At 36.0% G+C, this 72,089-nt stretch overlaps 1 protein-coding gene across 1 annotated transcript; it reads left to right on the top strand.

The window, feature by feature from the left end:
- Nucleotides 1-43,933: 43,933 nt before the first annotated feature.
- LOC131160809 (G-type lectin S-receptor-like serine/threonine-protein kinase At4g27290) lies at nt 43,934-52,591 on the top strand. Its single transcript, XM_058116690.1, has 7 exons — nt 43,934-45,191; nt 45,307-45,426; nt 51,087-51,244; nt 51,369-51,579; nt 51,687-51,924; nt 52,000-52,150; nt 52,283-52,591. Exons 1-7 carry the CDS (start codon nt 43,934-43,936, stop codon nt 52,589-52,591), a joined length of 2,445 nt encoding a protein of 814 aa, XP_057972673.1.
- Nucleotides 52,592-72,089: the final 19,498 nt, after the last annotated feature.

The raw sequence follows: 72,089 nt of genomic DNA, 5'->3' as shown, positions 1-72,089 counted from the left end.
TAATCGTGTTGTTGGTATTAATATTCCCCAATCTCAATTTCTTCCATTTGAGTCAACTTCATATTTGCTTCTTGTTTAGGTTACACCAAAGTTTGTCTTTAACAATCCTTTGAGCATTTCATGCTTATATGTTATTTGAAGCTTTATTTATCTCTGATATTGGTATATGTAGTCATATCTGTACACCATAGATGAGGGAGTTTTAGTTAGAAATAAAGCTAGAAAAACTCTTGTGAATCCTTGCATTGAGTTGGGACAAGAATTTGAAAAGGTAAAAATTTGTTTGGTTTGTTAACCCAATTGTTGGTTTTAGTATTTAAATACTTATAAATGTTTATTTCGATCTCTATTTTCAAGTTAGTGACTTTCTAAGTCGATTCAAGTCAGTTCCTAACATAGTTGAGCTTGATAGTTTGAGAGTAATTGGTGACATTTGGTTTGGAGCTGATACAACTCTCAAGGTATCAAATGTACTACTGCTAAATTACTATTACAGATTCATTGAGGTTTTTCTTGATTCATGTATACCTGGTTTGGAGCTGAAGCTTTTCTAAATGATGTTGTAGACTTTGTTTGTGGTACACATGCTTACCAAATCTAGCAATGTTAAATTGAATTAGGACAAAATATAATATAAAATTATATTAATTTTTATTAAATTCAGACAAATTTAAATCCAAAACATGAAATCTTCAAACAAAAATAGCAATGCATGTAGTTTAATCTTTTATGTAATTAGACGAACCGATACTCACATCCTCATCAGCTGCCTGTAATATTAGATTGAGCTTGTCTTGTAGAGGCAAATTATATATTATATCATAAAGTTCTAACTTCTGTTTAATAGATGATTTAACTTCTAGACTACATGCTTGAATTGATATATCTTGTGAACTGCATGCTAGTAGTGGACATTAGGACTGCATGCTTGATTGGAACGCCACCTGCATGGCTGATGCAGTGATGTGAATTGCCAACTAGTAGATAATTTTAGGTTGTTGCATGTCTTAATCTAAATGGCATATGTATGATGCAAAAATATTATGAATTGCATGCTTTTGTGACTTACAGGTTTGGGAAATGTTCTATTTATAGACGACTTGCTGCCGAAATTTTAACTTTTTCCCAAAATAATCATAGTCATATACCATATGCTCATATGGTTATAGTGTGCTGAATGTTAAAACATTTTTAGAAGAATGAGTGAACTTCAAATGAACTTTCAACTTCATCTCTAAATTTACTTTTGCATATGCTAAATGAAAATTATATCAATCATGGACTCATTTGCATTATTTGATTATTATAGTTCTTTTAGAGCCCTATGGAAGCCATATAAACCATAAACATCACATTCTATTTTTTCATAGAACTATATTCTGATATATATTGTTTATGGGATGCATGAACACGTTACATTATTTAATGCTTATTATATGAAGCTCTTGTGCACTCGTAAAATTCATTACTGGTTGGATTATTGTGAACTGTTTATTGTAAACACTTAGGTTTGGAACATATCTCTATGGAAAATGTCATATTTACAGGAAAAATTCTACCAAAATTTTTCAAAAAGCGTATAATAATTTTTTTAATTTTATTAATTTATAGGGTTTGCAACTGTTATAATGTCCACACGATGTCATGCACTACGGATGCAGCTTTTGATTTTTTTTGTTATCTGAACAGATGAAATTTTTGTATTTGTATTTGAATTTGTATAATGTATTCGTATTTAAATTTGAATTTTTATAATATATTTGTATTTGAATTTGAATTTGTATAATATATTTGTATTTGTATTTAAATTTGAATTAGAATTTGAATAATTTGTGATTTTTTTTAACAATTATGGTTTAATATTATGTATAAGAAAATGTAATTATAGATTTTTAGAGGAATTAATAATTGGGAAAAAAATTAATTTAACATTATTAGTGACGATTTTAAAACCATCACTACTAATTGTCCAATTTAAGTATTAGTGAAGGTATCAAAACCGTCACTAATAGTATGGTAGTGATGTTTTTATTCGTCACTAAAGCCTTAATATTAGTGACGGTTTCAAACTGGTCACTAATAATTGTTTTTTAAAAAAGTTTTAGTGAAGGTTTTCCAACCGTCACTAATACTATAGCTTTAGTGATGGTTTTCCAACCGTCACTAATAATAGAACATTAGTGATGAATTTAAAGCCGTCAATAATACTATGGCTTTTAGTGATGGTTTTAAAACTGTCACTAAAGCCATAGTATTAGTGACGGTTCCTGTGAGCAATAGTGACGATTTTTAAACCGTCACTAATAATATAGCATTAGTAATGAATTTAAAACCGTCACTAATACTATGGCTTTAGTGACGATTTTTGATCGAGTCGGTGTAGAATCTATAGTGATGGGCTTAAGTTTTTAGTGACGGTTTTAATCCGTTACTAATACTCTATTATTAGTGACGGTTTGAAAATTCGTCACTAATAAGTATTAGTAATGGCAGATGTAGCAACTAATTCAAAACCATCACTAATACTCACAAAACCGTCACTAATAGTATTAGTGACGGTTTTGTGAGTATTAGGAACGGTTTGAACCCGTCACTAACAACCTTATTTTTTGTAATGTGGAAAAAAGTATGCTACATTCAAGGTTTTTAAATTTAGGCATGTATATAGCATCAATAGTCATATAACAATTAAAAAACTTTGTCCATTTGAATGAGATTTATTTAAACATGCTTATGATGTTTAATCAAAAACTGATAATGATATGAGCATGCACTAGCCAAAATTATCATATATTAACCAATCATAGTTATATGTATATATATTAAGCTTAGATTGGATAAGATCATTAAAACTCACATGTTGCCTAGACTTTCTTAGGGTATATTAAAATTCAAGAATTTCAATCGCAAACACTATTTGAGCATTTAAAGCATTATGACCCCTCGTATGCTTTACCCAAGCACCTTATGAGTATATAAAAAAAAAATATTCCCTTATGATTTCTCATAAGATAGCATGCAATCAACACAAACTACACATGATTCATAAAAATTATAACACAAAGTCTATAGTATGAATCATTGTATGAAATATTCAATAGGATAGAAGGAGGATAGATATACCTATACGTTTTACTCTTTCTTAGTCATTTAAGCTCAAAGTTGTGTTCATCTCTCTCTTGGTTTTTCATACCTCAGCTGGTTCCCAAAATCCTTGGCACCCAAAAAAAAAAAGCATGAACCTGTAAAAACATTAGCAACTAAGGCACAAAATAAAATAAGCATGGCATTCAAATGAAATGCATTAAAACAATGTCATGCAAATTCAAAATTATTTTCAGGTTTGAGAAACTTTGCACTTTAAAAACACTTTGGACGGGATATGATAACTTTGACAAATACTTTCCAAATCCTCCAATCAATTGATTTTACAAAAGCATTTTCAATAATCAAATAGTAAAATCTATATAATATAAGCAGTAGAGGATTTGCAAAATATTGACCCTCAAAACAGGGATACACCAAAAATTAAATGCAGATGCATGCATTATTATAGACTAAGATATAAAATTAAATGCATATACAAAATAAAATGAACGTCTTTGTCTTTTCCTCTTCAGTCTTCATGGAATACACTAGATAATATGATCTTTATGTTCCTCTAGGCTTCCATGTCCTTTACCTCATATGTGTGTTGAATCATGAACCTATTCAAAAACACTAAATGCACACATGAGATACTTGTACTTTGTCAGCATCAAAACAAAGATCGGACTCAAGAAATCAACACTAGTCTCCCCATTTGAAACTTCTATAATAGCATACAAACTTCGGGAGGAATCTTTTGGGCCACATGCCATTCACTCTTCAATTTTGTGTCTTTAAGGCAAAACACTTGTTCTGCCTGCATCGCTAACACAAAAGGGTCATTTTGATACCATGACTTACTAAAATTAACACTGGTAAAGTAGGCATCTGTGTTTATCCCAACCTTTTTATTGCTAATGTCCCACTAGGTACACTTGAATAGGTAGACGAGTCTATTGGCTTCATAGTTAACCCTCATAATGTCGTCTAAGACACCAAAGTAGTCAATTTCTTCATCTCCTTCTATTCCTAGCACCGCATCCTCACAATTTTATATTCTTCTATTCAGTTTGAGGTACTTTGTATGAAATCGTAACCCGTTGACAATGCAACCGCAGTAGCAATTAACTCGTTGATCGGGGCCACATGCCAATGCATACAAATTTTTACTTGCTGTTGTAATACATGAATTTCATCTATTAAATAAACAAGAGTTTAGATGAGAAAATCGTCAATATTGAAAATGTACATTGCTTCGTACTCAGGCAATATTTGTTACTTACACAGCTCCCAAACCAATTGACAAATTCCTTCTTATGTCTTTTGTAAACATTCTTTTCATTTTGGGCCAGAAGTTTAGTTTTATGTTCGCTATATGCGACAATAGTACATGTTAATGTCAAGTAAGTATATAAATATGCATATGTAAATACAATGCAAAGTGAGGAGTTTCAAACCACGTACTCGATATATGGAACAGTTTCATAAAATATATTGAGGATGTAAAAATGGGTCTTTTGTAGGTCATCCATATCAATGAAATCGTAAACTCATGCACCGAAAGGCCGAACATTTTCTCGAAATATAGAACTCCTCTGTTCTTCATCTTTGGCATTAATAGCATGGACGTCTGCATTTTTCTCCTCACGAGTGAACCTTGTGTCAATATCATGTAGATACATTAAGCAAAATGCAAGATATTCACTGTCAATTTATGCCTCAAAGACTGAACCTTCCAGTCATGCCTTATTGCACACATAGCCCTTCAAATTAGATAAGAACCTGTGCATTTTAAATAGCATTATTGAATTGTAGACAAAAAAACGAAAAAAAAAATGAGGAAATCATGTGACCATTATAAAATAACTTTATAATTTACCTCTCAATAGGATACATCCAATGATATTGGACTGGTCCTCCAATTATAGCCTCCCTTGGTAAATGGACAGCTAGGTGGACCATCACATTGAAGAATTATGGTGGAAATATTTTCTCCAGTTTGCATAATATGATCACAATGTCATCCTCTAACCATTCAAGTATGTTTACGCTCAATTTTTTGGAGCACAACTGTCGAAAAAGATCCCCAGTTCAATTAGCACCGAGCAAACATCTTCAGTCAAGTGTCTACGAAGGAAAATGGGTAGAACCTGTTGTAGAAAGACATGACAGTCATGACTTTTCATTCCTGACATCTTCCCTTCATTCATGTTTATGCATCGAGCTATGTTCGATGCATATCCATCAGGAAACTTCACTGATTTCAACCATTCGAAGAATTTATTCTTCTCATCCTTCGAAAATGTGTAACAAGATGATGACATGAGAAGTTTGTCCCCATCATGAAATAGGTGCAACTCAGGCCGTATTCCCATAGCTTCCATATCCTAGTGAACATTTGTGGTATCCTTTGTCTTCCTATTCATATCCAACAATGCACAAATAACATTCTAACAAATGTTCTTTTTGATGTGCACGACATCCAAGTTATGGCATAGTGAAGATCTTTCCAGTATGGTAACTCGAAGAAGATGCTTCTCTTTGTCCAATTCAACTCCCACTCAGCACATTTTCTTTTTCTAGTAGTTAGTGGTTTTCCAAATTTCACATCTCCAATTCACCTGAGCTGGTTCAATATCTCTTCCCGACTTAGTCACTTTGGCTATGACCTTCGTTCATGTTTTCCATGAAAGCTTTTAAAGCCATGAGTCCTCCAATAATGTCCAAGTCATAGAAAACAACGATGACACATAAAGCATAGCTTGCATCCCTGCTTCAAGGATAAGGACCCAACATCTTATTATAAACTGGGCATGCTAAGTAACCTTTTGTGCTCCAACCTGATAGGTTGTCGTAAGAGGAAAAATTATTAATTTTCTATACACTACAACATACAACTGAAATGTTGTCCCAATTTCCACATCGAATGTCTCCACTCCTTTTTCCCATAGTTCTTTCAACTCATCAATTAACGGACGCAGGTACACATCAGTATCATTACCAGGTGCCCTTGGTCCGGGAAAAAGTAGAGACATAAATGAAGGGTTCTTTCTTACATAGCCATGGCGGCATATTGTATGGCAACTTCATAACTGGCCACATGCTATATAGGTTGTTCATGTTACTGATAGGATTGAACCCATATGAAGCAAGGCCAAGTTTGATGTTGCGAGGATCACTAGCAAACCATAGATGCATTTTATCAAAATTGGCCTAAGCTTCAAAGTTCGATGGATGGATAAGGGTGTTTCCTTCTTGAAGACGCTTTTCTTGATGCCATCTCATATCGACAGCAGTCTTTCTGCACATGTACAATTGTTGCAGTCGCGAGATTAATAGACAATATTGCAATACTTTTTTAGGGATCTTTTTACCTCTTTTCTGATTAGTTGTATACCTCGGTTCACCACATTCTGGGCACTTGTTCGCATTTTCATGTTGACCATAAAAAAGTGCACAATCATACCTGCACGCATGTATTGGAATATAACCGAGACCTAATTCATGCATGTATGTCTTCGCCTCATAAAAAGACTTTGAAATTGTTTCACCATCAGGAAATGCCGCCTTAATGAGGCTTAAATGCATGTTGAATGCGCTATAAGATAACCCATGCATTGTCCTTGCATGAAAAAATTTTATTAGAAACTCTAATTTTGAGAACTTTTTATAGTTTGGATATAGGGGCACCCGTGCATCCCTCATGAGATTAGCAAATGGTTTACCGAGTCGATTCAATGTACTAGGATTGTAAGGTATAGTACCTGTTGAAGTACATTCAACACCAGTACGCGACACATCGACACCGTCTGTGTCCATTGCAATCCTCTTTTTCAAGTCACCTAACATTTTGATTAACCCTTACGAACGTGTATCACCACCTATTATATTTTTCCCAGCATCTTCATTGTCATCATCATCACTCTGAACTGCGTAATCTTCACCATGGAACACCCATGTTGTGTACCTTTTCTCCATTCCAAAGCCTAATAAATGTGTATTAACAAATCAATGTGTTTTAATGTTATGTTTTGGCATTTCTTGCAAGGACACCTTATTCTACTGGCTTTGTTTGTACGAGGACAAGCAAACTCTATGAAATCATGTACCCCTTTCACGTATTCTAGCAAAAACCTACCCTGAGCGTTCATCCAACTCTTATCCATGTTCATTAATTACCCTATAACATGTTCAAGTAAATGGTGTTGATTACATTCTCATAATGTTTATGACACATGCATCGTGAATCCTATAATCAACCACCTTTTGTCTAAAGGGTACGGATCCTATCCCATTTAGGGATGTTGCATTTACGTTGCAATCAATCGCTCAAATTCCTTCATCGTAGTCATTATAAATTTTAACAGCATCTCCCCATGGCTCCCCAAGTACACGAGATGGGGGAAGTGAACATGTTGCTAGTTTTCCATCACTAACAAATTATCACAACACCCGACTACGCATACAAAGAACACTAGTAGAGACACACTTGAAATATATAATTACAATTGACAAAGCATGAACGATGACAACAATGTAAATACAACTTCCTGAACTATCCACATTGGACAATGCAAGAATGGTTGAAATACAAACATTACTAATCGTAATTGAAACAAATAAGTAACATGTTCAATTGATTATTAGTCAACATAGTATGACTAATAATCAATTGAATTTCAATAATTGTTTTGTCTCACATGTACGATGAGGCATGAATGTATAGTAACCATTCTTGAACGGTTCTATGCTTCAATGAACGTAAGAAATGACAGTAATTAATTTGGTAGTTTACTTCATATGGTATTTAATTCTTAGCCTTTCATTGTATTTTATACATTGTTCTTCTAAAGACTTTCTAACTGTGCACAATCTCAAACGTTTGCGTTTCCCACCAGTCCAAGAAAACACACCATAGGCATGTACAATATTTAATAATTTGATATGTGTGAGTTTTGTTTCTATAAGGAGCCCGTGATAAGTAGGTCATCCTGAAACCTGTATTTTAACATTCATTTTATCATAAATATCTTTGTACATATATATACATACATACATATATATATATATATATATATTTGTATATATATATACATACATACATACATACATACATACATATATATATATTTATATTTATATATATACGGCTAAAGTTCTCTTGACTGTTCCCTCCATTTTTGCACATTATAGATTTTTAACTTTATATATGTTGGTCATCTTGTTATTATATTATTTGTCATATCATAAAATTACTATTATTAAGATTTAATTACTCATAATTAAAAAATTTAAGAAACTTTTTATATATTATTCAATAGAATGGACTAGAAGAATGATGGGATATTGGATATCATTCATTCAATACTACATGTGATCATGATTAAAAATTAGTCAACATAATTTGATTATGAATGACCTAGCTAGTATTTGTTTGATTTAGTAAACAATCAAAGAAATCCATAGAGTTGAAAATTAATTTTTGACATATATAAATCTAGTGGTAATAATACCAACTAATCAAAATCATTTTTCCTCATACACTTACACACTTAAAAGAAGACCCATTAAGTGATAAGTTGTTAACTAAAGATCAACCAAACTCGAAACAAAATTAGGACTTTTCTTTTTGATGACTTTTTGCTCAAATATGTATATTGAATTATATAGTGAAACAATATATAATTTTAATTGTAAGGAAGTATATTTTTCGGAAAGAAATAAGTTAATATAACTACTTAAGAATATAACATAACATGCAAATGGTATTTTAGTGAAGTTAGACAAAGATTGAGAAGTGTTCTTCTCTTTTACATCATCTCATTGCTCTACATGCAATATTCATGATATTTTTCACTTTTCTTTGTCAATTGCATGTATTCCAATAGTTCAATGAAAAAAAATTATCACTTACAAATAATCATGAACATATAAGAGCAGCTTACCTATCTTTGCCTAAAGTAGAGTTTTCACTTCGAAAAACAAGCCCAACACCCCCCCTGGACAATAATAAGTAACTCGATCACATATTAATGCAACATATAAAACATAAAGTCATAAAAGACAACTACGACACTATCTCAAATGAATGCACAAGAAGAATAAAAAAAAGTGAACACTTATCTGCCTACCTTATCTGGGTTAGTAACATCCACATAAAATCCTAAAATAGCCAAAAAAACGTAATGATATAGTGAAACACAAAATACAGGTAGAAACCAAAAGCACCATATATTTTCATTAATTTTAGAGGCAAAACAATGTAGATAGAAACATTTAAGCATGCGTACAATCATTCAAAAGCATGGTGAAACAAAATACAGGAAAAATAAAATAAAATAAAATAAAATAAAAGCAAAGGGTGCATAAGTATAGTACATAAGCAAAAGAGAAAGCACATCAAAAGATCCCAAGTATCTAGTCTGTCCTAATCAGAATCAGAATTAAAACTAGCCGAGCAAGGCAAGGCAGCTGCTGCTCTAGCGGCATCTCGGTCCCATGTCATTTCCTCCAAAAGACGACATAAGTTAGGGGTAAGAGATGAGGGTGATGGTTTGTGTGGTCTAAGGATACGGTGCGGCACCAGCTTGTCAAGAATGTCCACCGGAGGCCCCATGGAAAAATCATATGGCATGGTCGGGCTAATAGTATAGAAAAACACTAGATGAGCAGGTATGTCCTTTGTAAGCCCTAGGGTAACATTCACGAACTGCTATCTAATGGGTGGCATAGCAAAAAGTGCTAGGGGCAATTGCACATCCTCAGAAGTCACCCTTGGTGCTCTCGTCTCATCCGAAATGTAACGACCTACCTATTTTACCATTTTTTTTCCATGTAATAACAATATTAATAATTCTAACTCCCAATTAAACTGTCATTATCATGATCAACCTAGACCCATGAGTACTAGGGATATACCTATCATATAACTCTGATACCTAAGCAGCGGAAAACATAGAATTACATACATGTCATACAACACTAGAAACCATACTAGAGTTCTACTGAATTTGTCATATATATACAGTCATCCACAAAAAGACCCAAAAAGTATCTTAAGGTCATAATCAGAAAAACCCATCTAACCTTGTCTCACCTATTTACCCTTCTAACGAGGTAGTTTGGTAAACTCCTACCACTGCGGAGCTTTATCCGCCCTTCTACCTAGATTTCCTAAAATGTTTGTATAGCTAGGGTGAGACACCTCTCACCAAGGGAGATAAACTAATATCAGTGTGTGGCAATATGGGTATTTTTGTGTTATACATATAAATAGTACATAATTCATATATGGTATAAATAGTTGTATCATATCTGAATAAAACATGATTTAACATAACATAGTTTAACGTACCAAATTTCTGTACTGAAAAATCATCTTGTATAACCATATCATACTAAATTATTACCCATGATAGATAGCTACCTATTGTCATGTCTTACCCCTCACATGACAGGATTGTGCTTCCTGTAGGCAAGACCTAGCAATGGCTGGCCAACCATGTTAAGTCAAACATAGGTGTGTAAGTATGATGAGCTTGTTCCACCTATGCCAAACTACCAGGGGAGCTACGACACTCCCATAAAGCCGCATTGACTGCCATCTCCCACACTCTAGATAAGATGTGTGGTAGCACTAACATAAACATAATTGTGAACATATAGCTACGGTACCGTGTTTCATAAAACAAAACTAAGCTATCCAGATTTTGATAACATACAATAAATTTCATATACTTATACGTAGTTGTTTCATATTTCATAGAAATATTTGACATATTCATATTTCATGATTCCTTACATATCATACATAATCACAGCATTTATGCCAGCATAATTCATAACATAATAAACATGAAATTCTTGCATTGTTTAACATAATATTCTTAAAACCAAAGTTCCTGTACCGTTTTTATGGTTTTCCTGAAAACTGCTATAACATGCTTATCTTGGAAAATTCATAATATTTCAATATAACATAATTTTCGTGGAAATATTATACTCATGCCATAGAAATGTAAGCAGCCTTCGAAACTCATAATTTGTTTTGAAATCATATTTTCTTATAAAATATGTTAAAACCATTTCCCTGTTCAACAGCAGTATTCCCAAACATAGTTCTATAAAATACATATTTTCCTGATAATAAATGTTGTATAACAACAAACAATTTAATGAAAAAGGATGACTTAATTTATCCTCTCACCTGACTCACTAAGAAGCCTACAAAAATAACTAAACCTACTCTTGTGGTGTTCCCAGCTCAACACTTTGAAATTACATTTTTCCCAACAAAACTTTAGTATTATTCTATTTAAAGCATTTTTCTCAATCCAAAAACACCAAATAGCTTGTAAAACTTAAAATAACCAACTTACCCAGATTATGGGATGGTGCCCAAGTTGGCCTAACCAACAAACTACTCCAGAAGACTTGTAGTGAATCTTACCAGGAGTAGTGTGGCGACTTCCAATTGTCGAACTAGCGAAGGACGAAGTCGAAAATCTAGATATAAAGTGGGAGAGACGAGGTTTAGAGAGAGAGAGAGGGAGTTTCATGCAAAAATTTTCACTGGAAAACCTGAGTTTAGCATATTTATAAGGTGTGGATTCATCGACGAGACACATCACCTCATCAACGAGTCCATGAAGGGAGTTCGTTGACAAACACTTTGTAACGACCCGAATAAAATGATAGTTAAATAATAAAAGAAAAGGGATATGGAAATCAGAAACAGAAGGAGGTCGTCGACTAGCGTTCGTCGACGACATTGAACTTTGGAAGGACTAAAGAAAAGGGGGTCAGCAGGGCTTCGTCGACGAATACAAGGGATTCGTCGATGAAGGCTTTAAAGATTTCGTCAACGAACATAAGGCTTCGTCGATGAGAAAATACCAAGGGGGTTCTGAGGTAGCCTGAATTTCATCGATGAATACAGGGTCTCGTCGATGAAATTTGTGAAGGACTCATCGACGAAGAACGAGCTCGTCGATGAAATCCCCTATTTTATTATATATACAAAAATCCGGGAATTATTTCATTTTTAAGAAATCTCTCTCTCTCCTCTCTCTCTCTCTCTCTCTCTCTCTCTCTCTATGACTCTCTCTCCCTTCTCTTTTCATTTCCGGCCCCACCAGTTGTCGGATCAATGATCTGAAGCTACCTCGATGATCCTGGCGGAGTTCTCTTAATCTTCTGGAGTGGATCGTGGGAGAAAGCTAGTTAGAAATCATCCTAGAGTTGAGGTAAGGATTTTTAAGCCATATTTGGTCTTGCACTAGTTATAAGAAATGTTGTGCGCATAAAAATATTGAAGTTTAATACTGAGAGTTTTTCAGTTTCAGGGTATTGGTCAGGGAACCCCTCAGGTGTTAAACTTAAATGCTTTTGGGTAAAAACGTTCTACTCAATATGTGGGTTTTTGACAGTTGAGGAAAATAATGTATGCTTAGATATACTGAACTTTAATTCTGGGATTTTTCATTTTTAGGGTGTTGAGTTAGGAACCCTGCGGGTACGGGGCAGTTTTATTAGGCGCTTACCAGGAATCAGGTAAGGGGATAAACTAAGCTAGTACTGTTTTGGAAAATGCTTATATATATATATATATGTTTAATATTTGCAAAATACTATGAAAATGATCGTATGTTGAATATGAGGAAAATCTATGGTGTGGCATGAGTATAAAACTGTTGTGAAATGTTGGTTTTCTGGGAATGTGGATGATGTGGGTTTTTATGATGGGAAAACCGGCATACGGGCCAAGATATTTTTATATACATATGATTTGCCGGCGTACGGGCCGTGCTATGTGGATATGGTTACTGGCGTACGGGCCGAGCTATGTGATTTGCCAGCGTACGGGCTGTGCTATGTGATTTGCCGGCGTACGGGCCAAGCTATGTGATTTGCCAGCATACGGGTTGTGCTATGTGATTTGCTGGCGTATGGGCCGAGCTATGTGATTTGCCAGCATACGGGCTGTGCTATGTGATTTGCTGGCGTATGAGTCGTGCTATGTTAAAATGTGTAATACTGGCATACAGGCTGATGATTTTCATGATACATGTATATATGTAAAATGATATGATTGAGGTGAAAATAAATGATATGAGATATTTATGTATCACGGTTTTAGTATATGTATATGATATCAGAACTTGGTTGGCTTGGTTTAGGTTAGCACTTGCACGGTACCGTTGCTATGTGTCCATGGTCCTTGTGATTATGATATCTGTGTTAACGCCACTGTACGGAGTGATGTGAGATTGGATGGTCGATGTGGTTATTTTCAAGAAGTGTGCTGATATCGCCCCTGGTGTATGGACCAGTCTGGGTAGACCCATCGGACCTACAGACTAGACTATTGACTTAGCAATGGTCGTCCAACCATTGTCAGGTCCCGCCTTCGGGCCACACAACCTAGTCATGTGGGGGTAATACATGACAACAGTGAGCTAACCTACCAGGATTGTTTTATAATGTTATTATTATGATATGAGATGAGAAATGTTTATGAAAATGCAGTATGGTCTGCAATGTTTTGATGTGCTTATGTTTTCCCAGATTTGATAAACAGTATTGGATATGATATGTATGGTATATGTAGAACATGGTATACTCATGTTACCACACACTAGTATTAGTTTATTTCCCTTACTGAGAGGTGTCTCACCCCTAAATTTTATAAACTTTTCAAGAACCCCAGATAGGAGAGCGGGAAAAACCCCGCTGACATAGTGTGGATTATCTGCCCTTTTCGAGAGGTAAGCTTTTAGTAGGGATAGTATGTTTTTGTGGGAACCATCCCTAGATTCCATTTTTGGAATGTATATATGGAGAGATAGTGATTGTAGTACTCTGGTATATTGTATTGCACATTATGATGAGATGTATATGATTTTATACTTTCTGCTGCATAGGTTTCTGCTATATGTTCTGATGTATCCCTACGACCAACGGGTCTAGGTGGATTCTGCAATGTTGGGAAATGAGATGTGTGTGGTAATGATTTTATTATAAAAAAAATATATATGTGGAAAATGAGCAGGTCGTGACACACTTACCCCTCATCAATGAATTTTAGGTCTTGAAATCAACCCTCTCAGTAATGTCTCGTTGATGAGACACGCATCCATGTCGACGAGCCCAAGAAGCATGTTCGTCGATGTGCACTCTGCACTCGTCGATGAGACCTTGCTAAATCCCCTTTTAAAAATTCTCTTTTCCTAATTTATTTTATTATTTAATTACTATAATTCTTTAGGTCTCTACATTCTCCCCTTCTTATAAAAATTTCGTCCTCAAAATTCACTATAGGTATTTAACACCATCCTTTGAGGAAAATAGGCTGTTTATTTTATTATTTAAGCTCAGTTGTGGTAGTGGAATATCGTGGTTACATTCAGGGCTCAGAGATATTACATAATATGCATAAAAGAAAATTCTCCCAAAACCAAAACGCTACCTACTAACAGAAAATTATTACATGTACTAACTAACCTACACAAAAGAAACTTAACATACTTATCTTGCATTTTTATGATTACTGCTGGTCCCCACTGAACAAATGTGAGTACTTCTGATGTATTTCTTCCTCAAGCTCCCATGAAGCTTCTTCCACAACATGATCCTCCACAAGACTTTTACTATTGGAATTCTCTTATTACACAATTCCTGTTCCTTCCTTTCTAAGATCTGCACTAGTATCTCCTCATAAGCTAGTGATTCTATGAGCTCTATCTCTGCATATCTGAATATAAGGAAGGGATTCAAGACGTATTTACTTGGCATGGAAACATGAAATACGTCATGTATCCTGGATAGAACTGGTGCTACAGCTAATCAGTAGGCAACTGACCCCACCCTCTTAAGTATCTCGAAAGGGCCAATGAACCAAGGGTTCAGCTTACCCTTCCCCCCAAACCTTGTAGTACCTTTCAATGGTACTATTTTTAGAAATATATGGTCTCTCACTTCGAATTTCAACTTCTGACAGTGATTATCAGCGTAGCTTTTCTACTGACTCTGAGCTACACTAATTCTATCTCTAATAAACCAGACTTTATCGTATGCCTGCTGCACTATTTCTGGCCTCAAAACTTGCCTCTCACCTATCTGATCCAAGTACAGAGGAGAACGATATCTCCAAGCATATAGCGCCTTGTAAGGTGCCATGTCGATGCTGGTCTGATAGTTATTATTGTATACAAACTCTACCAGCGGCATATACTGGGTCCAACTACCCCCAAAATCCAGCACACATGCCCGTAGCATATCTTCTAATATTTGAATCATCCTCTTTGACAACCCGTCCATCTAAGGATGAAACGTCGTGCTGAATGACAACTAAGACTCCGGAACCTCCTAGAATCTTTTCTAAAACCGTGACATGAAACGTGGGTCTCGGTCTTATACTATAAACATCGGAACACCATGTGATCATACTATCTCTTAAATATACATTTCTACTAGTTTGTCTATGGAGTAGTTGACTCTAAATGGAATAAAGTGAGTAGTATTCATCAATCGATCTACGACCACCCATATAGCATTTTGTCCCTGCCACACCGGTGGCAAACCCGTCACAAATTCAAGAGAAATGTGATCTCACTTCCACTCTAGGATGTAAAGTGGTTGCACCTGTCCCACCAGTCTCTAGTTTTTGGCCTTAACCTACTTGCACGTCAAACACTACTACACAAATTTAGTAATCTCTCTCTTTATGCCGCTCCATTAGAAATACTCTCGCAGATCCCTGTACATTTTAGTTCTACCGGGATGTACCGTGTATAAGGATCTGTGAGCCTCCTCAAGGATCATCCTTTTGATATCCACATTTACAGGAACACACAACCTAGTACGGAACCTCAAAGCTCCGTCATCTAAAATACTTAACTCCTCCCCTTGTCTGTCCTGCACTTCAGCTATTAGCTTTGCTAATTCTGTATCATCCCTTTGAGCAGCGTTAATCCTTTCTTGTAGGGTAGGATGCACCACCAGGTTGGCAATAAATGTTTGGTGATCGCTTTCTACTAACTCCATGCCAAGCCTTTCCAAGTCCATCAGGATCGAGTGCTGAACTACTGCTGCTAACTGTGCTGCTTCCCCTGATTTTTGACTTAGGGCATTAGCCACCACATTAGTTTTACCTAGATGGTAACTGATGGTGCAGCCATAATCCTTGATGAGCTATAACCACCTTCTTTTCCACGTATTCAACTCTTTCTGAGTGAAGAAGCACTTTAAACTTTTATGGTCTGAAAATATTTCACATTTCTCACCGTACAAATAATGCCTCCAAATTTTCAGTGCATGAACCACTGCAGCCAATTCTAGATCATGAATGGGATAATTTTTTTCATATTCTTTCAATTTTCTAGAGGCATATGCTACTACTTTTCCCTGTTGCATTAATACACATCTGAGCCCCTTCAAAGATATGTCATAGTAGACCACATAACCATCACCTCTTGATGGAATGGTCAATACTGGTGTTGTGACGACCCTCGGTTTCAATTCCTGGAAGCTCTGCTCACAACTTTCATCTCATTCAAACCTGGCATTCTTTCTAGTTAGTCGTGTTAGAGGCCTCATGCCGACATAATTCATAACATAATAAACATGAAATTCTTGCAATGTTTAACATAATATTCTTAAAACCACAGATCCGGTATTGTTTTTATGGTTTTCCTGAAAACTGCTATAACATGTTTATCTTTGAAAATTCATAATATTTCAATATAACATAATTTTCATGAAAATATTATACTCATGCCATAGAAATGTAAGCAGCCTTCTAATCTCCAATTCACCTAAGCTGGTTCAATATCTCTTCCCGACTTAGTCACTTTGGCTATGACCTTCGTTCATGTTTTCCATGAAAGCTTTTAAAGCCATGAGTCCTCCAATAATGTCCAAGTCATAGAAAACAACGATGACACATAAAGCATAGCTTGCATCCCTGCTTCAAGGATAAGGACCCAACATCTTATTATAAACTGGGCATGCTAAGTAACCTTTTGTGCTCCAACCTGATAGGTTGTCGTAAGAGGAAAAATTATTAATTTTCTATACACTACAACATACAACTGAAATGTTGTCCCAATTTCCACATCGAATGTCTCCACTCCTTTTTCCCATAGTTCTTTCAACTCATCAATTAACGGACGCAGGTACACATCAGTATCATTACCAGGTGCCCTTGTTCCGGGAAAAAGTAGAGACATAAATGAAGGGTTCTTTCTTACATAGCCATGGCGGCATATTGTATGGCAACTTCATAACTGGCCACATGCTATATAGGTTGTTCATGTTACTGATAGGATTGAACCCATATGAAGCAAGGCCAAGTTTGATGTTGCGAGGATCACTAGCAAACCATAGATGCATTTTATCAAAATTGGCCTAAGCTTCAAAGTTCGATGGATGGATAAGGGTGTTTCCTTCTTGAAGACGCTTTTCTTGATGCCATCTCATATCGACAGCAGTCTTTCTGCACATGTACAATTGTTGCAGTCGCGAGATTAATAGACAATATTGCAATACTTTTTTAGGGATCTTTTTACCTCTTTTCTGATTAGTTGTATACCTCGGTTCACCACATTCTGGGCACTTGTTCGCATTTTCATTTTGACCATAAAAAAGTGCACAATCATACCTGCACGCATGTATTGGAATATAACCGAGACCTAATTCATGCATGTATGTCTTCGCCTCATAAAAAGACTTTGAAATTGTTTCACCATCAGGAAATGCCGCCTTAATGAGGCTTAAATGCATGTTGAATGCGCTATAAGATAACCCATGCATTGTCCTTGCATGAAAAAATTTTATTAGAAACTCTAATTTTGAGAACTTTTTATAGTTTGGATATAGGGGCACCCGTGCATCCCTCATGAGATTAGCAAATGGTTTACCGAGTCGATTCAATGTACTAGGATTGTAAGGTATAGTACCTGTTGAAGTACATTCAACACCAGTACGCGACACATCGACACCGTCTGTGTCCATTGCAATCCTCTTTTTCAAGTCACCTAACATTTTGATTAACCCTTACGAACGTGTATCACCACCTATTATATTTTTCCCAGCATCTTCATTGTCATCATCATCACTCTGAACTGCGTAATCTTCACCATGGAACACCCATGTTGTGTACCTTTTCTCCATTCCAAAGCCTAATAAATGTGTATTAACAAATCAATGTGTTTTAATGTTATGTTTTGGCATTTCTTGCAAGGACACCTTATTCTACTGGCTTTGTTTGTACGAGGACAAGCAAACTCTATGAAATCATGTACCCCTTTCACGTATTCTAGCAAAAACCTACCCTGAGCGTTCATCCAACTCTTATCCATGTTCATTAATTACCCTATAACATGTTCAAGTAAATGGTGTTGATTACATTCTCATAATGTTTATGACACATGCATCGTGAATCCTATAATCAACCACCTTTTGTCTAAAGGGTACGGATCCTATCCCATTTAGGGATGTTGCATTTACGTTGCAATCAATCGCTCAAATTCCTTCATCGTAGTCATTATAAATTTTAACAGCATCTCCCCATGGCTCCCCAAGTACACGAGATGGGGGAAGTGAACATGTTGCTAGTTTTCCATCACTAACAAATTATCACAACACCCGACTACGCATACAAAGAACACTAGTAGAGACACACTTGAAATATATAATTACAATTGACAAAGCATGAACGATGACAACAATGTAAATACAACTTCCTGAACTATCCACATTGGACAATGCAAGAATGGTTGAAATACAAACATTACTAATCGTAATTGAAACAAATAAGTAACATGTTCAATTGATTATTAGTCAACATAGTATGACTAATAATCAATTGAATTTCAATAATTGTTTTGTCTCACATGTACGATGAGGCATGAATGTATAGTAACCATTCTTGAACGGTTCTATGCTTCAATGAACGTAAGAAATGACAGTAATTAATTTGGTAGTTTACTTCATATGGTATTTAATTCTTAGCCTTTCATTGTATTTTATACATTGTTGTTCTAAAGACTTTCTAACTGTGCACAATCTCAAACGTTGCGTTTCCCACCAGTCCAAGAAAACACACCATAGGCATGTACAATATTTAATAATTTGATATGTGTGAGTTTTGTTTCTATAAGGAGCCCGTGATAAGTAGGTCATCCTGAAACCTGTATTTTAACATTCATTTTATCATAAATATCTTTGTACATATATATACATACATACATATATATATATATATATATATATATATTTGTATATATATATACATACATACATACATACATACATACATACATATATATATATTTATATTTATATATATACGGCTAAAGTTCTCTTGACTGTTCCCTCCATTTTTGCACATTATAGATTTTTAACTTTATATATGTTGGTCATCTTGTTATTATATTATTTGTCATATCATAAAATTACTATTATTAAGATTTAATTACTCATAATTAAAAAATTTAAGAAACTTTTTATATATTATTCAATAGAATGGACTAGAAGAATGATGGGATATTGGATATCATTCATTCAATACTACATGTGATCATGATTAAAAATTAGTCAACATAATTTGATTATGAATGACCTAGCTAGTATTTGTTTGATTTAGTAAACAATCAAAGAAATCCATAGAGTTGAAAATTAATTTTTGACATATATAAATCTAGTGGTAATAATACCAACTAATCAAAATCATTTTTCCTCATACACTTACACACTTAAAAGAAGACCCATTAAGTGATAAGTTGTTAACTAAAGATCAACCAAACTCGAAACAAAATTAGGACTTTTCTTTTTGATGACTTTTTGCTCAAATATGTATATTGAATTATATAGTGAAACAATATATAATTTTAATTGTAAGGAAGTATATTTTTCGGAAAGAAATAAGTTAATATAACTACTTAAGAATATAACATAACATGCAAATGGTATTTTAGTGAAGTTAGACAAAGATTGAGAAGTGTTCTTCTCTTTTACATCATCTCATTGCTCTACATGCAATATTCATGATATTTTTCACTTTTCTTTGTCAATTGCATGTATTCCAATAGTTCAATGAAAAAAAATTATCACTTACAAATAATCATGAACATATAAGAGCAGCTTACCTATCTTTGCCTAAAGTAGAGTTTTCACTTCGAAAAACAAGCCCAACACCCCCCCTGGACAATAATAAGTAACTCGATCACATATTAATGCAACATATAAAACATAAAGTCATAAAAGACAACTACAACACTATCTCAAATGAATGCACAAGAAGAATAAAAAAAAGTGAACACTTATCTGCCTACCTTATCTGGGTAAGTAACATCCACATAAAATCCTAAAATAGCCAAAAAAACGTAATGATATAGTGAAACACAAAATACAGGTAGAAACCAAAAGCACCATATATTTTCATTAATTTTAGAGGCAAAACAATGTAGATAGAAACATTTAAGCATGCGTACAATCATTCAAAAGCATGGTGAAACAAAATACAGGAAAAATAAAATAAAATAAAATAAAATAAAAGCAAAGGGTGCATAAGTATAGTACATAAGCAAAAGAGAAAGCACATCAAAAGATCCCAAGTATCTAGTCTGTCCTAATCAGAATCAGAATTAAAACTAGCCGAGCAAGGCAAGGCAGCTGCTGCTCTAGCGGCATCTCGGTCCCATGTCATTTCCTCCAAAAGACGACATAAGTTAGGGGTAAGAGATGAGGGTGATGGTTTGTGTGGTCTAAGGATACGGTGCGGCACCAGCTTGTCAAGAATGTCCACCGGAGGCCCCATGGAAAAATCATATGGCATGGTCGGGCTAATAGTATAGAAAAACACTAGATGAGCAGGTATGTCCTTTGTAAGCCCTAGGGTAACATTCACGAACTGCTATCTAATGGGTGGCATAGCAAAAAGTGCTAGGGGCAATTGCACATCCTCAGGAGTCACCCTTGGTGCTCTCGTCTCATCCGAAATGTAACGACCTACCTATTTTACCATTTTTTTTCCATGTAATAACAATATTAATAATTCTAACTCCCAATTAAACTGTCATTATCATGATCAACCTAGACCCATGAGTACTAGGGATATACCTATCATATAACTCTGATACCTAAGCAGCGGAAAACATAGAATTACATACATGTCATACAACACTAGAAACCATACTAGAGTTCTACTGAATTTGTCATATATATACAGTCATCCACAAAAAGACCCAAAAAGTATCTTAAGGTCATAATCAGAAAAACCCATCTAACCTTGTCTCACCTATTTACCCTTCTAACGAGGTAGTTTGGTAAACTCCTACCACTGCGGAGCTTTATCCGCCCTTCTACCTAGATTTCCTAAAATGTTTGTATAGCTAGGGTGAGACACCTCTCACCAAGGGAGATAAACTAATATCAGTGTGTGGCAATATGGGTATTTTTGTGTTATACATATAAATAGTACATAATTCATATATGGTATAAATAGTTGTATCATATCTGAATAAAACATGATTTAACATAACATAGTTTAACGTACCAAATTTCTGTACTGAAAAATCATCTTGTATAACCATATCATACTAAATTATTACCCATGATAGATAGCTACCTATTGTCATGTCTTACCCCTCACATGACAGGATTGTGCTTCCTGTAGGCAAGACCTAGCAATGGCTGGCCAACCATGTTAAGTCAAACATAGGTGTGTAAGTATGATGAGCTTGTTCCACCTATGCCAAACTACCAGGGGAGCTACGACACTCCCATAAAGCCGCATTGACTGCCATCTCCCACACTCTAGATAAGATGTGTGGTAGCACTAACATAAACATAATTGTGAACATATAGCTACGGTACCATGTTTCATAAAACAAAACTAAGCTATCCAGATTTTGATAACATACAATAAATTTCATATACTTATACGTAGTTGTTTCATATTTCATAGAAATATTTGACATATTCATATTTCATGATTCCTTACATATCATACATAATCACAGCATTTATGCCAGCATAATTCATAACATAATAAACATGAAATTCTTGCATTGTTTAACATAATATTCTTAAAACCAAAGTTCCTGTACCGTTTTTATGGTTTTCCTGAAAACTGCTATAACATGCTTATCTTGGAAAATTCATAATATTTCAATATAACATAATTTTCGTGGAAATATTATACTCATGCCATAGAAATGTAAGCAGCCTTCGAAACTCATAATTTGTTTTGAAATCATATTTTCTTATAAAATATGTTAAAACCATTTCCCTGTTCAACAGCAGTATTCCCAAACATAGTTCTATAAAATACATATTTTCCTGATAATAAATGTTGTATAACAACAAACAATTTAATGAAAAAGGATGACTTAATTTATCCTCTCACCTGACTCACTAAGAAGCCTACAAAAATAACTAAACCTACTCTTGTGGTGTTCCCAGCTCAACACTTTGAAATTACATTTTTCCCAACAAAACTTTAGTATTATTCTATTTAAAGCATTTTTCTCAATCCAAAAACACCAAATAGCTTGTAAAACTTAAAATAACCAACTTACCCAGATTATGGGATGGTGCCCAAGTTGGCCTAACCAACAAACTACTCCAGAAGACTTGTAGTGAATCTTACCAGGAGTAGTGTGGCGACTTCCAATTGTCGAACTAGCGAAGGACGAAGTCGAAAATCTAGATATAAAGTGGGAGAGACGAGGTTTAGAGAGAGAGAGAGGGAGTTTCATGCAAAAATTTTCACTGGAAAACCTGAGTTTAGCATATTTATAAGGTGTGGATTCATCGACGAGACACATCACCTCATCAACGAGTCCATGAAGGGAGTTCGTTGACAAACACTTTGTAACGACCCGAATAAAATGATAGTTAAATAATAAAAGAAAAGGGATATGGAAATCAGAAACAGAAGGAGGTCGTCGACTAGCGTTCGTCGACGACATTGAACTTTGGAAGGACTAAAGAAAAGGGGGTCAGCAGGGCTTCGTCGACGAATACAAGGGATTCGTCGATGAAGGCTTTAAAGATTTCGTCAACGAACATAAGGCTTCGTCGATGAGAAAATACCAAGGGGGTTCTGAGGTAGCCTGAATTTCATCGATGAATACAGGGTCTCGTCGATGAAATTTGTGAAGGACTCATCGACGAAGAACGAGCTCGTCGATGAAATCCCCTATTTTATTATATATACAAAAATCCGGGAATTATTTCATTTTTAAGAAATCTCTCTCTCTCCTCTCTCTCTCTCTCTCTCTCTCTCTCTCTCTCTATGACTCTCTCTCCCTTCTCTTTTCATTTCCGGCCCCCCCAGTAGGCGAATCAATGATCTGAAGCTACCTCGATGATCCTGGCGGAGTTCTCTTAATCTTCTGGAGTGGATCGTGGGAGAAAGCTAGTTAGAAATCATCCTAGAGTTGAGGTAAGGATTTTTAAGCCATATTTGGTCTTGCACTAGTTATAAGAAATGTTGTGCGCATAAAAATATTGAAGTTTAATACTGAGAGTTTTTCAGTTTCAGGGTATTGGTCAGGGAACCCCTCAGGTGTTAAACTTAAATGCTTTTGGGTAAAAACGTTCTACTCAATATGTGGGTTTTTGACAGTTGAGGAAAATATTGTATGCTTAGATATACTGAACTTTAATTCTGGGATTTTTCATTTTTAGGGTGTTGAGTTAGGAACCCTGCGGGTACGGGGCAGTTTTATTAGGCGCTTACCAGGAATCAGGTAAGGGGATAAACTAAGCTAGTACTGTTTTGGAAAATGCTTATATATATATATATATATATATATATATTATCATTTGATTTATGGAAATGTATACGTTTATATATATATATATATATATATGTTTAATATTTGCAAAATACTATGAAAATGATCGTATGTTGAATATGAGGAAAATCTATGGTGTGGCATGAGTATAAAACTGTTGTGAAATGTTGGTTTTCTGGGAATGTGGATGATGTGGGTTTTTATGATGGGAAAACCGGCATACGGGCCAAGATATTTTTATATACATATGATTTGCCGGCGTACGGGCCGTGCTATGTGGATATGGTTACTGGCGTACGGGCCGAGCTATGTGATTTGCCAGCGTACGGGCTGTGCTATGTGATTTGCCGGCGTACGGGCCAAGCTATGTGATTTGCCAGCATACGGGTTGTGCTATGTGATTTGCTGGCGTATGGGCCGAGCTATGTGATTTGCCAGCATACGGGCTGTGCTATGTGATTTGCTGGCGTATGAGTCGTGCTATGTTAAAATGTGTAATACTGGCGTACAGGCTGATGATTTTCATGATACATGTATATATGTAAAATGATATGATTGAGGTGAAAATAAATGATATGAGATATTTATGTATCACGGTTTTAGTATATGTATATGATATCAGAACTTGGTTGGCTTGGTTTAGGTTAGCACTTGCACGGTACCGTTGCTATGTGTCCATGGTCCTTGTGACTATGATATCTGTGTTAACGCCACTGTACGGAGTGATGTGAGATTGGATGGTCGATGTGGTTATTTTCAAGAAGTGTGCTGATATCGCCCCTGGTGTATGGACCAGTCTGGGTAGACCCATCGGACCTACAGACTAGACTATTGACTTAGCAATGGTCGTCCAACCATTGTCAGGTCCCGCCTTCGGGCCACACAACCTAGTCATGTGGGGGTAATACATGACAACAGTGAGCTAACCTACCAGGATTGTTTTATAATGTTATTATTATGATATGAGATGAGAAATGTTTATGAAAATGCAGTATGGTCTGCAATGTTTTGATGTGCTTATGTTTTCCCAGATTTGATAAACAGTATTGGATATGATATGTATGGTATATGTAGAACATGGTATACTCATGTTACCACACACTAGTATTAGTTTATTTCCCTTACTGAGAGGTGTCTCACCCCTAAATTTTATAAACTTTTCAAGAACCCCAGATAGGAGAGCGGGAAAAACCCCGCTGACATAGTGTGGATTATCTGCCCTTTTCGAGAGGTAAGCTTTTAGTAGGGATAGTATGTTTTTGTGGGAACCATCCCTAGATTCCATTTTTGGAATGTATATATGGAGAGATAGTGATTGTAGTACTCTGGTATATTGTATTGCACATTATGATGAGATGTATATGATTTTATACTTTCTGCTGCATAGGTTTCTGCTATATGTTCTGATGTATCCCTACGACCAACGGGTCTAGGTGGATTCTGCAATGTTGGGAAATGAGATGTGTGTGGTAATGATTTTATTATAAAAAAAAAATATATGTGGAAAATGAGCAGGTCGTGACACACTTACCCCTCATCAATGAATTTTAGGTCTTGAAATCAACCCTCTCAGTAATGTCTCGTTGATGAGACACGCATCCATGTCGACGAGCCCAAGAAGCATGTTCGTCGATGTGCACTCTGCACTCGTCGATGAGACCTTGCTAAATCCCCTTTTAAAAATTCTCTTTTCCTAATTTATTTTATTATTTAATTACTATAATTCTTTAGGTCTCTACATTCTCCCCTTCTTATAAAAATTTCGTCCTCAAAATTCACTATAGGTATTTAACACCATCCTTTGAGGAAAATAGGCTGTTTATTTTATTATTTAAGCTCAGTTGTGGTAGTGGAATATCGTGGTTACATTCAGGGCTCAGAGATATTACATAATATGCATAAAAGAAAATTCTCCCAAAACCAAAACGCTACCTACTAACAGAAAATTATTACATGTACTAACTAACCTACACAAAAGAAACTTAACATACTTATCTTGCATTTTTATGATTACTGCTGGTCCCCACTGAACAAATGTGAGTACTTCTGATGTATTTCTTCCTCAAGCTCCCATGAAGCTTCTTCCACAACATGATCCTCCACAAGACTTTTACTATTGGAATTCTCTTATTACACAATTCCTGTTCCTTCCTTTCTAAGATCTGCACTAGTATCTCCTCATAAGCTAGTGATTCTATGAGCTCTATCTCTGCATATCTGAATATAAGGAAGGGATTCAAGACGTATTTACTTGGCATGGAAACATGAAATACGTCATGTATCCTGGATAGAACTGGTGCTACAGCTAATCAGTAGGCAACTGACCCCACCCTCTTAAGTATCTCGAAAGGGCCAATGAACCAAGGGTTCAGCTTACCCTTCCCCCCAAACCTTGTAGTACCTTTCAATGGTACTATTTTTAGAAATATATGGTCTCTCACTTCGAATTTCAACTTCTGACAGTGATTATCAGCGTAGCTTTTCTACTGACTCTGAGCTACACTAATTCTATCTCTAATAAACCAGACTTTATCGTATGCCTGCTGCACTATTTCTGGCCTCAAAACTTGCCTCTCACCTATCTGATCCAAGTACAGAGGAGAACGATATCTCCAAGCATATAGCGCCTTGTAAGGTGCCATGTCGATGCTGGTCTGATAGTTATTATTGTATACAAACTCTACCAGCGGCATATACTGGGTCCAACTACCCCCAAAATCCAGCACACATGCCCGTAGCATATCTTCTAATATTTGAATCATCCTCTTTGACAACCCGTCCATCTAAGGATGAAACGTCGTGCTGAATGACAACTAAGACTCCGGAACCTCCTAGAATCTTTTCTAAAACCGTGACATGAAACGTGGGTCTCGGTCTTATACTATAAACATCGGAACACCATGTGATCATACTATCTCTTAAATATACATTTCTACTAGTTTGTCTATGGAGTAGTTGACTCTAAATGGAATAAAGTGAGTAGTATTCATCAATCGATCTACGACCACCCATATAGCATTTTGTCCCTGCCACACCGGTGGCAAACCCGTCACAAATTCAAGAGAAATGTGATCTCACTTCCACTCTAGGATGTAAAGTGGTTGCACCTGTCCCACCAGTCTCTAGTTTTTGGCCTTAACCTACTTGCACGTCAAACACTACTACACAAATTTAGTAATCTCTCTCTTTATGCCGCTCCATTAGAAATACTCTCGCAGATCCCTGTACATTTTAGTTCTACCGGGATGTACCGTGTATAAGGATCTGTGAGCCTCCTCAAGGATCATCCTTTTGATATCCACATTTACAGGAACACACAACCTAGTACGGAACCTCAAAGCTCCGTCATCTAAAATACTTAACTCCTCCCCTTGTCTGTCCTGCACTTCAGCTATTAGCTTTGCTAATTCTGTATCATCCCTTTGAGCTGCGTTAATCCTTTCTTGTAGGGTAGGATGCACCACCAGGTTGGCAATAAATGTTTGGTGATCGCTTTCTACTAACTCCATGCCAAGCCTTTCCAAGTCCATCAGGATCGAGTGCTGAACTATTGCTGCTAACTGTGCTGCTTCCCCTGATTTTTGACTTAGGGCATTAGCCACCACATTAGTTTTACCTAGATGGTAACTGATGGTGCAGCCATAATCCTTGATGAGCTATAACCACCTTCTTTTCCACGTATTCAACTCTTTCTGAGTGAAGAAGCACTTTAAACTTTTATGGTCTGAAAATATTTCACATTTCTCACCGTACAAATAATGCCTCCAAATTTTCAGTGCATGAACCACTGCAGCCAATTCTAGATCATGAATGGGATAATTTTTTTCATATTCTTTCAATTTTCTAGAGGCATATGCTACTACTTTTCCCTGTTGCATTAATACACATCTGAGCCCCTTCAAAGATATGTCATAGTAGACCACATAACCATCACCTCTTGATGGAATGGTCAATACTGGTGTTGTGACGACCCTCGGTTTCAATTCCTGGAAGCTCTGCTCACAACTTTCATCTCATTCAAACCTGGCATTCTTTCTAGTTAGTCGTGTTAGAGGCCTCATGCCGACATAATTCATAACATAATAAACATGAAATTCTTGCAATGTTTAACATAATATTTTTAAAACCACAGATCCGGTATTGTTTTTATGGTTTTCCTGAAAACTGCTATAACATGTTTATCTTTGAAAATTCATAATATTTCAATATAACATAATTTTCATGAAAATATTATACTCATGCCATAGAAATGTAAGCAGCCTTCTAAACTCATAATTTGTTCTGAAATCATATTTTCTTATAAAATGTGTTAAAATCATTTCCCTATTCAACAACAGTATTCCCAAACATAGTTTTATAACATACATATTTTCTTGATAATAAATGTTGTATAACAATAAATAATTTAATGAAAAAGACTGACTTAATTTATCCCCTTACCTGGCTTACTGAGAAGCCTACAAAAATAACTAAACCTACTCCTGTGGTGTTCCCAGCTCAACACCCTAAAATTATATTTTTCCCAACAAAATTTAGTATTATTCTATCTAAAGCATTTTCTTCAGTTTAAAAACACCAAATATCTGATAAAACTTAAAATAACCAACTTATCCAGATTTTGGGATGGTGCACAAGTTGGCCTAACCAACAAACTACTCCAACAGACTTGTAGAGAATCTTACTAGGAGTAGCGTGGCTACTTCTGATCATCGAACTAGCGAAGCACGAAGCCAAAAATCTAGATAGAAGGAGGGAGAGATGAGGTTTAGAGAGAGAGAGAGAGAGAGAGAGAGTTTCATGCAAAAATTTTCCCTGGAAAACATGAGTTTAGCATATTTATAAGGTGCGGATTCATAGACGAGACACGTCACCTCGTCAATGAGTCCATGAAGGGAGTTCATCGATAAACACTTACCCCTCATCAATGAATTTTAGGTCTTGAAATCACCCCTCTCGGCAATGTCTCATCGACAAGACATGGGTCCATGTTGACGAGCCGAAGAAGCATGTTCGTCGACATTCACTCTGCACTCATCGATGAGACCCTGCTAAATCCCCTTTTAAAAATTCTCTTTTTCTCATTTATTTTATTATTTAATTACTATAATTCTCCAGGTCTCTACATTCTCCCCTTCTTATAAAAATTTTGTCCTCAAAATTTACTATTTGTGTTTAACACCATCCTTTGAGGAAAATAGGTTACTTATTTTATTATTTAAGCTCAGTTGTGGCAGAGGAATATCGTGGTTACATTCAGGGTTCTAAGAGATTACATAATATGCATAAAATATAATTCTCCCAAAACCAAAACGCTACCTACTAACAAAAAATTATTACATGTACTAACTAAGTTGCACAAAAGAAACTTAACATACTTATCTTGCATTTTTCTAATTACTGCTGGTCCCCACTGAACAAATATGGATACTTCTGATGTATTTCTTCCTCAAGATCCCATGAAGCTTCTTCCACAACATGATTCCTCCACAGGACTTTTACTATTGGAATTCTCTTATTATGCAATTCCTATTCCTTCCTGTCTAAGATCAGCATTGGTATCTCCTTATAAGCCAGTGATTTTATAAGTTCTATCTCTGCATATTTGACCATGTGGGAGGGATCCAGGACGTATTACTTGGCATGAAAACATGAAATATGTCATGTATCCTGGATAGAACTGGTGCTAATGCTAACCAGAAGACAACTGACCCCACCCTCACAAGTATCTCAAAAGGGCCAATAAACCAAGGACTCAACTTACCCTTCCTCCCAAACCTTATAGTACCTTTCAGTGGTACTATTTTTAGAAACACATGGTCTCTCATCAACTTCCGATGGTGATTATCAGTGTAGCTTTTCTGCCAACTCTGAGCTACACCGATTCTATTTCTAATTAGCCGGACTTTATCGTACGCCTGCTGCACTATTTCTAGTCCCAAAACTCGCCTCTCACCTATCTCATCCAAGTATAGAGGAGAACAACATCTCCTACCATATAGCGCCTCGTAAGGTGTCATGTCAATGCTGGTCTGATAGCTGTTATTGTATGCAAACTCTACTAGCGGCAAATACTGGGTCCAATTACCCCCAAAATCCAGCACACATGCCCGTAGCATATATTCTAATATCTGAATCATCCTTTCTGACTGCCTGTCCATCTGAGGATGAAACTCCGTGCTGCATGACAACTGAGACTCTAGAGCCTCCTGCAATCTCTTCCAAAATTGTGACGTGAAACGTGGGTCTCGGTCTTAAACTATAGACACTGACACATCATGTGATCATACTATCTCTTAAATATATATTTCTACTAGTTTTTTCTTGGAGTAGTTGACTCTAATTGGAATAAAGTGAGTGCTCTTCATCAATCGATCTACGACTACCCAAATTGCATTCTATCCCTACCGCACCGGTGGTAAACCCATCACAAAATCCATAGAAATGTGATCCCACTTCCACTCTGGGATGTAAAGTGGTTGCAACTATCCTGCCAGTCTCTGGTTTTGGGCCTTATCCTGCTCGCACGTCAAACATTACTGCACAAATTTAGTAATCTCTCTCTTCATGCCACTCCACTAGAAATACTCTCATAATTCCCCATACATTTTAGTTCTACCAGGATGTACCGTGTATAAGGATCTATGAGCCTCCTCAAGGATCGTCCTTCTGATATCCACATCTACAGGCATGCACAACCTGGTACAGAACCTTAAAGCTCCGTCATCTGAAATACTGAACTCCTCCCCCTGTCCGTCCTACACTTTAGCTATCAGCTTTTCTAATTCTACGTCATCCCTTTGAGTAGCTTTAATCCTTTCTTGTAGGGTAGGATGCACCACCAGGATGGCAAAAAATGCCTGGTGATCACTTTCTACTAACTTCACTCTAAGCCTTTCTAAGTCCATTAGGATTGATTGCTAAACTACTGCTGCTAACTATGCTGCTTCCCCTGTTTTTCGGCTCAACGCATCAGCCACGACATTAGCTTTATCTGGATGGTAACTGATGGTGCAGTCATAATCCTTAATGAGCTCTAACCACCTTCTTTACCGCATATTCAACTCTTTCTACGTGAAGAAGCACTTTAAACTTTTATGGTCTGAAAATATTTCACATTTCTTGCCGTACAGATAATGCCTCCAAATTTTCAACACATGAACCACTGCAGCCAATTTTAGATCATGAATGGGATAATTCTTTTCATATTCTTTCAATTATCTAGAGGCATATGCTACTACTTTGCCCTGCTGCATTAATACACATCTGAGCCCCTTCAAAGATGCGTCACAGTAGACCACATAACCATCACCTCCTGATGGAATGGTCAATGCTGGTGTTATGATGACCCTCTGTTTTAATTCCTGAAAGCTCTGCTCATAACTGCCATCTCATTCAAACTAGGAATTCTTTCTAGTTAGTCGTGTTAGAGGCCTCAATAATCACGGCATTTATGTTGGCATAATTCATAACGTAAAAATCTCGGCATTCACGTCAGCATAATTCATAACGTAAAAATCACAGCGTTCATGCCAGCATAATTCATAACATAATAAACATGAAATTCTTGCATTGTTTAACATAGTATTCTTAAAACCATAGATCCTGTACTATTTTTATGGTTTTCCTGAAAACTGCTATAACATGCTTATCTTGAAAAATTCATAATATTTCAATATAACATAATTTTCATGGAAATATTATACTCATGCCACACAAATGTAAGTAGCCTTCTAAACTCATAATTTGTTCTAAAATCATATTTTCTTATAAAATGTGTTAAAAGCATTTCCCTATTCAACAGCAGTATTTCCAAACATAGTTTTATAACATACATATTTTCCTGATAATAAATGTTGTATAACAATAAATAATTTAATGAAAAAGGCTGACTTAATCTATCCACTTACCGGACTTACAGAGAAGCCTACAAAAATAACCAAACCTACTCCTGTGGTGTTCCTAGCTCAACACCCTGAAATTACATTTTTCCCTACAAAACTTTAGTATTATTCTATCTAAAGAATTTTCCTCGATCCAAAAAATCCAATTACCTTATCAAACTTAAAATAACCAACTTATCCAGATTTTGGGATGGTGCCCAAGTTGGCCTAACCAACAAACTAGTCCAGCAGACTTGTAAAAAATCTTACCAGGAGTAGCGTGGCAGCTTTCGATCGTCGAACTGGCGAAGGACGAAGCTGGAAATCTAAAGAGAATGAGGGGAGATGAGGTTGAGAGAGAGAGAGAGAGAGAGAGAGAGAGTTTCATGCAAAAATTTTCACTGGAAAATCCGAGTTTAGCATATTTATAAGGTGTGGATTCATCGAAGAGACACGTCACCTCATCGACAAGTCCATGAAGGGAGTTTGTCAACAAACACTTTTCCCTCGTCGATGAATTTGAGGCCCTAAAATCAGCCCTCTAAGTAATGTCTCGTCGACGAGACACGCGTCCACGTCAACGAGCTCAAGAAGCCTATAGTGCTTGTTGACGAGACCCTGCTAAATCCCCTTTTAAAAATTCTATTTTCCTCCTTCCTTTTATTATTTAATTACTATAATTATTCAAGTCTCTACACGAAATCCGTTAATGCTTACTTAGGGCCGCTCAACCCCTGGAAGAAGACTCTCCCCATGGTGGGTCCTGGACCCTCTAACGCTTGGCAGCACATTGTGTCGAGTGGCCGTGCTTTAAGGCAGCTCGAGGCTTTGTTCACAGAGGCATTGGTCAGGAAAGACAAATCCCTAAGATTTATGTTGAAAAAAAAAATTCAGAGGGGTATACTTAACAATTACATTACGAGAAAATATTCACCCCTACTAATTAAAAAAGTTCAACATAGTTTTAATTTTAAAACTCATTCACTATATAAAGTATGTTAAAAGTCGACTCGATTTGGACCAACTTGATTGTAATCTTACCTAACAATAACATTACGAGAAAATATTCAATTAATAGGAAGACGTATATAACTCACCCCTTTCATACCATTGGAGACACATGTGGATGTGGTCAAGTGATCAACTATGGCCAGCTCAAACATAGACATGCATACAGTTGTCATTTTTAACTTTGACAAATACAATGTGCTTAACATATTTTTTGAAAATATAAACAAGAAAATAATCGTATGCTTATTTTTATAAATCTAGAATATAAAAGTTTGTATTTGTTAATGTTGCATATTAGTGTATTTAGAAGAATTGTACAAGGAAAAAACAATAATACGAGTAATGACTACACACTAATGCAAATATTTAGTTTCTGTTCTATTTCGCAATTTTCTTGGCAACCAAACAGAGAAACAAACATCTGACGAAGAAATGAAAAAGAAAAAGGCATGGAACTCCAACAATAATTCAAGAAACAACGAAACAAAGAAAGTAAGCCACAAAATTTAGGTCATAGCGGACAACCCACGAACAAATTAACTGTTTTCCAAAAAGACAGCCAATTCAAATATCAAAGCAATCTTCCTTGGAAGCAAAACACATCGAAGGCATTCATTGAAGACACTCAAGCACACATAAAGCACAGGAGTAATTTCTAAAATGGTATGACAATTGGAGAGAATGTCTTAGTGATAGTATGTGGAGGTTACCTTTAGAAGGTGTTCCGTGAAATTAAATGTTGAACACTAAATTCAAGTATGATTTTGTAAAACAATTTTGGATTTAATAAGAATTGATTAGTGAATTTAAATTTGAAATTATTGTAAATATTTGATATATAATATATGAACATGTTTTATTGTTCAATTTTTGCTTTTTTACATTATTATTTGGTAAAATTAACATGTGATACAATATATCGAAATTTTTAATTTAATATAAACAATATTTTGTTGCAATATATTTAATAATTATTATAAATAAGTAATAATAATTTATTGTTAAAAATAGACAACTTATATTTTAATTTTAACCACTTAGGTGTTGGGGTTTTTTTTTTATCACTTTTTATTTTTCATAAGAGATAAAATTGGTGATAGAACTCTAAATTTCCTACTTAGCAAATCAACCATGGAAAGATACCTGATTCAATTAGACAAGTTTTAAGAAAATTAATGGCTACCACCAAACACAATGATGCTCTTAATTTATTTACTTATTTGGTGAACTAATTCACACATAGCCTATATTCAAAGATTATTTAGACCAAACAAGCATTCCTTTATAGGGAGGGGGTGTTTGATAAAATTTAGCAAATAGCATTAAATGTTGAATGCATTTTTGAATTGGTGAACTGAGTTTTAAATATAATTTGGATCTCTAAATCTGAATGTTAAATTATTTTATTTGTTTGGTAATTAACCTTTATATATATATATATATATATATATATATATATATATATATAATGTCTCTCAAATATAAAACATAAAATATTAATTGAAAATATTTCTAATGTAAATACTTTAAAACACTAAATATTATTTATTGTGAAACATAATAAGAAATTACTTTTTCTAATTAACACTTCAACTAAATAGTTGCTTTTTATCCTCTTTTTTTTCACCTTTTATTACATATTCGTAGGGAGCGATAGAATCAAATTTACTTGATTTGGTCACTCACTATTTAAATTTTCATTATGTTCCTTACTGCATTCTATTTTTCAAACCAAAAATCTCTCAACATGGTGTTTTAGTAAAAATTGTAAATAATAAAAAATAAAAGTAACATTGGAGCAAAACTACAACAGCATAGAGACAGAAGGAGACATTGCAATCCATATCCAAAGAGAAGTTCATGAACTTCAGAGAAACAAACACAAACACATAATAAAAATCAAAAACTGGAAAAAAAAAAAAAAAAACACACACACACACACACAAAAATTCTTCAAATCCCAGTTCAAAGAAACATACCTTGAAGACTGGAAGGCTCTCGGTTGTTGATCTCCTCAGCGAAGGCGATGGGGACGAAGAGAGATGGGGAGATTGAAAGAGAGAGACCGAAGAGATTAAGAATACCTTGAAGGCCTTCGGCAGTTGATCTCCTCGGCGAAGGCGATGGGGACAAATCCAGAGCATCAGCGGCGACGGGGACGAAGAGAGATGGAGAGATTGATAGAGAGAGAGACCGAAGAGATTGAGAGATGGAGAGATTGAGCGATGGAGGGAAATGAAAAGGCTTGCAGGGAAAGGAATAGGGGAATCCGCGTGCGGTTTTTCAGTGTCAGACTATTAGTGACGAATCTTCAAATTCGTCACTAATAGTGTTTAATAATTTTTTTTTTCTTATTTAAAATAAAAGAATTATCAGTGACGGTTCCCAAATACGTTACTAATAAGGGGTCAATAGTGACGAATCCACCAATTTGTCACTAATACTATGATAATACTATGAAATACATTTTTTTTTTTTAAATAAAAGAGTATTAGTAACGGTTCCCAAATCTGTCACTAATAAGTAGATAATAATGACGAATGTTCACATCCGTCATTAATACTATGAAATAATTTTTTTAATTTTTTAAAATAAAAAAAATATTAGTGACGGTTTGCAAATCCGTCACTAATAATTGGCTAATAGTCACGAATGTTCACATCTGTCACTAATACTATGAAATGAAAATTTTCCATTTTTTTAAAAATAAAAGAAGTATTAGTGACGGTTCAGCCGACCGAGGTGTTTTGAACATCAAGGTTCGGTTGCCCGAAACCCTATTCTTTTAGCCCTTTAAGTCTTGTTTTAATTAAATTGATTCCCTTGATATTATATGTGATTTTGGGGATAATCTTACGTGTAAGTGGAAGGATTTAGGATCATTCTAGAGTCTTTGGGCTTATTGATTCCTACATGCATGATATGCATTTATTATTATAGACATTTCCTATATTACTATTACAGACCCAAAATGAAGATAATATAAATTACAACAAATGAATTTTTTGGGTCTTTATTCTTCAAGTCTTTACATGCCATCAAATGATCTTGCTAATATGAACCTGCATACAAACTTGATAGACATTAAATACTTGATTATTTGTCATAATCAAAACCGGGTATGACCTATTAGGTCAACACCATGGAAAGAGATTGCATAGAATATGCTTGGAAATGCCATAAGTGTCAGCTCTACAAAGATTGTATACATGTCCCTCTGGCCCAACTCCAAGTACCATCCACGCCTTGCCTTTCTCAGCTAGGGGCATGGATGTGATTGGGCTAATAACTCCAAAGGCCAGTAATGTACACCATTTTATGTTGTGGCTATAGATTACTTCACTAAGTGGGTAGAAGCAGCATCTTATTCAAGTGTTACCCAGGCGTGATATGTCACTTCATTCAAAAAATAGATAATTTGCAGGTATGGAATCTCGGAAAGAATAATCTTATATAATGTCGAAAACCTAAACAATGAGGTAATGACAAAATTGTGCACTCAGTTTAAGATTAGACATCATAAATCAACCCTTTATAGACCCTAGATGAATGGAACCGTGGAAGCGGCTAATAAAAATATCAAGAACATTTTGGAAATGATGACAGAAACCTATAGAGATTGGCACGACAAGTTGCCTTTCGCTTTGTTAGCCTACAGGACCACTGTACATACCTATACAAGAGCTACCCCTTTTTCATTAGTATATGGAATGGAGGTTGTAATCCCAGTAGAGATTAAAATCCCATCATTGCAAGTTTTAAAAGAGGCAAAACTGATAGAAGCATAATGGATAAAGTCCTAGTATGACCAACTGAATTTTATCAAAGAGAAAATAATGCTTGTCATAGCTCAACAGTGCCTACCATCAACACTTAGAAAGCACGCCCTTCAGTGCCTTCATCGGTCCTTCAAAGCTAGAACTCCCATCCTAGAAGACTACGTCAGACAGACTCAAAAGAGGGGAAAATAAGACTGACGGAGTTAAAGACTATAAGTAAGATTGGCTATTCCTTCCCTACTCTAATATGCAATACTGTATTGTTGATGCATATATTGTTGGATTACTTCTTCTAAATAAAGCAGGTACTAGGACAGATTGAACCTGAACTTGAACTTGAACCTAAACCTGAACCCTGAGTTATAACAGACTCGAACCCCTTGAGTTTTGAACTAGGACAAACTGAACCTGAACCCATACTTGAACCCTAAGTCATAATAGACACGAACCCCCTAACCCCTAAACCAAGACAGCCTCAAACCTAGACCTAAACCTACACCCTGAACCTAGACCTGGACCTGTAACCTAAACCAGAAAGAACAAAGCCCACAAAACCTCCTCCCCCACATCGAATTCGCATCCCAGATCATCCCATACAAACCCAAAAGCTTGTAACCTTTTAAAAATAATCCGGCCCTGAAACCCATTTTAAAGAGCTAAAGCTCAAGCCTTTCTTTTAAATCCCAGGCCCAAGCCACAAATTTTAAAATAACTCGGGCTTGAACCCATTTTAAAACTAGGTCTGAACCATTTTAAAAACAATCCATGTCTGAACCCATTTTAAAGCCAGGCCCAAACCACTTTTAAAACAACCCAATGTCTAAGCCTTTCTTTCAAAAGCCAGACCTAAGCACAACCTTTTTAAAAAACCACACCCAAACTTGTTTCCCAAAACCCAAACCCACTTCTCATTTAAAACCATCTAGGCCCAGACCCTTTGAAAAAAAAAATAAACAAAAACATAACAAGGCCCAAGCTTCAAGCCTGAACCCATTTGTAATTCCCATGAAACCCTAAATCTAGAGGCCATCGCAAACCCCAAAATCAACCACTCAAGCCAATTATACACTGATCATCAGATCCAAACCAAAACACACACACACACACACACACACACACACGAATCATAAAAACTCCACAATCAGTTGAACACTAGAAAACACAAAGTCACACCTACACAATAGCATGCAAAGCACACACATTCACAAAAGGTAAAACATGATTGAAAAAGGGTGTTCATCTTTTGATTCAGGACAACTCAGTAAACACATCACCATCTTAGGACCCCGATCAAATTCCTCCTAGGTCTTTAGATCAAACCACAAATAGAGAGATGAGAAGATCTCATTGGTCTTCGCTGAGAAACAGAGAGAGGGAGAGATCTAGGGTTAGGGTTTTGATCTCTTGTGGAAACAAAAGCCAGGACAGTGGAGCTTAGGGTTTCAGAAAAGGTTAGGGTTTCCAAGTAGAGGGTTAGAAGAGAAAAGGTTAGGGTTTTCAGAGAGTGCTCACAGGTATAGAGAGAGAAGGAGAGTGAGAGAGAAGAGAAAAGGTTAGGGTTTGCTCTCAAGTATATAAAGAGAAAGAAAGTAAGGGAGAAGAGAAGGTTAGGAGAGGAGAGAGAGAGAATGAAAAAAATGACTCAAAAGGAAACTTTTAACTTTATATAAGTGCTTCAAAGGCCACGTGTCACCACTGATGGGTGACACTTGGCAAGCCTTCATCCACGCATTTTGACGCAGCATGGCCTCTCTGGGACCGTCCAATTTGTGCTTTTTCAAGACGACCCAGATTTTGCAACATCACTGATCCACATCCCTCAACCCTATCTACCTGATTGCCAACATGTATCCTTGGTGACGTCACCATGACGTCACCTCCTTCCCTCCATTATATATATCCAGGCCACGTGTTTCCACTGGGAGTTGACACGTCGCCTCGTTTGTTGACCTAGACCCCCTCCCATTGAATCGGTTGACCCGATTCAGACTGGTTTGAACCGGTTCATTTATTTTTTCCATTTATTTTCGTTATTATATTATTTATTTTATTTTTAAATTAAATAAAATATGGAAAATCTATAATAAAAAAAAAAAAGTTGGAAAAAATTATAGAAAAATCTGAAAAATCAAAAAATTTCTGGACAAATATTTGTTTAGGTTCGGAAAAGTATTTTGCTTTTTTTTATACATAGAAAAAAAAATGAGAAAAACTCCAAGAAATTTTAGAAAAATGTTGAAAATGCTAAGAAAATTGTAAAATATTTGGGAGCATTTTTCTTAAAAATATTTTATCGATTTTTAAAAGGGGTGTGTCCCTATGATTTTAAAAAGGGCAATGGGCCTTTCAAGCCTCACCTGTGTTAACTTTGAGAGGGGTTTTTCTAACGAGATCCCCACTTTCGATGATTTTATTAGACGATTTCTAAATCACACCTCGTTTTAATTATATTCGATCTATTAAAAATGTGCATATTGGTTTATTTGTACATAGTTGTTAATGTAAAAGGGGTAAAACAAAAGGATATTAAAATTTAATTTGGGATAATTCTTAATTTATTGGGTACCATTCAAAGAATGGCTGTGTAGGGGGTGCTTGTACCTTTTGTAAAATAACAACACTGTTGACCTTATAGGTCATACCCTATTTTGATTATGATAAATACTCCAGTATTTAATGTCTGCAAAGTTTGTGTGCAAGATCATATTGGCGAGATCATATGATGGCATGAGGTGACTTGAAGAAGATAAAGATTTAGAATATTTATTTTCTTTGTAATTTTTATTCTCTTCAATTTAGGGTATGTAATATTATTAATTCCAAAGGTCTGTAGTAATTAATACATATCATGCATGTAGGAACTGATAAGTTCAAAGATTTTAGAAAGACCCTAGAACCTTGCACATAAACTTAGAATAAGTCCCTACTTTCAAATATGCAATTAGGGGAACATATACTACTTAGGTCCTAAAATAGTAAGGTTTTGGGCGACCGAACCTCGGTGTTGGTCGATCGAACATAAGAAAAGTCAGATTGTTGACCTAACGTTGGGCAACTTAACCAAAAAGACCTCAGTGTCTTCGGCAACCGAACATTTACCTCGACCTTTTCCAACAACTCGGGTGCTCGAACGTTTACGTTCAAAATACCCTTGGGTGACCGAACATGCAAGTTTGGCAGATCGAACTTGAGGACGGGCGACCGAACCTCGGACAGTTTGGAAAATCACCTTGTTAAGCCACCCAAACCATTTTTCAAGCACCCTAAATTCAAAAATTACTTTTCTTCATGTGTCTATTAGGGCAATCGAACTTATGGTTTGGTTAACCGAAACTCTCAGGTTGGCCAAATTTTTACCTTGGTTAATTGGGATTAAACAGGGTCAATTTTTTAAAACTAAATTAAAATAATTTAAATAATTCCCCTGGTGTCCCCATCGGTTATAATTTTGGCCAAGTTAATAAATATGAGTTCATTTGTTCAATTAACATGTGATTAGCATTGAAACTCTCTAAAATATTTCAAAGCTCAAAATGCCTATACCCTCACATACTACTATTTCTTTGCTAAATCAAGCCTTGTGAGAGTCCCTTGAGTGATTATACTTTATTCCCATTTTCTAGAAACTCTCATTGTGCTCATTGTTCGTTTGATTTTTCGATTAAGAGTTGTGCATAGGTCTTTCCCCGATTTAATCTAATAAATATATTGTGTGGGAATCCTTAAAGCTTGTGGGTCTTGGCATTTGAATTGCAAGACACCTTAGCTTGTGTTTTTGAGTGTGCCAAAATATTTTCACAAACTCTTTTTTCGAATATCTCTTGTGCTTGAATATTGGGAAAATATTTTTTAGAGATATTTTGATTACTCTTGGTGCAAATATTTGAAACCCTAAATTGTTATTGAGATTTACATCTATACATTGTTTCAAATATTAGCTTGTTAATACACTCTTGTGCTTGATTGAATATAGACATTATATTGAGTGTTGATTGCACACATACAACACTAAGCTTATAGTTCTTATATTATTGATGTGCATTGATTGATACTGGTACAAATATACTTGTCTAAGAAGTATAAATTTTGTAGACATCTTGTATTTTGAATTGGTTGTATTCCAAACGTGGCCTGAGGGGGCGTTAATCTAGCCCAAAAGAATTGGTTGTAAAGGTTGGGGTAAGCACTGTGTTAATTTGACTTGATTGTATTTTGGTGCTGCTCCACCTTTGAAGTGAGTCTTAGTAGAATTATTGTACTTGTGAGCCAAGGCAAGGACGTAGGCACATTTTCCAGACCTCGATAACATATCTGGTGTTATCTCTCTTTACTTGCTTTTCTCTGCATGCGTAATTAGTTTATTTGTGTAATTTAATTTAAGATGAATATATTGATTTATTTTATATCTACACTAGATTGACCCTAGGGTTGTGTAATACTACATCTAGATACTTGACCTAAGAGAGAAATTTTTAAAATACCAATTCACCCCCCCCCCTTTTGGGATTATAGTTAAAGCTAACAAACACCAATATCTTCTTTGAAGAAACAATTGAAGAGATAACAAAAAGTTTTATTACAACAATCATATTACAACAAACTATCCAACCATGCACTCACTAGATGAGATTCAATGGCGAAAGGACAATAAATAGAAAAAGAGAAGAGGACACAACTTGCAGTTGAGATGTGTGTTTTGCTCCGATTGGTGGGGGGGGAGGGGGCTCTTATTTATAGCCTTTGGTCCATGGAAGAAACACTTAGAGGGCTCACATACCATGGTAGGTGGCGGTAGCTCACCTACCATAGCTTCCATTCACATAGGTAGTCGTCGCTTACCTACCGTGCCCACCATTCACACTGGATAGGCCATATCGTCTGGGGGTTATTGCTCCCCATACCCCCTACCAGTGGCGCTACCCCTAGACCCCTGTGTCTCGGAGGGGAACATTTTTGTCTTCATAGTACTATTGCAGTCTACGACTTCAACCTCATCTGAGCCATACAACAGGCCAGTATGCCAATCAACTCGTGGGTGATGGGCATTACACACATATATACCAACACCTTCCCCTTGAATAACTGAACTCCTCATCTCGATCTTGGTTTACACAAACTGTTATTATTATTAATTGAGTAGTAATCATACGTTCTAACCACACCGAGAAAAAAGTTACTGGCGACTCCAAACTTCTAAGTTTTCTCAAAAACCAACAATATTATTTTTATTCGCCTTCCAGGGCACCCTCGCTCCTTGGACGTTGCAACAGACATGATATAAGTTTAGAAAATTTAGTAAATTTCCTCTCCTTATATTGCTACTGCAGGAGCACATCAATCTAGAACAAGTCTTTAGCCTTGTATTTATAGGCCATTTGGAGTACTAATCATTTTATGATCATTGCTTTTAGAAAATAATGTAATACTTTGAAAACTAGCCTTTTATAGTCATTGGGTCTTGAATCTTGATGTAAATCGTCTATGGATTGCCCAAACCATTGATGGTTTCCCCTCAAACCGTTGATGGTTTTCCCCAAACCATTGATGGTTTGCTCAAACCGTGGACGGTTTCATCGAGAACAATTTTCAATTAACTCTTTACCTAAACTCGTCAATGCTTCTAGGCCAAACCACCGACGGTTTGCCCTATTTCTTCACAGACTTGATATTTAGGTACATGATCATGTTTTTAATTCAACCGAGACCAAGTAAATAAAAGTTTACAATACTACGATCATTTAAAACTTGTCCCATAATAAAATACATTTGAGTATAGTATATTTTCATAAAACTCTTTGTTTTGTCTTTGAAAACTCATAAGTATGAAACTTATGATTTAGTGATATCCTACATACTAGTATGCATATGCAATTGCTCAACTCTTACTCAATAAACATGCGTTAAAAAATACTCTAAGAGTTACAATACATACTACCTCAAACACTGCCCATTACATATAATTTTACATTAGCTTCCATTGGTATGTGTTTGAGATCTCCCGAGTGAGTGTCCACTTGATATTTGCGTATTTGAGTATTCACTCGATCTTTGCCTATATATGAGAGTGTTCACTTGATCTTTGCACTATAACCCGTATTTGTATGATTTTGTCATTTATACCTGTCACAGCTTAGTATATAAAGATAAGTTTAACTCAAAACCACTAATGGGTTGTTATAATCAAAATACGATAATTAGGATTATGTAGCCACTTAAACTAACAAAGTTAATTATATCCAAATGGATTGCATATGTGTGATCATGTGTTTGTTTGCACATGTGTACAATGACAAAAGGCCCTTTTTAATCCCAAATTTGAAACCTATAAACCAAACTGGCTAATTCATGAAGTCAAACAGGATTCACCAAAAGACCAAAGTGAAATTTGCTAATTTTGAATTAAAAATAAAAAAATTTATAAGAACTAATCAAATTTTTTTATAAGAGCCAATAAAAAAAATTGCACAACTAAATGATAAAAAAAATTATATATTTATTATTGTTACACATACAATTTGGGATACATATTTTTGATTCTTCATTTATGATCTCATACACCCCATGCTAGATACTATTAGTTGATAGTGTGATTAAAAAATATTTTTAGTAATTTATTTCCACATTAGTTTGTTAAATTAAATTACACAATAACCTCTTGATATGTAATAAGAGATGGCAAAAAAAATTAAGTTAACAATTTATTTTGTTATGTTTTAAGTTATAAATTTGTAAGAATATTTTATTGATAAACTTATAAAAAAAATTATATTGCACAATGCTTAAAAATTAAATAGTTAATACACTGCGTATTGTAGGGGATCAATACTCTAGTATATACAAAGAAAACAAGAGGATCAATTTGATCGACTTTTAAAAGACCAATGTTAAATATTAGTAAATTTGAATTTAAAATAAATGAAAAATTATAAGTTTTTGTACAATTAAATAAATAAATAATAGATTTATTATAATATCCTACATAATTTAAAATGCCTAGTTAATGGGCTTTCTTTTTTCTCAAAACAAAATGCATTCATTAAATGTGTGAGTTGATGCATATATTAATTGCATCTTTTATTTACTATCCTAAATTGCACTACACTATTTCATTTACAATTTATTTTTGACACCGGAAATTTTTATAGCCTTAATTTCTTTGCTAATCTAAACAACAACAGCCAATAAACCATGCGGATTTCATAAATCACAACACCTTTACTTCCCATCTTCATGCACTTTGGCTTACTCCATCCGTGATGATTTTGGGATTGGGTAATAACATTTTTGCAAAACCTTAAATGCGAAGTGGCGCTAGATGATCTGTTCTGAACAAAGAAAAATGATGAATATTTTTTTTCTTCTGTTTGTGATTATGGAGCAACTGTGCCTGTTCGTCATCAAAAGGGGCAGCGCAGCAGATACCATTAGGCCATCACAGTTTTTGAGGGATGGCGAGACCTTGGTCTCCAGTGGAGGAAAGTTCGAAATGGGTTTCTTCAGCCCTGGCAAAAGCTCCAGGAATGTCTACTTGGGAATCTGGTTCAAACCCATCCCAGTCAGAACAGTTGTTTGGGTTGCAAACAGAGACAACCCCATCCAAGACCCATCCGGCGCCTTCACGATCAATGGCAGCGGCAGTCTCCTCCTTCTCGGCCGGAACCACAGCGTCGTGTGGTCATCGAGTTCACCGGAACAGGACGGCGTGAACCCAGTAGCTCAGCTCTTGGACACCGGAAATTTGGTGGTAAGAGATGAGAGAAATTCAGTGAGTAATAGTAGTTATTTGTGGCAAAGCTTTGACTACATAGGTGATACTTTAATTCCTGAGATGAAGCTTGGAACAGACCTGAAGACCGGTCAGGTCTGGCGCATGTCGTCGTGGAAGAGCCCCGACGATCCGTCTCCGGGCGACCTCAGCTACGAGCTGGAACCTACCTCTTACGCTGAAGCCCTAATGAGGAAAGATTCTGCAAAGTTTTTCCGAAGCGGGCCCTGGAATGGCGTCCGGTTCAGCGGCGGTCCGGAGCTTAGGCCGAACCCGCTTTTCGGTTTTCAGTTCGTAGCCAATTCCGAGGAGCTTTACTCCAAGGACCAGCTGAAGAACGAGTCTGCCATAACCATGTACCGGCTGAACGACACAACCGGCAGCGGGGACCGTTACATTTGGTTCGAAGCTGAGCAGACATGGAAAACCTACCTCTCAAACCCCACGGACAACTGCGACACTTACGGATTGTGCGGTGCGTATGGGATTTGTGTGATCAGCGAGTCGCCAGTTTGCCAGTGCGTGAAGGGGTTTGTGCCTAAGTCGCCGAGAAAATGGAGCACGATGGACTGGTCGGAAGGGTGCGTGAGAAGCCAGGCATTGAAGTGTGGGGAGGGAGAAGGGTTTGCCAAGTTCAGCGGGTTGAAGCTTCCGGATACGGCGCATACATGGGTGAACAACAGCATGAGTCTGGAGGAATGTAGAGCGAAGTGCCTGGCCAACTGCTCCTGCGTGGCTTACGCCAACTCAGATATTCGAGGAAGCGGCGGTGGGTGTGCCATGTGGTTTGGTGATCTTGTGGATATGCGGCGGATTTCCATCGATGACCAGCCGTTGTATATTCGAATGCCAATTTCGGAACTAGGTACGCGTTGGGTTGGGTGTGGCAGCTAGCTAGTTGGTTCTTTTGAGATGTTATTTGGAGAACAGTATAGATCGAAATTTAACTTGATTTGTTTTGTTATTTTGATTTTTAACAGTGGCTAAGGAAAAACACAGCCAGCGCAAGAAGGTAATAGTGCTGGTTTGCGTGGTTGTCGTTGCCGCCATCGCAGGGGTCTATTACTTTCACCTCCGCAAAAGCAACACAAACTCGGAAGGTAAATATGCAATTACATACGTAAGGCATTAAATGCATGGTGATTGCCACCCTAAATTTTTAATGGGAATCTTTAATTTAATGTTTTAACTAGTTTATTTACAGACCATTATATTTTACATCTTTTGAAAACTGGCTTGATTATGTTCCATTAAAAATTGGTCCTTGATTTCTATCTTAATTTCTTTGATTATTTTCATAGCTAACTATCTTTTTCTTTTTTCTTTTCCTTAAGAGGTAAACTCGTATTTTATTAAAGAAAGATGCTCCCAAGCAAGGTGCTTGGAGACGGGTAAAATGTAAGGAAGAAATAGAATAGAGTCTTGCTAAGACATTACATTACACTGTGAGATGCATGCATGAACATAACTCCTAAATGCTAACAAAAGAGAGCACAATTAAGAAATCTTCCCAACCAAGAAAGCGTAGTTACGACAAATATGACTCTAGAGAAAAAAGATTACTTAATATCCTATTAATGATCATTGTAAGGGTAGCTTCCTTGTCGTGAAATATTCTTATATTCCATTCCTTCCGAATTTCTCATGCGAAGGTCTTTCATTTTTGAGAAGCTCTAGAAGTGCATTCATCTTTGAAGGTCCTTGAAGTAACCCACTATAGATTCATTAGGTGTACCAAAGATGTCCAATCCTGCCTACTAAAAGGGCACTGCAACTAAAGATGATCCACAGTTTCATTATCATTTTTACAAAGGTAGCAAAATGAAGTCATGACCCAGCCTCTCTTTTGCAAATTGTCCACTGTGATAATGTTGTAGTTGAATGAAAGCTAGAGAAATAGGGTGATTTAGAAGGAATGATGGAATTCCAAATATTTTTAATGTGATTCCCAATTCTTCCTCCATATTTAATCATCGCCAAATGCCCATAAAAACTCTTCACTATGAACAAATTGTTCATTGAAGATGCCAAATGTAGCAATTTGTTCGAACTGGATTTGTTTGAACAACATGCATCAACTTTGTTAGGCTTGTAACTGAAGCAACTTTAGTTCCTTTAGGTGACCTGTTGAAGATGATATTCAAAAATTTTTTAGTTCCATTAAGAATGAAAACCTCACTAACCTTTGCATTTTGATTTCTAGATAGCCAAAATAAATGTGGAAAAAAACTACTTTAAGGCTTTGTTACTGCCCAACGATCCATCCAATATAGAACTTTAGCAAATATTTTATAGAATATGCCCACCAGACTAATAGGTCTAAAATCTTTAATGTACACCGCCACACCTTTTTTTGGAATGATAACAATAAATGTGGCATTCGGGCTTTTCTCAAATTTCTCGCTTAAGTAAAATTCATGCATGAAAGGCTGAAATGAAATCATTCTTCAAGAATTTCCAACAATTTTGAACCAAAAAAGAGGTAAATCATCTGGACTCGACGATTTGTCCCCATTCATCATAGTCACAACATTCCAAATTTCTTCCTCGGACAAGGGGTGCTCAAGCTCATCCTTGTAATGAGAAGGCAAAATAGTTGCATTGTTAATTCCCTGAGAGACGAGGCCTCCAACAAAAAAGGTTCTATCAGAAGGTCCTAAAAGAACGTAGTAGCTTCGTCTTTGATCTCACCAAGCTTCTCACAAACTTTATTGTTGATAATCATTCTTGAAATGAAATTGGTTTTCTTGTGCATTGAGTTCATTTTGTAAAAAATCTAGTGTTCTTATCCCCTGCCTTAAGCCATAATTCCCTAGATTTGATTCTCCAAGAAATTTCCTCCCGATCCAACATTTGGAGAAGATTTCTATTTGCTTCTTCCATGTGGGCTTTTTAATTTGCCTCAAGAGTACCTGTTTTAGATTTTTTTTTTTTTTTTTTATTTCAATAATCCACTCCTTTAATTAGATTTGCTTTCTTTGAATGTTTCCCTGCTGAGAATTCCTTACTCCAAGTTTTTAATTGCTCCTTGACGCACTTAAGTTTCTTTGTGAACACGAAGGAAGCTGACCCATGGAAAGTTAGCGAATTCCACCAACTCTCAAATATTTCCTTGAAGCCTTCAACTAAAAACAACTATTATTGAATCTGAAAGGAAATTTCCCCCAATTAATGTCATTGCATTCTAGTAAAATGGGATTATGGTCAGAAATACAATGAGTTTGTGTTTTTCTTTTTTCCTTTTTTTTTTTTTTTTTTTTTTTTTTTTTTTCAAATCTATGGAAACAAATTAACCCAACCATTGTGGAGAGAGCAATAATTTATCCAGTTTAGAGAGAGTGGGTATGCTGTGTTTATTGGACCAAGTAAAAGTTGTTCCATTGAGAGGAAGATCCACCATATCCCATTTACAAATAAATTTCGAGAAATCGCTCATAGACCTCGAAATATGAACGCATCATGCTCTCTCATTGGGAAATCTAATTATGTTGAAATCACAGCAAATGCACCAAGGGAGGAGGGAATTATTATTTATCTTGGAGAGTTCTATCCATAATGACATTTTTTTGTGATGTCTATGCCGACCATACACAGTCAATAAAATCCACTCCACTTGCTCGAATATTCTGAAAAGCAACAAAGATAGAAAAATTACCTTGAACAATTCGTTTTTGTTTCAGAATATTAGATTTCCATGCAAACAAGATGCCTCCCGAGATTTCCCTTAAGTCCATAACAGCCCATTCAACATTGTTAACTTTCTAGATAGACTTCATCATAACTCTTTCAAAAGACTCTAACTTCATTTCCTAAAAGCAAATAGTGCCCGGTTTCCAAACATCCATCATATGCTTGATTCTGTTACATTTTTCGTGATAGTTGAGCCCTTCTATATTCCACGATAAAATTTTAGGATTTATAATAGATCTGAAGTTGTATCTTGAGGTGTCTTACTTTTCTCAATGTTCAACAAAAGGGATTTAAAATTCTTCCCATAGTCCTCCTTTCTAATACGAACATCACTGCCAATTCGGATTGCTCTCTCAATGGCCTAACCCGTAGAAATTTCCTCATTTGTGGCAATATTAAAACAAGAAAAACCCACAACTAAATTACAACTATAGTAGGATGATGGGCTGACTTGGGAATTATTCTAAGATTACAAGGGATCTAGAGGCATTGCACAGGAATTGTGCTCCAGTGTCTTACTTTCAACGTGCTGCTTTTTGGGCTTCCACACTCGCTTCACTTTCTGCCCATTGTTCTTTGGACGAGGCCCATTCCGAATGGCCTGTTGAGACGCCTTCCTCATGGGCCTACCTACTTGGCCAAGCCTAGGCCCTAAAGTTGTCTTTAGGTCCAACCCATAGGCTTGCTTTTCTGACAGAATGGTAGAATCCGCAGGATGTGCTGGTTGTCCAAATAGTCGTTTTAATTTTGAACGTTGAGATGAAATATTCAAGTTGGGGCTTGAGTGCAAGGCTGGTTTTCATCTGCCAAAATCCTAAGCCTTTACTACAGCCCTTGATTGACCATGCGCAAGACACACGTGAAAACATGCTACACCTTTGTCAACCTCGACAACCTCCTCCACGTTACAGCACCTACTACTGTCTGTTCAATCATGAACCTCTTCTTCGGTTCTGGTGCTGTATTTTACAAACTTCATCTCTGTTAAATGCTTAACCCCTGCCTTTTTGTTTTCTTCAATCCATTGCTGAACGTTGGCCTCGCTGATAACCACCTCAGTAGGGAGGGATTCTAGATTTTCTGAGAAACTGCAGTGCATCTTGTGAATTCTTGGGTTATTGAGAGTGTATCTATGCGCTTCGGCTTCTATATCCACCCTATAGCAGACATCCTAATCGTTTTTGAAGATGAACTTAGGGACTTCACTCACTCCTTTGATTTTAATTCTAATGTCTTCTCCCCACCAGTCCATGTTGTTGAGACCAACTAATTTTCCCCTGCATATTAGAGCAATTGCCTCAAAATTGGCTCGATTGCACAAATGATGAGGAAGACCTTTAATGTAAAGCTAGTTGCATTGCCTCTGGTCCTTGGGTATATGGCGTAGTGCTACCAGGTTCCATCTGCTGAGTGTAAACTTGTATTCGTTAACCATTCTGAATTTTGATCTCTATCCACCTTCCGCCATCGCCTTGCTTCCAAAGACGACAAGGACCAAATCAAATTCCAATCTTCAGATTTCAAGTGTCCCCTCAATATTCAATCCACATACTTCTACATTGATTTCTGATATCACTAGTGTCTCTGGGGATCTCGTCAATGTTTCTAATGAGGCATCCACTTAAATTTGATTCTGTCCTCTGTTCTTTCCTTATCTACCTGAAGAAAGACTCTAGTATCCACGAAGGAGATTTTACGTTCTCCTTCAGTGGGAAATTTACTCCCTAAGAAAGCTTGCTTGTAAAACTTACTCGCCGCTGATGAAGCCTTTGGAAAACCTAGTATTTTATGATGCTTTGAAGGAGCTACAGTGAAGTGATGCAAATCCCTCATTTTGAACCTCTTAATATCGTTCCTCACTCTATAACACGCAAACATCTGATGGTCCGTTTTGAGGTCGATGAAGAACTCCCCTTTATTGTTAACTTCTTCTTTGAGCCTTGCGAAGTGAAATCCAAATTTCGTAAGGAAAAAACACTAGTATACTCTATTTTTCCATTTGCATTTATTGTTATCTCCTTCTCTTTGTCTCGGTCTCTAGCTGTTTGTTCCAAACTATTGAGAAACCAGAGAATAACTTGAATATGGATAAGTATGAATCTTTCAAACACTGCCTTTAGCTGTGATGACTAGAAAATCTTCCCCAGGTCTATTGCATAGACTCAGTTCTATCGAACAGCTCTCAAACTGCAGCCATCTCCTGCAGCCATCTACTTGACCATCTCCTTTCTCTAACTCTATATCCTTCTTCTCCATTGCTTCGTGTACCAAACACATCTGCTATTTACTTCTATCACGTCCATTTTGCAAGCTTTTCCCATGCATTCTACAACTCATGCATGCATGTATATTGTTGGCATGCCTTTTGGATTCCTTTCAAGACCCCCCAAGCATGACTGTCTTAACTTATTTTTGTTTCCCACACCTCAATCTCATGGTCGTACTTATTGCAAACTAGCTTCCTCCATAAGTTATTCTTTTCAATGCAAAACCAACAAAGCCCTTTCCCAAGCAAAGCTAAGTCCATCAATCTAAGGCTTTTAATACCCAATCCTCTATTTCGTATGGAAGGATATAGATTGTTCCACTTAGCCAGAGCATATTTGTGGTCAACTACATTCTCTCTCCAAAAAAAGGTTCTCTGCAATCTCTTAATTTTCGAAGCAACTAACAAGGGAATGGGAAAAATTGAGGCAAAATAAGTTGGAAGGTTTGGAAGAGCAGCTTTGATAATTGTTAACCTTCCACCCAAGGAGAGGCACTTTGCTTTCTAAATAGCTAATTTTGATTCAAAACTTTTCCGCAATAGGGTCCCATGTTGGAATCGCTCCAACTTTAAATCCCAAAGTTAGCCCAAGATAAGTTGTGGAGAAAGTACCAAATTACACTTTGGAATGCTTTTAATTTTTGAAAACTACATTAGTTTAATAACTACATTTTTATATTTTTAGTTCTTATATATATTACACTTTTAGATGCTTTAATAATCTAATTATATCTCTAACTATGTGGGCATTAAGGTTTTTGCGAGTATGAATATACCAATTTAATTTTTACACTCAATTTTTAGGAAATGCAAGGGGCAATTTCGGAAATGATTGCAGTAATGAAATGCAAGAAAGAGACATGGAATTACCATCATTTGACTTGGCTAGCATAGCTTATGCCACTGAAAATTTTTCAATTCACAATAAGCTTGGAGAAGGTGGTTTTGGACCTGTGTACAAGGTAAGTATGCAAAATATATGTCATTTGCTACAATTTGATCATCAGAACAAGATAACTTTGTTATGTTTTGCATATATAATGCAATATTTTTTATTTTGTTTTATGAGCATTAATTATTATTCAGGGCACATTGTTGGATGGTCGAGAAATTGCAGTGAAAAGACTTTCCTTAAGTTCTGGACAAGGACTGAACGAGTTAAAAAATGAAGTCACACTTATTGCAAAGCTTCAACATCGAAATCTTGTAAAGCTTCTTGGTTGTTGCGTTGAAGGAGACGAAAGGATGTTGATTTATGAATACATGCATAATAAAAGCTTGGACTTCTTTATATTTGGTTTGATTCTCACATGGCTCTTAGTGAATATTATTAGACAATTGTTTATGTGCTATCATAATATTCATGATTGTATTGATTTCACTAAGAATTGAGAAACTTGACAGATCAAACAAAAGGTAAACTATTAGAGTGGTCAAAGCGTTTTCACATTATTCTTGGAATTGCTCGAGGGCTTCTATATCTTCATCAAGATTCAAGATTGAGAATTATTCATAGAGATTTGAAAGCAAGTAATGTCTTACTTGACAATGAGATGAACGCAAAAATTTCAGACTTTGGCCTAGCCAGATGTTTTGAAAACAATCAGACCATGGCAAACACAACTAGAGTGATTGGAACTTAGTAAGTTTCATAAACATACTTAATTATTTACTTCAACCCCTCATTACATAAATTATTTTCCTTTCAATCTTGCAGTGGTTATATGGCACCTGAATACGCTATTGATGGACTATTCTCAATAAAATCTGATGTCTTTAGTTTTGGTGTTTTATTACTGGAGATAGTAATTGGAAAGAAAAATAGAGGATTTTATCACCCAAGTCATAACCTTAACCTTGCTGGGCATGTAAGTTTATGCCAATATCTCTTCTTCTTCTTTTTAACAAGATTATAGCAAGATCTAAATTCTTACATATTTTCGTTATGTATGATTAGTGATGAAAAAATTAATGTTTTTTTTTTTTTTTATATGCAACAGGCATGGAGGTTATGGGAAGAAGGCCGACCAATGGAGTTGATTATTGATACATCATATGGGGACTCATACTATGTTCCACAAATGCTAAGATGCATCCATGTGGGACTCTTGTGCGTGCAACAACAACCTGATGATAGGCCAAACATGTCTTCTGTGGTTCTAATGTTGAGTAGTGAGAGTACACTACCTCGACCCAAAAGGCCAGGCTTTTTTGTGGAAAGGAATCTAGTAGAAGAAGTAAATTCTTCTAATAAATTCATATCAAATTCTACCAATGAGATTACAATTACGGAATTAGAGGCTCGATAGATCTATGTTTGGTGACCCATAATGCCCGATTCAAAGATGAAGGGCTAAAGGAGAATATTGTTCATGTGCGCATCCCATTTGGTACTTATATTTATGCTAAAGAATTTGTGATTAATACTCTACAAAATTATACCGAATGGATATCCAAGTGACAAATACTATAAAATAAAATCATCATAATGATTTAATATATTTAATCATACAATCAATCCACTGACTTTTACTAATGGCTCAAATCCTAGTTATATACTCTAAGTTTCGACACACTCAGTTCATGAGTAATTTTATTTAATTACTCAATGAATATTAATGCTATGTTTGGTTTTTGAAATGTCTATTTATATTAATGAAATAGAATAAGATAAGAACATAATAAAAATTATATAGGCATATAATAATATTTTAGAAAAAATCAATTTTGCAAAATTTTGTGTTATTCCATCAAATTAAACATGAATTAGGATACGAATAGATATTTCCATTGTGAAATTTAGAAATAGTTATTCATTGTACATTCCATATTGTGGATTCATAAAAGTTTTTTGAATTATTGTTTGCTTTATATAGGATGACATTACATCTTTCATAAGCTATTAGTCTCCTTGTACTTTGATCATCCTACTATGAGGATTGGAGATACCCCGAACCAAATATAAGTATTAAGTGGCTAATGCTGTTAATAAATTTTCAGTTCACAAGAAGCTTGGAGAAGGTAGTTTTGGATTCATGTACTAGGTAAATATGTAAATATTTCATGTGCTCTAATCTGAGTGTCAAAAACAACATTCTTGACTTTTTGAGTTCGTCTACTATTTTGATTATGACAAACCATAGAGAATATGTGTGCTAAGTGTTTGAAGAAATTTATTTTGCTAAGCATGGTTAACAGATGAGAAATGGAAGCTGAGAAGCACTTAAACAAGCACATCATTCGACGCAATCCATGGAATTGTCGAGGAGCTGAGCATGAAGTCTTTTTTTTGTTTTAAGTTGTATTTTTATATTTCATTTTATCTTTTGGGTATGTAATAATAATGCAAAGTCTGTAATAATTAATGCATCTGCATGCATGGTAGGACTGTAAACTCAGTAATGTCGTAGACAAACCGTAGGTTAATCAAAAGACCCTAGACAAGACTTCGGTTAACCAACGCCGGGTTTTTAGGCGTACTTGAAAAGTCCTTTGAAACGATGCTAGTTCCTTGCACTAGCACTTAGGAAAGCCCATATTTTCATATATGGTTTCAGGGGAAATCATTTTTCAAAAAGGGAACTTAGATGTTAAAATACTAAGGTTTCGGGCAATCGAACCATAGCTTTGAAAACGCCTCGATCGACCGAACATAGAAAAGTCAAACTATTGACCTGACTTTGGGCGACCGAACCGCAATGAATGTAGTGTCCTTGGTCAACCGAACCTTAGAGCAGTTACTTGTCACCTTCCTCGGGCGCCCGAACTTCACATTCAAAATACCCTCAGGCGACCAAACGTGCAAGTTGGGTAGATCGAACTTAAGTTCGAGCGACCAAACCTCAGAAGTTAACTTTTTCTCTTGTGTCTGTTCAGGCGACCGATTCTAGGTTTAGTCGACCGAAACTCTCGGGTTTGTGAATTTTTACAGCCAGTTAATTAGGGTAAATCAGGGTTATTTTTGTTAAACATGTTTTAAACAATTTTAAATATTACCCTTGTGTCCCAACGATCAAAATTTTATGAGTGGCTATATATATGGGTTCATTTGCAAAGATTAAGCTAAGATTAGGGAGTTTGATTAAGAAAATATTCTCTAAATTTTTTTAGAGCCCTTTATTCATTCACAACCCAAATACTCTTTCCTTAATAAGTGTCTTGCAAAATCTTATTGAGTGAGAGTACATTAAGCAATCCTAATCTCCATACTATTGCTCAAACTCTCATTGGCTTGATTGTGTATAGATTTCAATTGAGAGTTTAGCCAAAAGTTTTTCCTCAATTTAATTAATAAATTTATTGGTTGGGGAAACTTTTAGCTTGTGAGTCTTTCGACTATTATTGCAAGACTCACTATGCTTGTCTTGTATTGTGTTCTTGCAAAAATCTTTTCAACAAGCTTTTGCTCAAATATCTCTTGTGCTAGAATTTTGAGAAAATCATTTTGAGGTATTTTGATTACACTATTTGGAAATCTTTGAAACTTTACTTGTGGTTGATAAATATTGATATATTGTTTCAAAGATAGATTGATAATACACTCGCATGATTGATTGCTTATTGACTTTACCTTGAGTGTTATTACACATCTCTTTACTGAGCTTATAGATCTATCATATGGAAGTACATTAGTTATTGCATGTGTGTATCGGTACATATATGCTTGTGTAGAAGCGCTTACATTGTACGCAAAATTTTATATTCACTATTGTATTCCAGGCATGGCCTGAGGGGGTGTTAATCTAGTTTGTAAGGATCGATAGAGCCTTCTCCGCCCCGCAAGGAGAGTGTGTAAAGGTTAAGATCATCCCTGGTAATTTGACCTTGTTGTAAACGGTGTCGCTCCACCCATTAAGTGAGCATTAGTGGAATCCTTGGGTTTGCGAGCTAAGGCGAGGACTTAGGCCGTATTGGCAGAACCCCGATAACATATTGTGCGTGTAATTTATATTTCCACAATTTATTTTCTACACTTTCATTTTAAGCACGTATGCTGTATGCTTGATTCATTATATGTTGTATATGTGTTGATTGGGTTTACGATTATATAGACAGACCCTAGGTTGTGTATTACTATTGCTGATTTGGATAAACCTAGGAGTAGAAGTTTTTAAATACCCAATTCACCCCCTCTTGGGAATACACCAATTCCAACAATTGGTATCGGAGTCTCGTTGCATAGACTTAAACGTTTTTGTAAAAGATCGGGATGACTCATGTTGGTGTATCCTCATTCGGTGTGGAAAGATCCCTTTCAGATCCCCCACGGTTTTGATGTGTAGATTTTATGGTTTGGAAATTTTGAACGAGCGTTTTCATAAAATCTAGGAATTGGAGGGCCTAGCAAGTGATTGATAAAGGAATTTTATGCCTGTAAATGAAAATGATATTACTTTGATGCATGCAAATTCACATGCCATGGATTTACTGTATTGTGCTTTCGATTCTAATACTTTTCTTGAGATTATGACATGTACAAATGCGAGGGAAATCTGGGTTGGGCTGGAAAGGAGATATAGAGAGACCCAAGAAAGGGAGATCGCCACCCCAGAAGCACCAAGTTTAAATGACTAGGTAGTGGCGAATCATAAGCTAGTAATCAATGAGGAGGTATATGATTCACCTCCTATTTCAGTTTGTTATGCATTTGATGATTCTTATGTTAATTGTTGCAAAATATCATGTGGTGAATCATTTGTCAAACTTTGTGAAAATACTGTTGTTGTTGCATCCAATGATTCATGTGAAAATTATTGTGTTAATTCTTTTGTTGAATCATGTGCTGAATTGAATAATGAAAGCATGTTATCATATAAAAAACTAGAAAGGACCTTATTGAAAATGAAAAAATTTTCTAGTTAAATTATCTAAGCAGGAAACATTTTTGAAAAATGAGAATAAAAAATAGCATAGAAATTAGACAAATTAAAATATTATCAGACTATTCTTGAAAAGAAAAAAATTGAGAAGATTTTGAAAATCATCTGCTTATAGAAAGAGATAAATGATTATTCTAGAGGTATTATCAAAACTGAAAATGAAAAGAATAATCATAACGAACCCTTCGCAGATAAAATGAAAAATATTTTCAAAAAGGATTCATGCTCTATCTATCAAACCCATAGTCATACAAATGTCTCATCGAGCAAAAAAAAAGATTTGTAAGCATAATCTTTCAAGCATACATAAAACTTACTTATCTTGTAAAATGATGTGGCACATTCAGTTCATTTATCCATTCAAAAGTGCCAAAGGTTTAGACAAAGAAATGATGTGGGTAATCGTGAAGGCAAACTCCGTAAGACCTAAGAAAGGTCGGATGCCAATAGAAAATTATATAAATACTTTAATCTTCCCTTAGTTCCTAGGTTTAGGAGTTGTGATGACTGTAGGCTTAGGAAGTGGTTGGTGTTTAAAATAAAAATTCTTAGTATATGCAATCACCGTACTCTATATTGAATACTAAGAATCTTAAACAATTAAGTCAATATGAGTATTCAAGTAATATATCCAACTTGAACTTAATACGCATATATATCATAGTAGCTTAAATAAAATGTGAAATTTGGCTAAAGCATGATCTTGAAAATCCACTTCCATTTGGACGAGGCATCTTTTCTAGGTATATATTTCCTAATGCTTAACTCATGCTTAAATATAAACATCTTAAGCTAAGCATACTTTGTCCATTTCACAAAGTTAAGGTTTAGGGATTCATCTCACACTATATATTCTTTATCCCTAAGCTTATCTTTAAACCTAAAAGTCTGGATCAAAGTTTAGTCATCACTATAGGCTTAGGCACTATTGATCATAAACGCCTATTCTATTAGTGCCAATTAACAGGTATCCTTGCGATTATATCTAAAGGATGCTTTCCAATCTCCAAAAAGCATTTGTTACAACTGGCATATATATCCTTAATGCTCTTTGCTCAAACCTGGACATTATTACTTAGTACGAAAATATTTTGGAAGATGTCCACTCATTCTAAATGCTTTTCTAAACTTAATAATAATTTAATTGTTTAGAGTATTTATCCTATCTCGCTTCATAAGCTCTCAAAACGTTAAGTCAAATCTCTTAGAGCTTCAAATAATGTTGAATGGCTAAAGTAGTTGCACTAGGTTTCAAATCTAGATGATGGAATGAAAATTCAAAGAAGACCTACGCACATGCAATTAATGTTAAAGCCATCCAACCTTGTGCCTCTCACGCATTGAAATTCATTAAAGAAAAGAGGCATGTGTTGGCTCATGACCCTAAAGAAGTATTGTTTATAACTTTTTGGTCCGATAAGCCTAAGAACTCAAAGCCAAACTAAAATCACTAAAAATATTATAACTCTTGGTTATTGAACTTGAAGATGAAAGAAAGGCATAAAATGAGTCGAGTGAATAACTCAGGGGGAGCATATATTCTTTCATGGTTATATAAGTTAAAATGCTCTCATATTTTTTTATTTTTATGCCTAAATGTTCATGTGAATACTGCAATGAATTTATATCTATCCTCAACTCGAACTGGGGGCATAAAACATTATTTGGGGTGGTATTTTTGAGCCTTAGTTTCCCTTTTATTCTGAAATCCTACATCCTTAAGCCTACGTTTCGTCCCAAGTCTTAAAGACCATCTTGAGATCAAAGCATGGGCTGATGAAACAGGGGCAGTTGAAGAGAAGGACAATCATCTAGGCTGGGAAATCAATGTTATACGACTTTTGAATATTGGTATGAATTTTTCCCTATGATAGCATTGAAACATGGTAAAACATTTATTTCTTGCGGATGACCTTTTGATTTAGCAAGTTGATGTCATAGTTGCATAATCATTCCTCGTTCCTTAAAAAAAAAAAAAAGGAACCATTCTTACTGTTTAGAGCGTTAAAAGAGGATGGATAGTCAAAGAGTTTCAAAATTACCAGTACTTTCTATGAAAAAGATACCTGTGGAGAAAGAGCAGTCTAACTGTGGTAAATGTTATGTCAGAATCTGCTTATTCAAAAGAATTCAACAATAGAGTCAAGATCGGTGGTAGATGAATTTAATTGGGGCAAATTTCAAGTTGAGTTTCAGTGGGCCCTATTCAAGCGCCTTCTTATCATATTGGAATATGAAATCAAGGTCAAGATCAGCTGTAGGTCCATTCAACTGGGGCAGATTTTATGATTATTATTTGTGCCGAGTAAATCACTTCCATGATCGGATAAATCAAAGAGATTGAGCCAAGATCAGTTAACGATCCATTCAAATGCGGCAAGTTTTAAGTACAGATCAAATATGAGGTCATTGATCACAAGCGCATTGAGAGAAAAGATTCATGCATTGTCATGCATTACCCCAAATTTCACGCATTGTCATACATTTCATGCATTGCCCAAATTTCATATATTGCTATGCATTTCATGCATTACCATACATTGCCATGTATTTCATTCATCACCTAAATTTCATGCATTGTCATGCATTCCATACATTACCATACATCTCATGCACTATCATGCATTTCATGCATTGCCATACTTTTCATGCATTGTCACCCATTGCATGCATCACCTACATTTCATGTATTACCATACATCTTATGCATTACCCTGCATTTCACGCATTACCATACATCTTATGCATCGCCATGCATTACCTACATTTCATGTATTACCATACATCTTATGCATTGCCATGCATTTCACGCATCACCATACATCATATGCATCGCTATGCATTTCATGCATTACCCTATATTTCACACATTACCACACATCTCATGCATTGCCAGGAATTTCATGTATTACCATGCATCTCATGCATTATCATGCATTTCACGCATTACCATACATCTCATGCATCGCCATTGTGCATTTCATACATTACACAAAAAAATAAAAAATAAATGCATACATATAATCACAAGTTAGTAACATGCATATCAATAGCAACATATCACTGCATTATAAGTTAGCAACATGCATACATATAGCAGCATATCATTGCATTCTAGCATCACAAGCAGCAATAGAGCACCCTTCACACTTTTCTTGAGCTTTCAAATGATTATTTGACATCCTTGATGGAGAGATTTCAGTTGTATTGGGGTAACTGACCCCAAGCATACATTGATTTACTTGGAAAACTAGGGCAAGTTGACCCCAGACACACGTTGATTTATTTTGAACTGGGGCAACAGATCCCAAAGATAGGGGATTCATTCATTGACATTCGGATTTTACCCCAAGTGCATTTTCCAAATAGAGTAACAACTTTCCCGACTTTGCATTCACACCTTGTTACTGGTTAAGGTGGCTTGGATCATCGTATCCCTACGGCTCGGATTCTTACATTTGAAGCAGGCCATCATTGTGTCCCATGGCTGGATCATCGCGTACCTACGGCTCGGATTCTTACATTTGAAGCAAGCCATCATTGTGTCTCATGGCTGGATCATCGTGTCCCTACGGCTCGGATTCTTACATTCGAAGCAAGCCATCATTCTGTCCAATGGCTAGATCATCGTGTCCCTACGGCTCGGATACTTACATTCGAAGCAAGCCATCATTGTGTCCTATGGCTGGATCATCGTGTCCCTACGGCTCGGATTCTTACATTCGAAGCAAGCCATCATTGTGTCCCATGTCTGGATCATCGTGTCCCTACGGCTCGGATTCTTACATTCGAAGCAAGCCATCATTGTGTCCCATGGCTGGATCATCGTGTCCCTACGGCTCGGATTCTTACATTCGAAGCAAGCCATCATTGTGTCCCATGGCTGGATCATCGTGTCCCTACGGCTCGGATTCTTACATTCGAAGCAAGCCATCATTGTGTCCCAAAGCTGGATCATCGTGTCCATACGGCTCGGATTCTTATATTCCAAGCAAGTCATCATTGTGTCCCATGGCTGGATCATCGTGTCCCTACGGCTCGGATTCTTACATTCGAAGCAAGCCATCATTGTATCCCGTGGCTGGATCATCGTGTCCCTACGGCTCGGATTCTTACATTCGAAGCAAGCCATCATTGTGTCCCTTGGCTGGATCATCGTGTCCCTACGGCTCGGATTCTTACATTCGAAGCAAGCCATCATTGTGTCCCATGGCTGGATCATCGTGTCCCTACGTCTCGGATTCTTACATTCGAAGCAAGCCATCATTGTGTCCCATGGCTGGATCATCGTGTCCCTACGGTTCGGATTCTAACATTCGAAGCAAGCCATCATTGTGTCCCATGGCTGGATCATCGTGTCCCTACGACTCGGATACTTACATTCGAAACAAGCCATCATTGTGTCCCATGGCTGGATCATCGTGTCCCTACGGCTCGAATTCTTACATTCGAAGCAAGCCATCATTGTGTCCCATGGCTGGATCATCGTGTCCCTACGGCTCGGATTCTTACATTCGAAGCAAGGCATCATTGTGTCCCATGGCTGGATCATCGTGTCCCTACGGCTCGGATTCTTACATTTGAAGCAAGCCATCATTGTGTCCCATGGCTGGATCATCGTGTCCCTACGACTCGGATTCTTACATTCGAAGCAAGCCATCATTGTGTCCCATGGCCGGATCATCGTGTCCCTACGGCTCGGATACTTACATTCGAAGCAAGCCATCATTGTGTCCCATGGCTGGATCATCGTGTCCCTACGGCTCGGATTCTTACATTCGAAGCAAGCCATTATTGTGTCCCATGGCTGGATCATTGTGTCCCTACGGCTCGGATTCTTACATTCGAAGCAAGCCATCATTGTGTCCCATGGCTGGATCATCGTGTCCGTACGGCTCGAATTCTTACATTCGAAGCAAGCCATCATTGTGTCCCATGGCTGGATCATCGTGTCCCTACGGCTCGGATTCTTACATTCGAAGCAAGCCATCATTGTGTCCCATGGCTGGATCATCGTGTCCCTACGGCTCGGATTCTTACATTCGAAGCAAGCCATCATTGTGTCCCATGGCTGGATCATCGTGTCCCTACGACTCGGATTCTTACATTCGAAGCAAGCCATCATTGTGTCCCATGGCTGGATCATCGTGTTCATACGGCTCGGATTCTTACATTCCAAGCAAGTCATCATTGTGTCCCATGGCTGGATCATCGTGTCCCTACGGCTCGGATTCTTACATTTGAAGCAAGCCATCATTGTATCCCATGGCTGGATCATCGTGTCCCTACGGCTCGGATTCTTACATTCGATGCAAGCCATCATAGTGCCCCACGGCTGGATCATCGTATCTCTATGGCTCGGATTCTTACATTCGCAGCAAGTCATCCCTGTGTACCTCAACCTGGATTCTTACATTCAGTGCAGATCGTCTCTAGTTGGCAGAAATAAACAACTCTTGATTAACCTGAAAAGCCATAGAGAGTTGAATGGCTTGGCTAAAATAGGTATTTTTTATCTTTGCAGGCTTGTTGCTACAAAAACGTAGGAGAGTTCTTATCGTTACATTGAAGCAACTAAGCCTACAAAGAGGGGCAGCTGTAGACACCCTATTTTTGCCCTAACCAAATAGAACAAAGGAGTCTCTTCTCATTATATTATTATTATTATTACCTTATTTTTATTATTATTATTTTCTTATAATTATTTGTATTATTTATTATTGTTCTTTACTAGTATTATAATTAGTGTTACCTTACTATTATTTTGGGTATATTTTTAATTTTATTTATTTATTATTATTATTATTATTATTATTATTATTATTATTATTATTATCATTATTATTATTTTCCTATATTATTAATACTTTACTATTATTTTGCTAGTATTTTTATCATTATTATTATTATTATTCATTTTTATTATTATTACTAGTACTTTTATTATCTTTATTTTATTTTTACTTTACTATAATTATTTTTGTTTTCCATTTATTTTATTGTTATTATTTTTGATATATTATTATTATTATTATTATTATTATTATTATTATTATTATTATTATTATTATTATTATTATTATTACTCTATTTTTATTATTATTATTATTTTACTGATAATATCTTTATTATTTTTATTTTTACCATAATTATTTATTATTATTTACTATTAAAAGTAGTATTATTATTATTATTATCTTATGGATACTTATATTATTATGATAATTATTATTATTATTATTTCCTTTTTCATTATTACTATAAGAATAAAAACATAAAAAAAAAAATTCAAAAAGGAAAGTTTGGTTTTAGGGTTTTCAATTTTTTTTATATAAGGGCAATGAGGCACACTGCCATAGGGGGGCAGCGCACAGCCAAAGGAGATAAAAAAAAAAAAAATTCTTCTTCTTCTTCTTCTTCTTCTTCCCGGGCACAACTCTGGCTCTACCCATCTTGCTACAGCTTCCCCCCGATCTTCCCTTACCCTGCTTCCCATCTCTATTTTTTATAATTCTAGCCAGCCCCTTGTTCAGCAGAAATCTGCATAGCCCCGGCCTCCATCCTCTGCAGCTCCTCAAGTCAAGACCTCCGTCCACTCTAGCAGAGCTGAGCAGCCCTCTGCAACTCCACCAAAGCCCAGCAGCTCAAGTACTCCTCTACGCTGCAACCAGACCCGAGGACCACCAGCCAGCCCGAGTACCAGCAGCTAAACCGAGCCCCCTCCAGCCACACCAGCACTGCTGTGAAGCAAAGCACGACCCCCTCCTCTCATCTCCATCTCACCGGCGAACCATCCTCCAACCGTTGCTGCCAACCTCCAACCGCCAACCTGCTTCCATCCAAAAAGAACAGCCGAGAAGACTAGTCCCTGCTGAACTCTTTGCTCCGGCTGGCTGTGCTCGCTGTCACCGCTACACCGGCACCCAACTCCAGTGGTACTCCCATCTCTGTAAGTCTCCCGCCCCTCCGATGAGCTTCTCTGCATGCCGGCCACATGCACACACTTACACTCACACACACACACCGAAACACACACCAGCACATATATGTAAAGATGTCCTTTTTTTTGTTTATTTACTCATTTATTTATTTAGTTTTATATTATTATTATCACCTTGTTTCATTTTTTTTTATTGTAAATATTAATTGATTTGTTTCCATTGTTGAAGGGTTTCTTTGCAGTGGTAAATATTCTATTACCTTATATCTAAATGTGTAATATTTATTGTGTGTATTTAAGTACATAATATTCAAGTTACATACCTAATATTAGGGTTGTGGTTGTATTCGTTAAAATATTAATGTTCATGCTATAAGGTGTATGTTGATATAATATTTGTTGCAGTATTTAGTTAATATTATTATTATTATTATTATTATTGCTAGTTTCGGTTTGTCCTAATATCTAATGTCTTGATTTTTGTTTTTTTTTCTTTTTGTGTATGCAGGTATATAGGTTTTTATGATTTTTATAGTCATTTTAATTTTTGGTACTCAGGGTAAGTTTTGATTGTATTATTCATATAAGTTAATTTTCTTGAGTGCGGAATTTTTATAGTTGGAATTTGTCTGGATATTTAAAGTTTAATTTCATTTTGTTCGTTGGATTGTTAATATTATTGTTGCATGTTTAATACGTAGTTAGAATAGTTATTGTAATTATTTACTTAATCCATATGTTTAGGGCTATTTAGGGTTTTCATCGTTGATATATGTTCAATTTTAATTACTTAGGGTTTTCTTTATTGTATGTGTTATCTATACTCAAATTAATATTTTCTGATATTTAGTATTCGTATTCTAATATTTTATCATGTTTACATATAAAGGTATCAATCATTATGGTAAGTTCAGTGTTTTGGTATATATTTTGCTATTATATTTAGTATGATATTGTATATAATATTATGGTATAATTATTATTTAGCTTCACTTATTAAGGCAATTTTTTTTTTTATAGATGGTATTACCTTGTATAGTATCTTGAGTGTTTTAATATATATATACATATGATATTTTATTGCCTATTTTGAATGTTGTAATATTTTAACAAATATGCTTATTATCATTACTATTTTTATATGCATTGTGATAATTTAATATTTTAACTTATTATCTTATCAATGTATAGTAAAACCTCCCATACGAGTATTTTCCTATAAAAATTTTATATACAATTTCAAAATTTGGGAGCGTATTTTCTTAGATCTTTTATTGAGTTTTAATCCCATGATTTTAATGCGGGTGGGGGGGGGGTGGGGGGTGAGCCTTCGGGCTTCACGTACCTTAAGCTCTGAGGGAATATATGTATATATTTATTTATTTATTTATTTATTTTCCCTATGTATTTATAAACTCATAAAAAGGAGTAATTTAAAGACTTATTAGATTAAATTAGGGATAATTCTAAATTAATTAGGTACCGTTCGTAAGAACGGGCGCGTAGGGGGTGCTTGTACCTTCCCCTCGCGCAACCGAACTCCCGACCCCAACTCTGGTAATGTAGAGCGATTCTACCCATAACGGGGTAGTAATCATGTGTTCTAACCGTATTAAAGGTTAGTGGCGACTCCGAGATTCCAATATTTTTTCCTAAAAATTAAAATTAATTTTTTATTTCGCCGCCCAGGGCACACGCGCGCCTGGGACGTCACGACACTGAGCATCGTTTCATCCCAGCAATTTAACATTTTTCAGGTGAACCAGGTAGGCTAGCAAATCAGACTTACAGATAAAGAGATCTTTTGTTTTGCCCTGTTTATAGGGTAAGTGTATTTAGGGGATTATGTTTTTGGGAAAATGGTACTGGAGTGATGTGTAAATATGTATATATGGTTTGGAAATTCTTAATTCTAGTATTGTAAATATGGGTGTATGATTTTATGTTTTCCGCTGCATAGGTGTGTCAATTTGTGTATAGGGATACCTCAATGCCCATATGAGGCCTGAGATGTTATAGCAGGTATAATAGGGGTATTAGAGTAATTTATATATTAAATGAAAAAAAAATTTGGTGTAATTTTTGGGTTGTTACAGTTTGGTATCAGAGCCTAGGTTGCTAGGTTCTGTAGACTCTAGAGTACAGCGGAAAACAATACCAGAATATAGGAATAGAGTTTGGAGAAAGATAGAACAGGGTATCAGTGAATTAATGTTGGGAAATTAGGATGAGAATTTAGGGTTCTGTTATGCGGTTTGAAGGTAGAGTTTCGGGGTGGTTTCTATGATTTTCCTGGGGTGACGATTCTAGGAAAACTGTAGTAAACTATCGACGATTTCTATTTTCATATGGTAGGGCTTGAACTTAAATTAGTGATAAGAGGTAAGGGGTATTTTAGTTAGTATAGTTATTGTAGGGTTCAGTTACTCAAAATAATTTGTTAATATTATAGGATGGACCCAGGAGGTAGTAGCGCTCACGCTAGTGGCGATGGCGGAGCAGGGTCCAGATGATGTGTTACGTTGTGTGGCTCAACAGGTCATGGTTGAGATTGCTGGAGCTCCAGGGAGCAGGGAGGTCCATCTCTAGCTCAGGGCTGCACGATAGAAAAATTTACACCGGCATTTTCAAGAGTGGCTGATCCTACAGTTGCGAAGAATTGGATGTAGGAGATATAGAAGATTTTGACGGTGCTTCATTGCACTGATGAGCAGAGGGTCCTCTATACCACGTATAAGCTAACAGTGGAGGCCGAGAGATGGTGGACGACCACTAGATTACTGAAGGAGCAGATATCAGTTCCAGTGCCGATGACCTGGGCCCGATTCAGGGACATATTCTTTGATAGATACTATCATGCCTCAGTAAGAAAGGCTATAGTATAGGAGTTTTTGAGCTTGTCCCAGGGATCGATGACAGTCCAACGACACACAGTGAAATTTATCGAGTTATCGCATTTTTGCCCTTATACTGTTCTAGATGATGCTAAGAAGACCAGGATGTTCGAAAGGAATTTGAAGCGGGATATTTATAGATAGGTTGCAGTACTGAGGATACAGGATTTTTCAAAACTAGTTGACAGAGCGATAATAGTAGAGGAGGGTTTGCCAAGAGAGACTGAGATACAAAGCTAGAAGAATAGGGCCGCACCTTCGAGTTTTCAGGCGGGTTCTAGCCGTAACCCTTGGAGAGGAGGTAAATGCAGTGGGGATCAGAGGCAGGTGATAGAGTACAGTGGATTTCAGAGTGGGTAGTCTTATCCCACCTGCCCTAAACATGGACGAAGACATCTAGGTGAGTGCCAGCTAGGGGAGAATGTCTGCTATCATTGTGGGAGGCCTGGACATATGACCCAAACATGTCAGGGACGGCCGATTTATGCACCAAATCCCACACTGAACCAGGGTGGTCGTCGGGCACCCCGTGGAGTCTAGCAGAGGAATACAGCGTCGACGAGGGTCTATGCATTAACGCCAGGAGATGCCGAGACTTCTAAAGACGTTGTCATAGGTACACTTATTGTATTATCATATAAAGTTATTATTTTGTTCGACACAGGAGCCACTCATTCCTTTATATCAGTGGGGTATGTTAGAGTAACTGGGGTAAAGGCACAGTTATTAGATGTTGAGCTGTCTGTGGTCACGCTGACGGGATTTATGGTAAGATGTAGGCAGGTGCTTTGGAACTTTCCAGTAAGCATTCAGGAGAAAGTACTACCAGGTAATCTCGTGGTACTAGATATGTAGGGGTTTGATGTAATACTGGGTATGGATTGGTTAGCAGCTAATCACATCAGCATAGATTACAATAAAAAAGAAGTGATTTTAAAACCCCTGGCTGAGCAAAAATATAGATTTATGGGTTCACGTGTGCGTGCCTCGCCATAGCTTGTGTTAGCTATTCAGGTGAGGAAACTGCTATAGGGTGGTTGCTAGGGGTATGTTGCCTACATAAAGGAATTTCCAAAAGAAAAACTAAAACAGGCTGATATCCCAGTAGTTAGAGAATTTTTAGATGTTTTTCTAGAAGAATTTCCTGGCTTACCACCAAATCGGGAAATTGAATTAACTGTGGATCTACTACCACGATCAACACCGGTATCTAAAGCACCATACCATATAGGTCTAGTTGAATTGAAGAAATTGAATGATCAGTTACAGGAGTTTCTGGATAAGAGATTTGAAAATAGGATATAGTTCCTAAAAGGCGGATGAATTGGTTTTTAAAAAAATTTATGTTCTTTTTAAAGGCTTTTGAATTATAAAAATAAACACATTCCTAACAAAATCACAAAATACATGTAAAACAATCAATCCAAATCAAAACGAAATAACCAAGCCCTTGATTCTTGTAACAAAAGCCCTGTAGTAATATGCAATGCTTGTTGGATTTGTATAAGCTCTGTGTTGTAATTCACAATCACACTTCTTCCCAATGTTCAGCTTTTAAATAAACTTTTAGTTTAATAAGTTTAGGATTATCAACCAATGTAGTCCCTTTTGATTTCCACAATCAATGCTGATAAAACCAAAACAAATTATCTTCCAATCTATTTAACAACCAAACACTCAAGAATTTAGAAATTATAAAGCATTCACGTAGTTTGTAAAGTGTGCTGAAAAGTAAAGAGTGGGGAAAAGAGAGAGGAACACAAGGTTTTACAAGGCTCGGCTTATACCTAGCCTACGTCCTCACCTTTGGCAAACCACCAAAGGATTCACTAGGTCAGTTCCTTTGTCAGGCGAAACAATACCATTTACAACACTCCTTCGATTAGGCTAGAGCCCGCCTCTCCAAATGATATTCCCTCGCTTGGCTCAATGATCCAACAACCTTGAATCGTCTATAAACAAGAAATAAGTAGAGAGAATTTTGTGTACAATAGACACTCTCACAACAGAGTTGGTTAATACAATATTCAAAACAAATATACTTCAATGTAAATCAATATAAAGAGATTGAAGCTCAATTGAATTTAGATCACCGAATATATGTTCCAATTATTGAAAGATTCAAACTTTGAAGGCTCAAATTTGGAGTTGGGATCAGGAGTAATTCAGTAATGAACGTACGATGAGCACAAAAGAGATTGAGAGCTTTGAGATTACTTTGATTGCTGGAAAATTTCTTAGTGTTTAAAATCATTATATTTGGGGCTATTCATAAATGTTTAAAAGATAATTCCTTGCCCCCCATGTTTACTTGGAGTAAACATCAAGTTTTCAAAAAGAGTAGAGCCCAAGAAATCCATTTAAAAAATCTTCCCGTTGAGTTTTTAAAAGTCTGTTCGAGTGGTAGTCGCTTGCCATAGTCAAAACTATACATCCAGAAGGCTGGCGGTCACCTGCCAAGACACAGGCAGTCGCCTAGCTTGACCAATCAAGTGCCTGATAGGGTTCAGGTAGTCACCTAGGACCCTACTGCCTCCCAAGTTTAATTCCCTTTATTTTTGGCAGCCTATTACCTATATTGGGCAGTTGCCTGGCTCTCAGAAACTCCCCATTTTTACTTTGAAAACATTCTTCCTTTTAGACCTTTATCATTTTAATTTAAAAACATATTTTAAGGTCTTTCAAAAATGTGTTTCTTAGTTTTCTTTTATTTGTAAGAGCTTCAATTCAATTTATATTGAGGTTTACATGAAGTACTTACATAGAGACATCCTTAAAACTCTAGTCTTTTGATCTTCATGTAAATCCTTGCTTTTCCATGATCATATATCATCTTTAAGCTTTCAATCAACTTTCATTCTTCAAAGTATGCCCTTCATGAACTTTATTTTAGCTTTGAAATGCTTGAGCTTTCCCTGCCTCCTGAAATAGTTTAACTTGAAAACCATATCAAACTTTGATTTGTTATCATCAAAATAAGAATTGTAAGCCTTGTTAGGCCAACAATCTCCTCCTTTTTTATGATGACAAATCTAGAGCAAAAATAAGAAAATACTCCTTAAAGTACTCCCCTTTTACAATAGTAGTCATGGCTCCCCCTTTCAATAAGCATGAATGAAAAATGTTTTTAAACATAAAGTACATTCACATCAAGTATCAAGCATCAAACAGATGCATAAAGTATTATCAAGTATCAATCACACTCCCCTTTTTAAACATAAAGTACTCAAACATCATCATATAGTCAAACATAAGCATAAAGTATAAAGTACTCAAACATTAAGTACATCAAGTAGTAGTCAACCATATGTTTCTTTTTACTCTCTCACAATCACTCTTCCCCTTTGGACATCAATCAAAAAGGAAAAGAGGGTGATCTATCATAAAGCATAGTTAAGTTTTGAACTACAAAGTACTTAAGTTCTTACAGAATATGATACAAACAAAAAATAATGTTCGGTGACATACATAGAAAGATTAAGAACTAATACAAGATAAAGCAACAAAAACATCATAATGATCAAGCACGTCATTCTAAATCTTCCTTGGATCCACTCCCATCTTCTTCTTCTTCTTCTTGTTCCTCAAAATTTTCAGCAGATTCATCATTACAAGATGGAACTGAGCTGATGTCCATCGATATTGTACTTTTAGAAGAGCTAGCTAAATGATTTATAATTTTATCAACTCGTTGAGAGATGGTGTGAGGATGTTAAAATTTGCAAACACCATATTCAATATCCCAGCATATGGTAGAATAATTCGAGAAGCATCAACTTTCATATTAATCCATTTGATGAGAAGACTAGGAAGATCCAATTTTTTCCCTTTCAAAATACACCACATGATAAAACAATCTAAAAAGGAAACATGATCATGTGAACCGGATCGTGGTAGGATATTATATGTAATCAGTTTATGCAAAATTATAGCTTAAAGATTGAGCTATTTGTAGATGGGTGGATTTCCAAAATTAGTGGGTGTATCGATCATTACAAGAGGTTGAAATGCCTCTGGGGTGAATCCTTGGATCATTATCCATTGTTTTTCAACAATTTGAACTTCAAAATATCTCAGTTTAACATGAATGAGTGAGGTAAATATTTTGCCCTAGGAGATTCGTTTTTAATCCATCGTCTTGTTTCTCCATATTTGCATAAATGATCCTTACCAAGTTTGGATAATACCCTTTGGCTTCATATGTGATAAATCTTTCCCATCCAATTTCTTTAAGAAGCTCTAAGATTTTAGAAAAATCATAACTGAAAAAATACAACATTGAGTACTTTGCCTAGAATTGTTTCTGATGAAGCGATTTGATTTCTATAGAGAATTTTGGCTTGAGGAGTTACTAACCATTTTTATACTTCATCGTTGTTGATGCGTGTGGAGGAGGAAGCACCTTTGTTAGCAACCGATTTTGTTTGTGGCATGTTTGCAATGAAAGTTGAATATGAGAAACCCTAGGAATTTGGTGAGGATGATGTAGGTTTTGGCTTTGGATCTTGATTTTGGATGGATTTGGAGGAGAAATGGGTTTGAACAAGAGTAGGAATGAGAGGATTTAGAGTGAGAGGAGAAGTGGCAGGCGCTTAAGGGCTGTTAGAATGAAACATAATAGGCTTTTAAACCCTTACCTGCCGCGAGGCAGTCGCCTGCCACAAGGAGGCAGGTTCCTGTCAACCCAAAAGGCACCAAGTCAGTAGCATGGCAGTCACTTGTCACCCAGGTGGCAGTCACTTGCCAAGAAGATTTTTAAAAACTTGTTTTTAAACAACTTCTTGAACATGCATCATTCCTAATTCTCTTCTAATGAATATAAATCGATCCTCAGAGAGTGGTTTTGTGAATATGTCTACTAATTGATCATTTGTATTAACGAATTCTAGAATTATTTCCTCATTTTGTACATGATCTCTTAAGAAGTGATGTCTTATGTCAATATGTTTTGTTCTTGAGTGAGATACTGTATTTTTTGAAATATTTATGGCACTTGTGTTGTCTGACTTTATTGGGATTGTTTGATATTGAATTTTGAAATCTCTTAATTGTTTGTTTCATATATAACGTTTGGGCACAATAACTCCCAACTGCTATGTATTCCGCTTCAGCTATGGATAGTGCCACAGAATTTTGTTTCTTTGAAAACTAGGAGACTAGTGAGTGTCCTAGAAAGTGACAAGCCCCACTAGTGCTCTTTCTATCTATTTTACACCAAGCATAATCCGCATCTGAATAGTTAATCATTTCAAAATCAGTTCCCTTTGGATACCACAAGTCTAGATCAAGTGTGCCTACCAAGTACCTAAGTATTTGTTTGTCTGCTATTTGATGTGATTCCTTAGGTTCTTATTGAAACCTAGCACATATGCATACACTAAACATGATGTCGGGTCTACTTGCTATTAGATATAATAGGCTTTCTATCATTCTTCGGTAGTGTTTATTGTCCACTTGTTTTCCTTTTTCATCTTTGTCAAGGCTTGTTGAGGTGCTCATGGGGGTTCCTATGGGTTTTCTTTCTTCCATATCAAACTTTTTCAACATATCCTTAATATATTTAATTTTATTTATGAATGTTCCATTTTTAGCTTATTTAATTTGTAATCCTAGGAAGTAATTCAACTCTCCCATCATACTCATTTCAAATTCTCTTTGCATACATGTGGAAAATTCTTTACATAATTCTTCATGTGTTGCACCAAATATGATATCATCAACATAGATTTGTACTATTAGCATATCTTTATTTTTTTTAGTTTTTATGAATAGAGTGTTATCTATCTTTCCTCTTGAAAAATCATTTTTGAGTAAAAATTTGCTTAGTCTTTCATACCAAGCTCTAGGAGCTTGTTTCAAACCATACAAAGTTTTTGTTAACTTGTATACATGATTGGGATTTTTCGTGTCTTCAAAACCTGGAAGTTGTTTAACATAAACTTCTTCATTTATATGTTCGTTTAAGAATGCACTTTTTACATCCATTTGATATAGTTTAAAATCCTTATGGGCTGCATAGGCTAGGAGCATCCTTGTTGCTTCCATTCTTGCTACGGGTGAAAAGGTTTCTTCATAATTGAAACCTTCTTCTTGA

Source organism: Malania oleifera, chromosome 7 (genome assembly GCF_029873635.1).
Source record: "Malania oleifera isolate guangnan ecotype guangnan chromosome 7, ASM2987363v1, whole genome shotgun sequence".
NCBI classification, from domain to species: Eukaryota; Viridiplantae; Streptophyta; class Magnoliopsida; order Santalales; family Ximeniaceae; genus Malania; species Malania oleifera.
The sequence above is the reverse complement of the archived record's forward strand: the minus strand, read 5'-3'. Positions and strand labels throughout refer to the sequence as shown.

What these genes read in the sequence shown, in the direction of transcription:
- LOC131160809 (XM_058116690.1), top strand. Translation starts at nt 43,934, where the DNA reads ATGGAGCAACTGTGCCTGTTCGTCATCAAAAGGGGCAGCGCAGCAGAT. An exon ending in AAGCAACACAAACTCGGAAG is followed by an intron (nt 45,427 to 51,086) that starts GTAAATATGCAA and finishes CTCAATTTTTAG; the next exon opens with GAAATGCAAGGGGCAATTTC. An exon ending in ACTAGAGTGATTGGAACTTA is followed by an intron (nt 51,925 to 51,999) that starts GTAAGTTTCATA and finishes TCAATCTTGCAG; the next exon opens with TGGTTATATGGCACCTGAAT.